This window comes from Brachyhypopomus gauderio, unplaced genomic scaffold (genome assembly GCF_052324685.1).
Source record: "Brachyhypopomus gauderio isolate BG-103 unplaced genomic scaffold, BGAUD_0.2 sc110, whole genome shotgun sequence".
NCBI lineage: Eukaryota > Metazoa > Chordata > Actinopteri > Gymnotiformes > Hypopomidae > Brachyhypopomus > Brachyhypopomus gauderio.
In genome coordinates, this window is record NW_027506931.1 from 326,286 (window position 1) to 398,374 (window position 72,089).

The window sequence follows — 72,089 nt, forward strand, 5'->3', positions numbered from 1 at the left end:
TCAAATCAAATATATTTGTATAGCGCTTTTCACAAAACATGTTGTCACAAAGCGCTTTACAGTATTTACAAGGTTAACAATACTATGGGTCCAAATCCCTAATGAGCAAGCCAAAGGCGACAGTGGCGAGGAAAAACTGCCTATGATGGTGGGGAATAGGAAGAAACCTTGCGAGGACCAAGACTCAAAAGGGAACCCATCCTCCATTGGGCGGCCTGTTAACACACAAATTACACAAAAACAAATTATACAGACGAATACACAAGTCATAAACAAATCACATAATCAGGCTAAGTATAAGGTAACTAGAGTAAAAGTTCTGGGTGTTGATATTGTCAATGTAAATGTCTTGTGATGAACGCCAGGTTTTCATTCCGTGTCGGAGTGATGATACTGGTATTGTAGGCTCCAACTGCAGTGTTACTCCCCAGGTGAACCTCGGAGAAGAAAGATATGTGATGAGGTAAATATGTAACAGATTAATCAAAAAGCCTTTAGTTGAGTTTTAAACATTGAGACTGTGTCTGAGTCCCAAATAAAGGCAGGAAGATTATTCCAGTTGTGGAGCTTTAAAAGAAAAGGCTCTTCCACCTGCTGTGATCTTTGTGATCCTAGGAACAGTTAATAAGCGTCCTGCGTCCTGTGAATGAAGTGAACGTGCTGGGTTGTAATTTTCAATAAGTTCACTAAGATACTGTGGAGCTAAGCCATGCAGTGTTTTATATGTTAATAAAAGTATTTTATAGTTAATACGGAATCTAACTGGCAGCCAATGTAATGATGATAGTACAGGACTAATGTCCTTACCTCTTCTTAGCTCCAATATCAAAACCACAGCTTACAGCCAAGGGGAAACCAGTAAACCCTCCAAACACTTGTAGGTACCTGATCATACCTGCATTGAAATACAAAAAAGAATGACTTAAATGTATTTATATTTATAGGTATATGCCATTTATGTATTCACAGTCCCAAGTCTACCCAGAGTAAGGCAGCATTGGATGGAGGTCAACTTCAGGGCACTGCCTTCATGTCAGAGTAAGATTTCACTAAACAACGCTAAAAGAAAAATATCAGCAATGTTAACATTCAATAAATCTCCTAGCAGAACTACTCGCACACAGAATAGGGGCCAGGAATCCAGTCGACACTTCTGAAAATGAGGGGGAAAAGTGTAAAACAAAGAAAACCTGCATACTTCCACATTATACCTATTAACACTAGAAGCGCCGCGCCTCATTTACATACTTATACCTAGAAGCGCGGAGGGCCGGTCATCTGACCGATTTCACCACCTCCTACTAGCGCCGTGTTGTTTTCACCTACTTAAAGCGCGCCTCGGGCGGTCAAAAGACCGCTGAGTCTTTACACAGGGGAGCTGGTACTGACACATAATTAACGCTAGATGGCGTTTTGCACAAAAGGAAGAATGAGCCGCCCAAACAAAATATTCGTAATGGTGACATTTGCACGTAACGTCAATATGTTAACAAATTAATGTGACTAAACCTTTTAGAATCAGTGCCTTGTGACCTCGTTCTCAGTAGCTTTCCCATTGTCAGTTTTGTTTAGTTTCATATTGCATTTCCTGGTTTGTGCGAAAACGTAAATGCAAAATATAGTTTCAGTTTTGTTTCTTGGTTAGTGTAATAGTTTGCTTGGTTAGTGTAATAGTTTGCTTATTTGTCTGTGTGTTATTCTGTTGGCATATATGTCACTATATTATCATGTACGTTCGCCACACCACTAACCCACTGGCCCGCACCCCCACTGTGAAGCGTTCACGTCTTTTGTCTTGCTAATGAAACAGACTGCGCTGCAGCCTTCCACCCCCACATCCACAAAAAGCTTGTTCGATACTCAGAGTAGCAAAGTGAAGCCCGTAGACCGAGCTAAAGCAAGTTTGTTTGTATACTTTGTTCAATGTTACGCCATTTCAAGTTTTAATGTCTAAAAGTTGTGTATGTTAGTGAATTGTAGGCTATGGTGAACATAACAAATCTACAAATAAATGTCTATAATGTTTTGTGTTAGACAAAGAACAAAAAGCATAAATAGGCAAAATAATTACAAAAATATCATTATAAAAGGTAGGCTATGTACCTTTGCGTAACAAAACGCAAAATTATTAAAATGATACGGATGGCTTCACGAATATAGTTGCCTCTGTCCTCTCTAATGTTCACTTTTTTATCTTGCCGTATTGTGTTGCCGTTTCAAATGAGGTGTTTGATCGGTGAATAGCCGATGTGTGATCCCACGTCCTAACGACCGTGTTATCACCGAGCGTTATCACCATTCGGTGATTTACATGTATCGTATATTGCATAAGTTTCGTTCCCCACCTCAAATTAAGTTCCATTTATGTAGTGAATTGTGAACTTGAGAATAAACCTCCGCCGCTGTGGTTAATGTTCATGCACTGTTTGAACAATATTTATTAATTACAGCCAGGTTTTGGAGGTTGTAGAACACAGCTACAGGCCAACAACGGGTGCATCCCGTCTCTCTTTAGCGTATATTGAATAAGTTTCGTTCCCCACCTCAAATTAGGTTACATTTATGTAGTGAATTGTGAACTTGAGAATAAACCTCCACCGCTGTGGTTAATGTTCATGCACTGTTTGAACAATATTTATTAATTACAGCCAGGTTTTGGAGGTTGTAGAACACAGCTACAGGCCAACAACGGATGCATCCCGTCTCTCTTTAGCGTATATTGCATAAGTTTCGTTCACCACCTCAAATTAAGTTCCCTTTGTTTTGATTTGTGTGTCAGCTTCACACAACTCAACATTCAAAACACAGCTTAGGTGCAGTCTTTGCACATTTGCCACAGACCAGTCGCTTACATGTCTGGCAGATGTCATACGTTTTGTTCCCTGAACATCTGCCGACTTGGCATTGTTTTCTTTTTGAGGGCGGGCAAGGAGCTTCAGGTAAAATTCGATCACCCAAACCGAGCTTTCAAGCAAACTGTGTTGCTGTTCGATCACCCAAACCGAGCTTTCAAGCAAACTGTGTTGCTGTTCAAACGCCCAAACCGAGGAGTCACGCAAACTATGTTGCTGTTCAAACGCCAAAACCGAGCTTTCAAGCAAACTGTGTTGCTGTTCGATCGCCCAAACCGAGCTTTCAAGCAAACTGTGTTGCTGTTCAAACGCCCAAACCGAGGAGTCACGCAAACTATGTTGCTGTTCAAACGCCAAAACCGAGCTTTCAAGCAAACTGTGTTGCTGTTCGATCGCCCAAGCAGAGTTTTCACTCAAACTGTGTAGCCGCGTCCCGACGAATTTATAGCTCACGTTGCCTCATGAATGCTATTGTGAATAAAGTGTTCATAACAGCACCGCCCATGCCATCATCTCAGTTTCGCTCGCAAAGGTATGCATTTACATACGTAACTTGCATTCTGCTTAATTCTTTTGTAATGCCAGTGTGTCAAAAGCAGCCATACATAATGTATGTATCTAACAGCTAGCCCTGGCGAAGAGGGATTATACCCGAGAGATCATTTCTTTGAGATATTGACTTGATAAGTAGGCTAATTACCATTCGCAGAATTCCTGCAAACTACTAAAGCATTTATTAGGCAAAGCAAGACGCTCTCACGGTTTGAAAACCATTGATGTAAACTTATATATAGTATATATTAAATAATATTAATAAATAAAGTATATATTTTAAGACTTTGGAAAGTGAAACACTTTCACTTTCGTTCAACGGACGAATTCCGTTTTGTCTTTACACAATAATCAGTTTGAACTTTGAATAATTTAGTTTTGAAAACTATTGATCTTTATTTAGTTATACTAAATATTAAATGATATACGAATCTTTGCGACACCCGCTGGCAGAAAAGAGAATCACAGTCTTGAAGTGTAGGCGACGACGACAATATTACAGAGATACGAGCGAAATCGATTGAAACTAGCATGTGCAGGGTTTCTTTTAACAATGTAAAAATACTAGTTTATTAAAAGGACAATTCTGGGAAAAGTCATGAAAGGAGGGTTCTGAAATTGGATCCAGTGCAAAGATATTATTATTTTTTGTGCTGCTGCGGTCAAGTGACCGGTGCTCGGCGCTTCTAGGTATAATTAGGTCGACCAGAGGCGGCGCTTCTAGTAGACGTCACAGCGGTCAAATGACCGGAGCTTTGGCGCTTCTAGTGTTAAATTACTACAACACCACATTTCAACCCAGTCAGAATGTGGATTTTAGAACAATGTCCTCCTATCAAAGTAAGGTTATAGGGTACAGTAAAACAGATACTCCATGTAAACTTAGCTTGTTCGCTAAAATGCAGACAGTATCTGCAGTGTACCTTTATAAAGAAATTACAAACACATATGAACACACATGTACTTACCAAAGAAATATTCTTTCCATAGCGCCACAGCCACATTATGAGTCCTCCGATTGGTCTCACATCTCCACCTCATGGTAGGACACATACTGAAAGTTTAAAATGTTTACTCTAAGCAGTGCAATATTACACATACACTGGGTCTTCATATTAAATATTTGTTGTTGGGCACAGCAGTTTAAGACAATGTCCTTATTTTATCCTAATTTTTTTCCATTGCATTGACTCTAATTACTGCATGTTTTTACTCATTTTTTAGCATCAAGAGCTTGCGCCTCGGGACGTTGTAACGATCTGCGCTGGGCAGAACATGGAGGTGGACACAAACGCTGAGAAGAGCGAGATTTATTACAGGGCATTCCATAATCGTAGTCGAAGTCACAGGCAGGGGTCACAACGGGAGAGCCATCCAGATTAGACAGGTACACGGGCATACTGAACACGACGGGGGAAACACAGAGCAAACTTACAAGCAAGATAAACAGAGAACAGCCAAACATCCAAAACAACCGACAAAGGACATGGGAGACTCAGGGGCTAATATACACTGAACTAAACTAGGACCAGGTGCTAACAATGACGACAGGGGCATGGCAGACAATAGGGAATTAACGAAACAAACGAGCAGGGCAGGATGAACAGGCACGGAACACAGACACAAGGGAACCCGGAGTGACAGCTAGGAGAGGGGGCGTAGCCATACGTGACAGTACCCCCCCCTCAAAGCGTGCCACTCCGGGGCATGCAAGGGCAGACAGGACAGGGAACCAGACTAGGACAAGACAGGGAACCACGGAACACGGCGAGGGACAGGGACAGCAGACACGGGACAGACCGGAGGAACAGAACAGGGGAAAGCAGGGCACGGAGACCGGGGCATGGCAGGGACAGAGAAAGCAGAGACTGACCAGGAGCTGGGCTGGGGCAAGGCGGTACACGGGGCACAGGGAGACTGGACAGGGCAAGGAGCAGGAGCAGGGCTGGACAGTACAGGACCGGGGACAGACACGGGAGTGGGGCCAGGGGACAAGGCAGAGGCAAACACTGAGGTGAAGACAGCATGGACCACAGAGAAAGGCACGGGCACAAAGCGGGTCGTGACTTGGGGAACAGACACGGAGACAGGGACCTGGAGGAACTGACCAGACACAAACACAGGGATGGGCACAAGGACACGAACAGGCACACACACAAGAACTAGGACCAACACAAATCCAGGGACAGAACACGGGAGCAAGGGGAACACGGTCTCTGGAGGAACAGGCGCGGTCCGCTGGCGGGCAGCGGGAACAGGCGCGGTCCGCTGGCGGGCAGCGGGAACAGGCGGCGACCCCTCCTGGGTCGCGGAGACAGGAACCGGCGAGGACGACCCCTCCTGGGTCGCGGAGACATGAACCGGCGTGGACGACCCCTCCTGGGTCGCGGGAACAGGAACCGGTGTGGACGACCCCTCCTGGGTCGCGGGAACAGGAACCGGCGTGGACGACCCCTCCTGGGTCGCGGGAACAGAAAACGGCGTGGTCTGCCTACGGGCAGCGGGAACAGGAACCGGCGTGGTCTGCCTACGGGCAGCGGGAACAGGAACCGGCGTGGTCTGCCTACGGGCAGCGGGAACAGGTACAGGCACGGACTGCCTACGGGCAGCGGGAACAGGTTGCTGTGGCAAGGAGAAGTCCTCGGGGGGCGTGTACGCCAAGCCGACGTCCTCGGGGGGCGTGTACGCCAAGCCGACGTCTTTGGGGGGCGTGTACGCCAAGCCGACGTCCTCGGGGGGCGTGTACGCCAAGCCAACGTCCTCGGGGGGCGTGTACGCCAAGCCGACGTCCTCAGGGGGCGGAGTCGCCGCACTGACGTCATCGGGGGGCGTGTCCGCCATACTGACGTCATCGCGGGTCTCAGCCGGCCACTCCCTGTGCGAGTGTCCACCACCCACCCCCAAAAAATACTTAGGGGGCCTTTGGGGAGAGGCTTCCGGGATCAGCGGAGGGAGGTCTCTTTCAGGGAAGGAGGCTTTCTCAGGCTCGGTGGCGGCGGGGCTCTGAACCGGGGGCGTGGTCTTCCTCCTTCCCCGGTCTGGTCTGCGCCTGGAAGAACACACAGACACAACTGCTTCTTGGTGGCTTTCACGGTGACTCCGCCTTGTCGGAGGTATCGGGAGCTCACAATGACTCTTGAAAGCCAACCGAGAGCCAAGCCAACGCTCGTCTGCACATTCCTCCCGCCCGGCTACAGGTTGTTCCTTCCCATAGCGAGTATCGAGTCGGGCAGACACATAGCGCTTACCGGGGAGCTCGCCGCTAAAGCCAGAAACCGAACGTGGTTTTGCTTCGTTCTTACAGCGACGAGACTCCCATGTACCCACAGCGCCAGGGGATTTCCTGTCTCTGGTTCGTTCGCGCTGCAATATCGGAGAGTCGAACTGGATCAAACCAGTCAACATCTCATCGCAGCGGTTGAACTTGCCAGAGTCTCGCTGTGTCCTTGGTTGATCGGTTATTATGTAACGCAGCTCGCGCTGCGGGGCGAGAAGACGGACACAAGTGCTGAGAAGAGCGAGATTTATTACAGGATATTCCATAGCCATCATCAGAGAAACAGTCCGGGGTCATAATGGGAGGGCAGTCCGAATAACAAAGGTAAACAGGCATATTTAAACACGACGGGGAAACAGAGCAACTCACGAATCAAGACGAACAGCAAAGCACCAAACAACCGCACGCACAATAGAACAAATGAACAAAATAACCGATGACAAGACTGGGGAAATGCAGGGATTATAAACATGACACTAAACCACGAACAGGTGAAGACAATGACACAGGGGCGTGGCAATAAACAAGGGATTCATCAAAACCAACGAGCAGGGCGGGAAAAACGGGCAAGAACACAAACACGAGGGAACCCAGAGTGACAGCTAGGAGAGGGGGCGTAGCCCCACGTGACATAGAGGGACAGGGTATGTATTCGGACACTGTTGGTTTGTGGTAGCTGCATGTCGTTAAATTGAAACAATATTTACGTATCCATGTGCAATTTTCTGCACCTGTCCACTTATTTAGGTCAGCTTCACACCTACCAACACAATACATGCCTTCCTGACATTTTGTCCAAACAAAAGGTTTGGGTGTAATAGAATAATCCTGTGGAGAAGAGAGATTAAAAAGATGGGATGTTTATATGTTGTGTGTAGAATTGAGTGGTTCTATATGTGTGCACTCATACATGGCAGGTTCAAGTTCTTTTGTGTTATAGCACTTCCGAGGATCTACTCCATTATTTCCTCACTTGTATAATGTGCTTAAAACACCTGCTTCTTGACCATCAATTGATTTTAGTTTTATCCATGTTGTAGAATTGGTTTGGCTTGAAACATGGATAATAGGGATAGAAAAACTAATTGTAGGAGGATGGGTGGAACCTGAATTACAGCAAATTTGAGTTATACAATTTGGTTCTGGTGCTACACCAGGAGGCCATGTAACTATTTGCTTAGGTAAAATTGTCAGTGAATTTGGTGTGAATGGCCCCTTGAAATACTTCCATACCCATCTCCCACATCCGAGCATGTGGCTCAATTTGACTCGCTGTCCTAGCTCTATGCAGATCACCGTCCTAGCATCAGGAATCCATGAAACTGCAGTAGTGAGTCTGTGAATGTGAGAATGAAAACAGAACAACATGCTCTACATTTACTCACTATGTTTGAATAGCTTACATTGGGTCATATGGTACCACTTTAGTTTCTGCCTTGCTTTGACAGCTATACAGCTGTTGCAAACTCTAACTTCATAAGGTCCATGCCAGCGTGGAGCAAATGCATTGTCTTTATCCAACAAAAACTCTGAAGAAGAAGTCTCCTTCTGAGAACTTGGTTTCTGTTGTCGGATTAAACAGAGCATCATTTGCTCTGTCTGACTGCTGCTGCTTCAGAGCTGCATGAGCATTCAGAACCTTGAGTCTATCTTGCAATTGCAGCAAGACAGTTTGCTGAGTGGTATACATTAATGGACCCAAATCAACAGGTGACACCTCTGGATCAATGGGGAGCCTCATGACTCTTCCAGTCATAAGCTCATAAGGGCTGATACCTGTGGCCCTTGAAGGAACGTTCCCTCAAGACAGTTAACACTGTGGGCTCATCAGTCAGTGAAAGTGTAGGATCTGTACATGAACAGGCAGCTCCCGTATCAACAAGCGAAAAATCATAACCGGCCTCCAAGGTTAGCTCTAATTTTGATACGATTACCATGATGGATATTACTGCCGACAGAAATGGAGGCCACACACCCTTATTGAGGACCACTGTTTCTATCTGACCGGTTTTTTTTTTTACCCTCCTATCATCTTAATTCGACGTTACCGCTAAACAGTATTCTGAACGAGTAATATAGAGCTGTCTAGCTGGATGTCGACTAGTATTTCACTCAACATAATTTTCAAACAAAAGTTATGAACCATCTTCATTTCAACAAATGGCGATTCGGAGCTCGTCGGGATGATTTAAGCGAGTGGCCGATACGCAGAGTCACCCAAGACTCTTTAGATGTCTGTCAGCGGAGGCAGGCGGTGTTTCTGGACAACGGAGACCACAGTCACGCAGCACTGGCCACAATAAGTGCCACGATTATGTGGCAGATGCAACAAGGTGCCATTTCTGGGTGGCACAGTGGTCACTTTCGTGCTGCTTACATGCTACTTACACGCCAAACAGGGACCGCACTCTTACAAGAACTTCAGCAGAAAGACGCGCCTCCCAATGACCTCTGATATGTTTTGTGATTGGCCAGATGCAGTTCGATTAGCTCCGAGTTTGTTTGCTCATCCTAAGTATCCCGGATGCATTCCCGAACCGCTTTTCAACCTGAACCTGAATTTCGACCCGAACCTGAATTACGACCCGAACCTGAATTTCGACCAGAACCTGAATTGCGACCCGAACCTGAATTTCGACCTGAACCTGAATTTTAACTCGACTTTTGGATACCTCAAAGGATTTTACAGACTGTTTTTTCAAGTAATAATGATTTCAGGTTCAGGTTCTGGTGACACTAAAAAAGCTCCATATATTTACCTCTGATCCTTATCTATGATTCAATGAGTTACTAGTTCGCTCTGGTGCCAACCACCGGCGATCGATAGATCGCAATATAACACTTAATTTGTGTCCAATACACCGCCCCGGTAACAATTTACGTTCGCCACCCCCCCAAACCCCCACCCCCCCTCAACAATTTACACTCGCCACCTCCTCCACGTTCAAATCTCACTCCAAGCGATCTTTCTTGGCAACCCAACTTCTACCTCTGAGACTGTGGACAGATTCTCTGACAGGAGATGGTGAGCTCCTGTGACTGACATTACTGCTGGCGGTTGAGTGCAGGTTCCGCATGTGAGTGATTCCATACATTAGATTATCCACAAGCATTTGAGTCCCAGCCTTGTTAGGGTGAAGCTGATCAGGTTTACAAAGCTCAGGATGCCTCCAAAAGATGTTGAAATTGTCAATGAAGTTTATCTTCCGATGTGCACAGGCTGTAGTGAGCCAGCTGTTTAGAGCCAGCAGTCTGGTAAAGTGACCACTGCCTCGACGTGCAGTTGGTACAGGGTTGCCAACTCTCACGCATTGAGCGTGAGACATACGCATTTGACCATTTTCACATGTTCTCACGCCACACTTCCGATTTCTCACGCCGAAAAAAAAATCCAGTTTATTTACCTCTGATCCACATATATGATTCAATGAGTTACTAGTTCGCTCTGGCGCCAACCCCCCCCAAGGTCAACAACTTACATTCGCCCCCCCAACAATTTATACTCGCCACCTCCTCCAGGTTAAAATCTCACTCCAAGTGAACATCAAAAGTTGGCAACCCTGGCAACCCAGAAATGAACACTTCAGACTGGGAAAACTCCAGAATGTCGAACAAATGGTTAAAATCCTGTTTCAGAATCTCAGACTGTTGTTTGTAAACATTGCTAGAGCCGACATGTACAATCAGTCTTTCCGTAGCTGGATGGTCATGCAATATGTGTGGAATCATGGGTATCACTTCACAGACAGTAACATGAGGAAAGCAAAAGGCCTTAATACTTTTGCTCCATACATCTTTGATGACTGAGTCCCCAATCAGCAGTTTTGGGCTGTGGCGGTGTTCCTCATCTCCTTTCATGGTTAGCATCCCGATGGCTAACATGATTAGCACCCGATGGCTAACCCAATTAGCATGCTTATTAGTTAGCCGTCGACTGGCATGGATTGCAAGCTGGTGGTTGGGACGACTCTTAGCATGCTTGTTAGCATGCTGCTGGCTAACACGGTTGGCAGCTTGGTGGTGGGTCCGCGAATGGCCAAAGTTATTTGCATGCTGTTGCTTAGCAGCCAGACTGGAGTTGGATCTCTGATGCTGATTGGGGTGTGCTTGATGTCCTTGATGTCCTGGAGAGGGAGGCAGTATGTTGTGATGAGACTGCTCAATTTCTGCTACTTCAGTTGAGGCGAGAGCTTCATATCTGTTATCTAAAAGAATGTTCTGTTCTGGAGATGGCTGCTTGCCATGGCTGCTGTGCTGGTTTCTGCTGTGTTCCTTCCACCGAACAAGAGTCCAGCCCTTAATAATAATAATAATAATAATAATAATAATAATAATAATACATTTTATTTTATGGCGCCTTTCAAGTCACTCAAGGTCACCTTACAACTCACATTAAAATAACAATAAACAGTAAACCCATACAGAGAATATATAAACAATCCACTTTGTGAAAAATACAATAAAATAAACACAGTCAATTACATGAATAAGCAATTTTAAAAATATGAGTTTTTAAAGCAGATTTAAACTCTGCGATTGAATCCAGCATCCGAATATGATAAGTTGTGAATTCCAAAGGTTAGGTGCAGCATGAGAGAAAGCCCTAGAACCCACTGTGCTCAGCTTAATGGCAGGAAGTGCCAATAAGCGTGCTGATGAAGACCGCAGAGAACGGGGTGGGGTGTATATCTGAAGGAGATCTGCTAAATAGCCAGGAGAGAGGTTATGTAGTGCCTTAAAATTTTAAACTGAATCCGCTCCAACACAGGAAGCCAGTGCAGCTGAATCAACAGAGGTGTAACATGATCAAAAGATTTTGAGCGTGTAATAATTCGTGCTGCAGAATTCTGAACTAGCTGGAGTCTGTGAATAATCTTTTTAGGAATGCCTACCAAAATTGAATTACAGTAGTTAATGCGCGATGTAACCAGAGCATTAACTAAAACCTCTGCTGAGTAAGGGTTGCCAACTCTCACGCATTGAGCGTGAGACACACGCATTTGACCGTTTTCACACGCTCTCACGCCACACTTCCGATATCTCACGCCGAAAAAAATATCCAGTTTATTTACCTCAGATCCACATATATGATTCAACACGTTACTAGTTCGCTAGCTCTGGCGCCATCCACCGGCGATATAACACTGAATCTGTGTCCATTTTACGTTCGCCACAACCCCCCCCCCCCCCCCCGCTCAACAAAATACACTCGCCACCGGCTCCAGGTTAAAATCTCACTCCAAGTATTGTGTTAAAATAGGACGTAGTCTGGAGATATTTCGCAAATGATAAAAGGCAGTCTGAGAGACCTTGCTGATATCCTCCAATAGTATACGGCGCGAGACTGGGAGACTCTCTCACCGTGGCTCTCTCATCCTGGCTGCACCGCGCTGGTGAAGTTCCGTTATAGTCTCGCGTGATAGGAATTTCTAAATAAAAGTAATAAATGCAAATTTACCGTTTCTACATAAATAACTACATATACTACTTATACCTTTACTCTTTGTATTTACGAAACATCCTACATGGCATTATAAGGATGTTTGCAAAGGATTTGAAAACTTCAATGCACATTAAACTTAATGTTTTGCAGATAAAATTCAGGTAGAAATACATGAAAACACACAAACAAAATATTTCCATTTAGAACTTTATTTTTGCAAAAGCCGCATGGCTTCCCCTCTTTAAACACTGTTCAATTTACAGTTGATTGGTATTCCCAATTTGTCAAGCATTGTTCATTGTTCCCATGCGAAGTTTACAATGCAGAGAACTTAACAGGCTATTCTTAAATGTTTTCCTCTCCATAAAGTAACTTTATGAACATATACACTGCCAATACAAGACTAGAATGTAAGATTCGTTTGTCTACAAAAACGAGGTATTTTAACTTACACTAAACGCTGGCGTCGGCCATCGTTTTGCACACGAACGAGCATGCGCGAGATCAGGAACGCGTTTGTGCCATGGCCAGGCAGCCACGCACACGCAGCCACGGGGAGGTGGTCTCTTTTCTCGAGCCGTACACACAGCCGCTACACTAACCATCGCGACAGATTCCAATCCCCCCCGCCTGAAAAAAAGCTCACGCCCACCAAACTTGAGATCTGGTCATATGAAATAAATTTTAATGATTTTTAAAGCGTATAATAACTTCAATTTTTAAAACTATAGTTTTTTTTATTTCACATCAGAATATTTTGACGGCACCCCCGATGAAGACAGACGGCACCCCAGTGTGCCGCGGCACCTTGGTTGAGAAACGCTGGTGTAGACAATGCATAGATGGTTAAATTTGACTTGTCTTCAACAAATAGGTCTATTCACAAAATCCACTCTTCAGCAAATGTATAAATCAAACAAGCAAGCATTTTAATCTGTTACACAATTATAATTTTTAAATAAATAAACGTTTTTTCTAACTTTACTTGAAGTCAATGCTTCATTTAAGAACATTTCTTCCTTTGTTACTACCGATGCTGGAGCATTTCCCCTGAGGGTTTGTACAGTATAATCTGGCAACCAACCATGTTGATGGACTTTCACCTCCAAACGGATCTAAAGAGGTTACGTTTCTTCCTGCTCGTCTGTATTTCTAGATCATTAAATGGCGATAGTTACTCGAGGTATGTATGCTCAATGGTTTTCTATATTTCTATATTTATTTAATATTTATATCATATAATTTGCTGTAAAAAGATATATTACAGATAATACCATCCTGACAGATGGCGATCCTAACGTTGTAGGCGAAGTTAATTAACTTTTCTGTGGTCCAGCATCGGTAGTGAATGTCTGACGCTTGTGTTGATGAGCTTTGATACTTTTGGTAGAGGAGCTACGTGTCATTTAGTCTTTTATCACATTGCAGCGATTTAGAAACATGGTAACGACTAAATGTTTACGGAGTGGGCAGTTTCTAAGGTCTTTACCAACATTTGCCAGTATTTTATTAGCAACATATATGTGTGCAGTTAAACTGCTCATTTGCAATTTTTTGAAAATACATGAAAATGGCACATGAATATAGCCTACAAGAAAACTTAAAAAACCCAGTTATTACAGAGTTTTTGTTAATAATCTGACATGGGCGAAATGGGTGTATGGTTTTTTGATATACCTCTGGACTAGTGACTGATTATTAAACCCATAATAAGGTGTGGGAGTGACTTGCTGATATAAAGCGCTGTGTAGACTGAACGTGGTGATACAGACTGAACACGTACAACATGCAGGGTTGATCCACACCCATCACTCAGGACTCAGTAGGAGAACACAGACGTATCCCTTTGTGAGCAGGTGATTTAACTGGGTGAACCACAGCTGTTTGTGGACAAACATCTAATTTGTGTCCAACAACTTGTGAGAATTCTTTAATCAATGTATGTCCTTACAATTTAAAAGCTAAGATTTAAATACAGATCTAAATATTGTGACTTATTTACCATTTGAATTTACTAACAATACAAATATTGTAATTCAGTTGTACATATTTTGTTATTTCAGAGGCAATGGACTATGATTCCAATTCCAGTGCTGAAGTCTTTGATCTGGACTCAGAGTGGGATTATGGAGATTCAGGTACTGACTTCACACCCAGTGTAATGTGATGGAGCTCATTTGTCACTGATGACTGGCTTGAGTTTATATGAGAAGCTGTCCAGACACTTTCAGGTTCAGTCCATCAGAAATTGTCTGTTTGAAGGTTGTGACTTTCTTGCTTATAAATGTGACACAGTCTGTAGTATTGAAGTTTAGTTTCTGGTCTGACAACAGAACAAATGTGGGTTTAGAAGGGCTTGGACTGTTTTATACATGTGGAGTTGTAGTGGCTTAAAAGCTTTTTTCCTGCACGCCAGCAAAATGAAAGCTGACAGACTGTCCTTGGAATCCACAAAGGTAACATAGTAACACACAGGTAAGGGTTAAGTTAGGGTTAGGATTAAGTTAGACTTAGGGTTAAATTAAGGTAGGGTTAGGTTTAATTAGGGTTAGAGTCAGTGCAAGTTCTCTTGTCCACTCCCCAATTAGAGTTTTGATGAGCTCCTTAAATTTGTTTAATGAATGTAATGATGCATGTAACAAACAGATCTCTAAACATAATGCACATAATACAAAGAGAATGTGTCACATTACAGCCCCAGTACGGATGTACCTGTGAGGAAGAAACTGCAGTCACTCACTCACACACACTCCTCTGTCCTACACTCCAGTCTCCTTGGCTGTAAGTCTGCTGTGATTGGCTGATCAGTGCTGTTGCAACATGTGCAGTGCAAAGATCTAACTTCAATTGTTTTATTGTTGCAATAAAAGAGACAGAAAGTAAAACAGAGAAGAAACACCAGAACATGAACACACACAATTCCCTTTAGTTCTGTGTAGAACAGGTACAACAGGTAGTGGAGACACAGTCCTGCTGTGAGTTCTGCGTGGTGGGAGATTCTCCACTCAGACACATGTAGAAACTCCAGCTACACTGTTGTTATTGGCACATTCACAGCAGCACATTATTCATGTGGTTACAAAACGACCAGACTGTGGCCTAACTAACGTGATCTGAGTGTTTAATTGTCATTTTAATTTGGCACCAGTATCCATGATCAGATCATATGGTTTTTACTTCATTTTCATTGTCAGTGTGCACTCATGTGAGAAACTGTTGCATCTAGCACAAAATATCTTATTTCATTGTCACGATCACCCCCTCCTTGCCGATGCGCTTCACACGGCATCTGTCTTCTGTTTTGATTTTACTTCCTGGTTTTCTTTTTATTTTGGTGTTCCTTGTTATGTCTGCCTTCACGCCCCATCCTTGTTACCAGCCTCCTCAATAGTGTTTTTACCTGTGTCAGGTTTCCCTATTTCCTCAGGTATTTATAGCCCATGTTTTCAGTGAACCTTTGCTGGTCATTGCATGTAGACTTTGTTTCTTAGTTCCTGCATTAAGTACTTAAGTATTCTATTGTCTTTCTGGTTGATTTACTCGTGTCTTGTATTATTAGTGGTCAGTATTTTAGTTACCCCAACATTCTGTTCAGTCCTGTCTTGTTCTTTGCTTCATGTTTGTCTAGTCATTGATGTTTTTTTAATTGTAGTTGTCTCTTTGGCTTGTGAGATGATTAAGTAATTAACTGATTGATTGTTTAATCTAGTTAATGTGTCTAGTTATTCTGGTTAATTAATCTAGTTAATAAATGTGTCTAGGTAATCTGGTTAATTAATGCATCCAGTCTCAACCACCCCTGAGTGAGCCAAGATGAAACAATCATACTGTTGAATATGTAGTGTAGATTTTCATTGTGAGTGTGAGATTTCAAGATGTAACTGTTTCCAATTACATTAGTAATAGACTATCAATCAGAATGTAGATTAGAATCTCAGCTCTGTTGGACCCTGGAGCAAACCCCCTAACCCCTAACAAACCCCCTAACCCCTAACAAACCCCCTAACCCCTAACAAACACCCTAACCCCTAACAAACCCCCTAACCCCTAACAAACCCCCTAACCCCTAACAAACCCCCTAACCCCTAACAAACACCCTAACCCCTAACAAACCCCCTAACCCCTAACAAACCCCCTAACCCCTAACAAACCCCCTAACCCCTAACAAACACCTTAATCCTCTCCGTTCCAGGGGTTCTGTATAATGACTGCTGCATTGATGTATATTACTGTATTGGACATCGCCTGTTGCCGCTATAGCTAGCGATGCGCCGCCCTCGGCGCCATTACTATGCATTGAGTCATGTCAGCAAAGCAGTGTAGTTCCTATGTGGGATGTGCATCCATCTGTCACAAAAACAGTCCTAGCGCCCTTATTTATTATCCGATTTTGATAAAATATGGCTTAAATTAAAGGTGAGAATATTGCCGATGTTGTGATATGTAAAACTTAGGTAAAATTCAATTTAGGTAAAATAAAAAAAAAGCCCTGCATAAAGCCCTTTTCTTTCACCTGGCTAAAACTAAACATGTATGTCATGTTTTTGATATTCAATCATAATTATGGTAAAAAGTTTTAAATAAATAACTTTGATAAGTTTTAATTATGATAACAGTCACATTTCTGATATTGAAAGTCAAATTTATGAGTTTATCTCTTTATTTGTCAAGTCTCCCCGTTACAGCTGTAGCTTTCATAAATTCAATATGCAATACCTTTTATATATGTTCAAGTATAATATGAGATGGCATCAGTGTGGAGGAGCATCTTTGAGCACTACATGGCTAAATGTGGGTGAAATTAATTATGAAATTATGATAGAGAAAATAATGAGTTTGAATCTGAAATTTATGACAATTTTTGTCAGATTTTTTTTCCTTCAAGTAGCAGAAAAGAGCTTACACAATTCACTTTCCCACAAATACATAGATAAATTGACATGACACAAAATATACATTTTTCAAAATCATTTATTGCAGCCACTTCTTATTGGCTACAGAATTTCATCAACTTTAATAAAATATTTATTATTATTAATATGGTCTGGAAGGTTGAAAATCTGTGGCACTGCTCCTTCTCTAACATGTGCCCTCTTCAGTGTACGGTTGATATCAGTGGGCAGTGAGCACTGCATATCCCTGCTGTAGATGACGGTCCTCTCAGACATCCACACTTTCTGACCCACAATTTGTACAGCTCATATTTTCTTTGTTTGTTGGAAAATCTGTGTAGAAAAATTGCATTTCTAAAAATAAAAAACCTGTATTAACCTGTTCATTTAAAAAATAATTATGACAAATTTAATTGACTTAAATTTTCATTTGGTTTCATTATTTATTCAGTTTGTGTGAGAGTGTATCTATAGGACATAATGCCAACTGGACTGAACATCGGTCCCAGTAACATTCTCCCCCCCCCCCCCCCCACCCCCCACACCACACACACACACACACACACACCCCACAGTAATAAAGATTTAGAGATAATTTTACTTAACATCGTATTTACAACATTATCCTAACATGATAACAATATTAATAACAATACATTGTAATTTGTTGGAACAGAAACACGGATACAATTGCGGAATGCAGTAGTTTTTATTTGTGAAGTGAATACGGAGTACTTGTACAAATGAATAACTCCGCAGAGTGTGTGAAGTGTATGAGTGCGGTGGTCGAGGTCAGGACGGTCCAAGGTCACGCCGGGTAGACATATGGCAGAAGGTACAAGAGGACTAGGCAGGGAACGAGGTCTGGAACGAGAGCAGAAGTCACGCTTGGTAAGTGACATGCCAACAATACTTCGCAACCCGGAAGTGAGAGGGGGAAGCTTAAGTAGTCGTGAATATGGGAGTTAACGAGCAGCAGGTGTATGGATTGAATTTGGGTGGTCACGTGCTGTTCCTGACACCTCACCACCGCTATTTTAAAAAAAAATAAAAATTGTTTTACTGACCTGTGAAATGTGATACCCTTTGATCTTGTGATCTTGTTGTCGTAGTTTTGACAATTTATGTCCCTCTTTGGTTTTCCTCACGTGACTGTCTGTAGATCTCATTTTTATGTCCATGCATGCTCCTCAATGCACGACTCAATGTATAGTAATGGCACCTGTGCGGCGCATGCTAAGTCACGTGATGTCCAATCCAGTAATATAGATCAATGGACTGCTGTGTGCTTTGACCGCAGCTCACAAAGATGCTGGGACATGTGAAGAGAAACACATTGTAGTGTGTATATGTATATATGACCCAAATGATTGCATTAACCTGGCCTAAATCTGGCATATTTTATCAATGTGCAAAAGTGTTTGGTTGGTAACATGGGATATGGTAATTTTATTCGTAGTTTAAAGAACAGAAGAGAAGTTTACAACCTAGCTCAACCTAGACTGGGACGTAACAAATGTTATTACAATCTTAAACATGCCTCGTGTCAAGATACACTGGTCCCAGCCAATGAGGAACATATCCACTGATACACACACCACCTTCATCACAGGCACTGCCCCATTATGAGTTTATGCCCAACACCTGTTCTCATTTATTACACAGCTCATAGTGTACAGTTCAAGACCCGCAGGTCCTGTCCAGTGCGCTGGTCATAAAAGACGGTGACTTGTATAATAGCTGAGGCGCAGTCCTTGTTCAATGTGCAGCACTGGACTGCACAACCTGTGGGCTCTTATAGGGTGCACGCTAATGAATGACAGGTGTCAATAGTTCGGTGATTAGGTCCTAGGAAGTGTTTTGGTGCTCGGGGGCGTGTGCAATGCAGGTGGGTGAATGGGTACACACAACCTCTGGTGGCCTCCCGGCCACCCCACCATGACAGCTGGTATGAAAGATTAAATGATTGGAAATGGATGTTGTGTGAAAATGCATTAAAAAAAAATTTTTTGTCAATATTGCAATATATTTTAAAGCAAAGACTTCATGCAGTTTAAGTCTCCTGCACATCTCTCTCTCTCACCACCATGACACCCCTCACCTCTCTCCTCACCACCATGACACCCCTCACCTCTCTCTCTCCTCACCACCATGACACCCCTCACCTCTCTCTCCTCACCACCACTACACCCCTCACCTCTCTCTCTCTCCTCACCACCGTTACACCCCTCACCTCTCTCTCTCTCACCACCATTACACCCCTCACCTCTCTCTCCTCACCACCATTACACCCCTCACCTCTCTCTCTCCTCACCACCATTACACCCCTCACCTCTCTGTCTCTCCTCACCACCGTTACACCCCTCACCTCTCTCTCTCTCCTCACCACCATTACACCCCTCACCTCTCTCTCTCTCCTCACCACCGTTACACCCCTCACCTCTCTCTCTCCTCACCACCATTACACCCCTCACCTCTCTCTCTCCTCACCACCATTACACCCCTCACCTCTCTCTCCTCACCACCATTACACCCCTCACCTCTCTCTCTCCTCACCACCATTACACCCCTCACCTCTCTCTCTCCTCACCACCATTACACCCCTCACCTCTCTCTCCTCACCACCATTACACCCCTTACCTCTCTCTCTCCTCACCACCGTTATACCCCTCACATCTCTCTCTCTCACCACCACTACACCCCTCACCTCTTTCTCTCTCCTCACCACCGTTACACCCCTCACCTCTCTCTCTCTCCTCACCACCATTACACCCCTCACCTCTCTCTCTCTCCTCACCACCGTTACACCCCTCACCTCTCTCTCTCCTCACCACCATTACACCCCTCACCTCTCTCTCTCCTCACCACCATTACACCCCTCACCTCTCTCTCCTCACCACCATTACACCCCTTACCTCTCTCTCTCCTCACCACCGTTATACCCCTCACATCTCTCTCTCTCACCACCATTACACCCCTCACCTCTCTCTCCTCACCACCATTACACCCCTCACCTCTCTCTCCTCACCACCATTACACCCCTCACCTCTCTCTCCTCACCACCATTACACCCCTCACCTCTCTCTCCTCACCACCACTACACCCCTCACCTCTCTCTCCTCACCACCACTACACCCCTCACCTCTTTCTCTCTCCTCACCACCGTTACACCCCTCACCTCTCTCTCTCCTCACCACTGTTACACCCCTCACCACCGTTATACCCCTCACATCTCTCTCACCACCATTACACCCCTCACTTCTCTCTCCTCACCATCATTACACCCCTCACCTCTCTCTCTCTCACCACCATTACACCCCTCACCTCTCTCTCTCATCACTACCATTACACCCCTTACCTCTCTCTCTCTCACCACCATTACACCCCTCACCTCTCTCTCTCATCACTACCATTACACCCCTTACCTCTCTCTCCTCAACACCATTATACCCCTCACCTTCAATGATCCGAGTATTGTTTGCAGTATCATATTGCTGATTAGTTTTTAAAAATGTTTATATTGCTATAAATGTTGTGTGATTATTTTTACTTGAGTTGCAGATGACACACTCTCAGATCTGAGGATTGTCCTGCTGGGGTGCAGAGATGCTGGGAAGAGTTCAGCAGGAAACACCATCCTGGGCAGAGAGGAGTTTGAGTTAAAGAGAACTGCTCAGTGTGTGAAGAGACAGGGAGAAGTAGCAGGGAGGAAGATCACTGTGGTTGAAGCTCCAGGATGGTGGAGTGATTACACTGTAGAGGAGAGCAGTGAGGTACTGAAACAGGAGATTGTGCTCAGTGTGTCTCTGTGTCCTCCAGGACCCCATGTTCTACTACTTGTTATAGATGTAGACACAACTTTTGAAGATGATGAGAGAAATGTACTAGAGGGACACATGAAACTTCTCACTGAGAGAGTCTGGAGTCACACTATAATTCTGTTCACATATGGGGACTGTCTGGGAGACACACCCATAGAGCAGCACATTGAGAGTGAAGACAGCGCCCTCCAGTGGCTTGTTGAGAAATGTGGGAACAGGTATCATGTTCTCAACAATGAGAACAGGGCTGATGACACTCAGGTCACAGAGCTGCTGGAGAAGATAGAGGAGATGGTGGCAGCAAACAGTGGCTTCAATTTTGAAATGAACATAAAGATTCTACAGGAGGTGGAAGAGAAGAAGAGAGTATCAGAAGAGAGAGGAAGAGAGAGGAAGATGAAGATACAGAAACAGAGAGATGACATCAGAGGGGTTATGGGTAAGTTTCTCTTTAATTTTTCTTATTCCATTTTTTTCTTTCCGAATCCTGAATCTTGAGCCTGGTAATAAACTTAAACTACCTGATGATCTTCGGAAGCATTTTTTTATCCTTTATTATCACAGTATTAAATCTAAACATGAATATCACTCCATTTGGGAGTTTTAATTCTGCTCAGTCATACCCCACTGCACTGAATCAGAGCTTTAGATTAGAACACCACTACCAGCTGTCTCCTGTACATGAACGCTCGCTGGTATGAAAGAATAAATGACTGGAAATGGATGTTGTGTCAAAATGATTTTTTTAGAAACTTTAGTCCTAAACAATATTTCAATATGTTTTCAAGCAAAGACTTCATACAGTTTTAGTCTCCTGCACATCTATAATCAATCAGAAGTTCCTCATAAATGAGCCCCATGCTATATTACCTCAATGATCCTGACGTAGATCATGTAACGGGACAGAAGCAGCAGGACACGGGATGATGGGACCTGCGGGTTATACAGGGGGAGAAAAAACAGGGAACAGGTGTGTGTGCAGATAAGAGGGTGTGTCAGTAGGTGGGGCACTGTGAGCAGGGGTGTGTCTTTGTGCTTTTATGTCTGGGTGTGGGAGTTTCCCCCGAGGAATTATGTAACGATCTGCTTGACGCAGAGCAGGGAGGCGGACACAAACGCTGAGGAGAGCGAGATTTATTAATCGGAATTCCATAAGCATAGTCGTAATACCGGGCAAGGGTCATATCAGGCAGGCAGTCCGAACATGAAATGTACACAGGCATGACGACACAATAAAACAAACGAGGCAGGGAACAAGAACAAGGAGTAAAACAGCGGAGAATGTAAATACCAGACGGCAGCGATGACAAGGAACAGGTTAGGACAAATGGCAGCGACGACAAGGGACATGCATGTACAAAATATCTGACAACGACATGGGAGACACAGGGACTATAAATACACAGGACTGGACTAGACACAGGTGAAGGCAATGACGACATGGGCGTGGCAGACAATGGGAAGCCAGGGTAACAGACAAGCAGGGCGGGACTAACGGGCAAGGAACAACACACGAGGGAACAGGGAAACCGGAGTGACAGCTAGGAGAGGGGGCGTAGCCCTACGTGACAAATTGGGGTCGGCCTACTGTGACAGATCAAAATTTAAATACTGAAATAGATGTTATTTACCAAATTATTTATAGATTTTGATTAGCGTATTTTCTGGACTATGGAGCGCACCTCAAAATAAGCCGCACCTACCAAGTAAAAAAAAAAATGGAAAATGTTGTATAAGCCACACCGGGCTATAAGCCGCATATATCTAGTGAACTGAATACAGTGAGTCCCCGCTTAACGACGGGTCTGGTTAACGACGGACCGGAGTTATGACCGACTTTTTTTTAGTTTCGCGCAGTGCGTGGAGGAGCAGTGGGAGCACAGTGGAGTGTTGTGTAGAGTGTTGTGTACGATAAGCTGAGGCAGCGTAGCCTCCACCGCAGCCCATCTCAGCAACGCGATCGCTCTTTCTCACGCTGTAGGCACGCACGAGAACATTGTTAGTTTTTTTTTTACTGTATTTACGATCAAAGTGTATCTAAATCTAGAGTCACGCTTAATGACGAAAACTGCTTTACGATGGACTTTTCAGTCTCTAACCCCATCATTAAGGGGGGACTCACTGTACATTTAACTGAATTGATCAGTTTCTGAACGGTGCTTGTAGCATATTATGTGCGACAGTTTTGGCTTTCAGCCAATGTTGTGTCGAATTCTGACTCCCCTTGTTTATCCGCGCATAAAGATGCTACAGATTATATTGTCGATTTATGTTTCTATGCATAAATAAGAGCTAGACTTTAATTACCCATCACAGCAAATGGCACAGCATTATCTATGTCCAAAGCCACACTCGCTCATTGGTGTTAATTATTTTAAATAAAATACACACTGGCTATACCGAAGTTCACCTCTGACCACAACTTTGCAGTATTACAGCAGTATTATGTCTAAATATCTAGTTAGGACAAAACTAGAGTGCTCAGTAAACTAAGTTATAATCACTGTAACTCCCGAATATCATCTGTAGCATCTTTATGCGTGTGCAAACGAGGGGACTCAGAATTTGGCACAACACATGTTGGTTTGAAAAAAATTCTGTCGTGCCCGCTGCTTGCATGTGCTAAATGAAATTGAGCACTTTCTTCTTTGATTTAAAACTTTGACCTACCACCTGATTCACTTTCTGCTCCGCCCCCTGACGGGTGAAAAAAAGTCTACAGAAAAGCCGTACTTCAGTATAAGCCGCATGGTTCAAATCGTGGGGAAAAAAGTAGCAGCTTATGGTCGGGAAAATACGGTATATGAGAGTAACATTTATTTGGATGTAATGAATGGCATTTTACAGACAATGCTCAGTGATATTTGAGTGAGTATTTGAATGTGAGCCATCAGACTCATTATTGTTGTAACAATGAAATATTTGTGTAACGGAGGTAAAGCAGCAGGAGGAGACGTAGGAGCTGGATCATCTTTAATATCCATAATCAAGTTGAAATGTACAGCTCACACATGAAGTTAAAAGCAAAAGGTGTTAAAGAGCGCTGCAGTTCCAGACGTGCTGTCTGCATTTTAAAAATGTGCCATATTTGTCAATTTTGATTTTCACTTCAAATGAAATTTGTCCTCTGCATTCCCTATCTGTGCAGTTAACACACACACACACAAACATCACATAGTGATCACTAGGGGGCTGTGGTGCACACACGTCAAGGGCAGTGGGCAGCCCTAACACAGCACCCAGGGAGCAGTTGTGGCACCTCAGTTATGGTCTCATGCCTGGGAATCAAACCCACAATACTCTGGTCACAAGGCAGGTTCCCTAACCACCAGACCATGACTGCCCCAAGAGACACAGACATAGACAGATAGTTGAATCTGACATGCGAAGGGAAACTCCGGACAGTCTGACTTGTGCAGGTGCTGACACCCTCTCTCTTTCTGAGCTGGAGAAATACACAGCACTGAATGATGGGACCTGCAGGGCTTTTAAGGGAGAGAACAAATGAAGAACATGTGAGCAGAGGCCGTGTCCGCAGACTGGAGATTGTGAAGGAGGGAGTGTGTGAGAGGAGGAGTGTCGGGTCTATGGCGTCTCCCCTGCACCCTAGGAGCAGCGTACCGTGACAATTTCTTTAAACCATATTGATTACTATAAAATTCTAATATTATTTTTGTAGTTTATAATATAAACCACAAGAACACTTATTCAAAAAGGGCTGGTGTGACTCAATGGTTTTCTTCTGTTTTCTGTTCTCGAGCACGTAACCTTTAGATATTTTAATGACTTTAGTAAAAGACAATACAAAACATTAGAATCTGTTCTGTAAATTGTGTGTGGTTAAGTGTTTTATTACACACAATTCTTATAAAAAATATTCCAGTTGTTTTAAATATTAACAAACAGCTAAATATTTGTGTCTTTGCTTCTATTTATTTTGCAGATGACACACACCATCTCCCAGACCTGAGGATTGTTCTGCTGGGGTGCAGAGATGCTGGGAAGAGTTCAGCAGGAAACACCATCCTGGGCAGAGAGGAGTTTGAGTTAAAGAGAACTGCTCAGTGTGTGAAGAGACAGGGAGAAGTAGCAGGGAGGATGATCACTGTGGTTGAAGCTCCAGGATGGTGGAGTGATTACACTGTAGAGCAGAGCAGTGAGATACTGAAACAGGAGATTGTGCTCAGTGTGTGTCTGTGTCCTCCAGGACCCCATGTTCTACTACTTGTTATAGATGTAGACACAACTTTTGAAGATGATGAGAGAAATGTACTAGAGGGACACATGAAACTTCTCACTGAGAGAGTCTGGAGTCACACTATAGTTTTGTTCACATATGGGGACTATCTGATAGACACACCCATAGAGCAGCACATTGAGAGTGAAGACAGCGCCCTCCAGTGGCTTGTTGAGAAATGTGGGAACAGGTATCATGTTCTCAACAATGAGAACAGGGCTGATGACACTCAGGTCACAGAGCTGCTGGAGAAGATAGAGGAGATGGTGGCAGCAAACAGTGGCTGCCATTTTGAAATGGACAAAAAGATTCTACAGGAGGTGGAAGACAGGAAGAGAGTATCAGAAGAGGGAGGAAGAGAGAGGATGATGAAGATACAGAAACAGAGAGATGACATCAGAGCAGTCATGGGCAAGTTTCTCTTTCATTGTTCTTATTCCATTTTTTTCTTTCCGAGTCCTGAATCTTGTGCCTGGTGATAAATTTAAACTACTTGATGATCTTTGGAAGCCTTTTTTTATCCTCCTAATCAGGGGTGGGTTTCCCGAAACGTTCGTAACTCTAAGTACTTCGTAACCTCGTACTTACGAGTATTCTTAAATTTACGAGTGTTTCCTGAAACTCTTCGTAACTTACATCGTTCTTATAGTTGTTAAGAATATCCGGACCCATTCGTAACTCACTAAGTACTTCTTAAATTTACGAGTGTTTCCCGAAACTCTTCGTAACTTATGTCGTTCTTATAGTCGTTCGTAAGTTAAGAATCTCCGGACCCATTCGTAACTCACTAAGTACTTCTTAACTCGAAGCTCACGTGCAGTTCTACCTCAAAAAGGATAGAGACGCAATTTCACTCGCGCAGGTTTTAATCACGGCATTACTACATTTGCGTTTATGTGTATAATTAGCCTAGTAGTCTATTTTCTTTTGAAGTAATTACATCGCATATACCACAATGTGTCAACAAAAATCAAATGTACTACTTAGAATTATTCAGCATTAGTTGATATGTTCCCAATATTTAATTAAATCTCTCCGTTCATCATCATGCAGTTAACAGCATTTCAGACTTTCACAATTAATGTATTCTTTGCAAAAAAAAGTGATACAAGTTGACCTATTAAGCTTGTTTTAACTTCACCAATAAAATGGATTGATTAATCAGAAGCACATATAAGTAACTTGGATTAAGGCTAGCAATTGTGCTTGTGTGATGAACATGGCAGCTCTTCAGAGTATTGGCTTTGAACAGAAGACATAAAAAGGGCAGTCATGGCCTAGCGGTTAGGGAACTGGTCTTGTGACCGGAGGGTCGCAGGTTCGATCCCCAGACCTGAGGCCATGACTGAGGTGCCCCTGAGCAAGGCCCTTAACCCTCAATTGCTCACTTGTATAAAAAATTAGATAAAAATGTAAGTCGCTCTGGATAAGGGCGTATGCCATAAATGTAAATGTTTAAGAAGACGACTGAAGCCATGTAGTTCGCCTGAATGCAGAATTTTGCCCTTAGCTCCACGATGCAGTTACTGACCGTCCTCTGATTTTATGCCACAGACTGTTCTGCAGACTGTTGGTGATGCCCACTGACTAAGCAAAGTTGTGTGTATATATATATCCCTAGGACTAGGGATGCATTACATGAAACCAAAATAGGTTTTCATGCAATTGTAAATATTCGTGGAGTTATTGGTGCAGTGGACGTCACTCTGGTCCCCATACACACTCCCAGCCTACATCTGCTGTAAAGGCTTCTCTTTTCTTTTCTAATTTGACCTCCACCAGTCTTAACCCTTTTCCTTTCTGAGTTCTGTCCCCTTATTTTTGACTTGACTACAGTTTTTTGTTGTTTTTTTCTGAATTTGAGGAACTTCCTCGAGCTATTGAAAACAGTAGGTTATACTTTTGTTTTTGGGTCAGTTCACTCAACAGAAAGTTTCATTTTCTCTGCTTGTTTGCCATGGTTTTGAATAACGTGTGAAAGGTTAATTGTGTGCCCTATTTATAGCCTTGATAAAAGCCTACGATCGGTCAGAATTGCAAAGGTAATAATTTATGTTCTACTCATTTTTTTCTTATACTTGAAATTTCAATACTTATTAGTTGTTAGCTTTTATGATTGTTATTTTGCCAATGATGCTTTTGCGGCGTAATTATGAAAAAATGTATGTAAATCGGTGGTTCGGTTTTCGACTAGCGGAGCATTTCCAATGCAGATGCAGAGGCGGAGTCTACTAAGAACTACTTAGACCTCGTTCGTAAATTTGGAGACTACGAAGGCTTTTGGGAAACACTCGTAAATTTGGCGTTCTTAAAGTTACGTCGTTCTTAAAGTTGTTTGTAACTTTCTAAGATCGTTCGTTATCGGGAAACCCACCCCAGAACTTTACTTAGGAAATTATCACAGTATTAAATATGAACATGATTATCACTCCATTTGGGAGTTTTAATTCTGCTCAGTCATACCCCACTGCACTGATGCAGAGCTTTAGGTTAGAATGGCACTAGCAGCTTGTAAGCTTCATATATTTGATATGCAATTTTAGTTTAGTTTCTAAGTTCAAGTCATGTGTTGTGTCTTTGTTTAAGCATGTTGGATTTGAAGTGTTTTGCCAACGTTTGGGCTTCTGTGCTTTAGACAGGAAGTGATGTCATGTAAAATAATTAATTATATTTCGGCTGAGCGATACGGTTGTTTTACCGTTGGTGACAAAAGAAAAGAAAGGAAAATAATAAGATGCCGCAATGCGTAACTCAGTGTCTGCTCTTTATTTCATAGTTTAACGTATATAGAACGCAATACGAGTCAAGAGGAAAATTAAAACTTCGATTCTACATTAAGTAAAACAACCTGGCTGCTCGGTGGAAGACGTTAGCCTGGCTAGTCAGATGAAGCTAAAGTTGTTGAGTCAATGCCAGCAAAACGTTTGCGCACCTGCGTTTGTGAGCTTTCCGACAACAAGGTTAGTCTGGTCTGAAGAAGATTACACTCTTGCGAAAGCAGCGACCGCTTTGTGTCATAGACCCAATTAAACACTTGTTGAGTTAATGGAGAAAAACAACATGGACAACGCGCATGTTTCGAGACCAAGAGCAAGAAGTTGCTCCGAGAAGGGTCTGGAAGAACAGCTTTACAGAAGCATAAACGTAAGGAGATCAAAGTTATCACATTTGACAGCTAAGACAAATAGAATTAAGGAATTTATGAAACGTGATAAAAATCAAGATGTTGTCGCAGAACTAGGGGTGTATTCAACTAAGGATTTTCATAGTCGAATCTGATTTGTCAGCTTTTCCTTTTAGTCGACTAATAGTCGAATCAGGTTTACTTTAAATTTTTTTATTTAGAGCACCTTTCAACGGGATCCCGTTCTCATTCAGGACTTTTTTCCTCTTCAAAGTAAAAACCTAAAACACTCAGATAAATGAATAAACACGGTAGGTTGGCTTTATTCAGCTTTTATTTATTTACTTATTTATTTTTTTATGAAACGTTAGAGAACATTAACCGTCAGTGCGCATATCGAACAAAAAAATTTTTTTTAATATAATATGCCTGCCTGAAAAGATAAAAAAATTGCCACACAACAGCAAAAAAATATAAGGAAAGGTTCAAGTAACGGGGTTTAAAAGCAAACAACAACAAAAAATGTTTATAGGCTTACTTGCCGAGACGACAAGACCGAAACAACAAACGGCTGAACTGTTGTTTTTTTTTCGCGCCTTACGCATTTTAAATGGTATGCCATGTTGGTTGTTGTCGTGTGAAATGAAAGACGTTGATGACATAACTTGCACTTTACTTTGTTTGATTCATCTTTATCTTTTTCAAAATACTTTTGAAGTTTTTAAGTACCCATTATAATCTCGACAGATGCTGCGTATTCTGTAGCGTGTTAAGCTCCGCTCGTTTGGATTGTGCAACTGCAGGGTGTGATTTATTAATGTGTAGTAAGGAAGACGCCTATTGTTAATGCGCAAACATCATTTAAAAATATTTATTAACAGAAATTAGGATGATTTTATTTGACAAAAGGCTATATATAACGAAAACAAAGACATTTCATGTAACAACTAATGCTTAGCTGCATCCTTGGGCACCCCCATGCAGTTAGAATGGTACATTCGAATATGACGTTCATAGTCGACTAGGGGGTATAGTCGACTATAGTCGAATCAGCGACTATTGCTGGTCACCCCTACGCAGAACACTTAATTGAGTGCAAAGGACTTTTGACTGAGTTCATAAATGCAAATGAAGAAGTTTTGTTGTTTTTGCCTGATGACGAAAAAGAATGTGACCAGTCATTCTGGTTCAAGTCTAAGAAGAACAGTATATGTAGCTTCATTACTGAGGTTGAGATATGGATTAGTAAGAGAAAGCAAGATGAAGTTGCTGTTGGTCCAGATGACAGTGTGTCTGTTACTGGAGCACAGCCAATAAAGAAGTCCGGGTCGTGTGTTAGCCGATCAATTGCCAGTAGTGGTTCATCAAGGTCATCCAGAGTCTCGTCTGCTTCATCTGTGAAGCAAAGGGAACAAGCAAAACGGGCAGCTCTGCTTGCCCGTGCTGCTCTTTTGAAACAAAGACAAGAATTAGACATTGAAATCTGCAAATTGAAAGCTAGGAGAGAGCAACTTGAGATTGATATGGCCATTGCTGCTTCCACAGCCAAGATTAAAGTGTTTGAGGACTGTGAATATGAAGGCTGCACTAACCCTACTGTTGCTCGTCCTGTGGGAAGTCTGTTAGGAAATCACTGAACAGACAACTGGGAACCAAATGTAAGTATTGAACACATCTCGAACACACGTAACCGTGTAGTTGAATATAGAAGTGACATGAGAGAAAATGAGCACAATGGTTATGTAGTCGACTTGGGCGAAGTCATGATGAAGCAAATACCATTACCGAGATGTTGGTTACGCAACATAAACTGGCACATCTGCCACCAAGAGACGTTCCAATTTTTAGTGGGGATCCTCTTGAGTACCAACCCTTTATGAGAGCTTTCGATCACACAATTCATGAGAAATCAGATAGTAATAGTGATCGACTATATTACCTTGAACAATTCACCAGAGGTGGTCCAAGAGATCTGATCAGAAGTTGCCAGCATATGAGTCCCCAGCAAGGATACGATGAAGCAAGAAAATTGTTAGACTACCACTATGGTAATGAACTAACGATTGCGACAGCATACATGAATAAAGCCTTTAACTGGCCACACATTAAACAAGACGATGTCAAATCTCTTCATAGCTATTCTCTCTTTCTAACTGGTTGCAACAATGCAATGCAAGACATCAGCCAGCTCCAGGACATAGAGCATCAAACGAATCTCAGAACTGTTGTCTCCAAGTTGCCCTACAAGTTAAGAGAAATGTGGAGAGTTGCTGCCTACGACATACAAGAGAAATATGGAAGAAGAGCAAAATTTGCTGACCTTACTAGTTTCATAAATAGGCAAGCTAGAATTGCAAGTGATCCCGTGTTTGGGAATATTAAGGATTCTGAAGACAAGTCTAACCCTAACGTGGGCACGAGGATGAGTAGGACATCCAGGCCAAAAGGAAGTAACTTTGCCACATCTGTAGTACCTACTTCAAATGAGCATTCTTTCAAAAAGGAAAAGGTTTCTACTCACGAAGCGTGTTGAGTGTTTCAGAAGTCATGCTTATTCTGTGAAAGTCTGCATATGCTAGCTGATTGCAGCGAGATCAGAAGTCAACCACATAAAGAGAAATTGGACTTTCAGAAAGGAAAAGGATTGTGCTTTGCCTGTTTGACACGAGGGCATTTAAGTAAAGACTGCAAAAAACAAGCTTCCTGTGAGCTTTGCTTCAAAAGACATCCCACCATGCTTCATGTGCAGCAGGAAAACGAGAATAAGCAAGAAAGTAGTAGTCAAAGCACCAGTGAGTCATCACATGTGTCAGTAACTTGTGGGTAACTTGTGGTGCTACTGGGGCCGGAAAGGACTGCCGTGTTCTGTCAATTGTGCCTGTTTGTGTTAAGTGCAAGAAAGGCAACAAACTGATGGAGACCTATGCGTTCATAGATAATGGAAGTCAAGCTGCATTCTGCTCTAATCTACATTCTGGGCAGCACGGTGGCTTGGTGGTTAGCACGTTTGCCTCTCAGCACTGGGGTCTTGGGTTCAAGTGCCTATCTGAGTGGAGTTTCCATGTTCTCCTTGTGTTTGCGTGGGTTTCCTCCGGGATCTCCGGTTTCCTTCCACAGTCCAAAAACATGGAGGTTAGGTAAATTGGCAGTCCCTGACAAATTCTCCCTGAGTGTGTGTCTGTGTCTCTATGTTCAATAAAAAGTAGTGTCTGAGTGTGTCTGTGTGTATGCCCAGTGGTAGATGGTGCTCTGCCACTAGGGTCTGTCCTCTCTCCCCTTCCTGCACCCCATTCAGTCCCCCAGGGGGCTGTGGATCCCGGTAGAGAGTACGCTGTGCGCAATTGGCTGCCGCTTCTCACCGGTGTTTGTGTGATTGGTTGTCTGTGACTTGTACCTGTGTTAAATTGTAAAGCGCCTTGGGAATTTGGAAAGGTGCTATACAAATCGAACATTCATTCATTCATTCACTCTGAGAAGTTAATGAGACAGCGTGGTGTAGAGGGTCAGAAAACTCAAATATTGCTACGTACAATGGGTCAATAAAAATTAGTACTAAGTTATCATGTGTCAGGACTAGAGGTGTGTGGTTTAAATCAGATTATTTACATTGACCTCCCTGATGTTTATACCCACTCTGACATCCCGGTGTCCAAAGTATGGTTACATCTGCATGTAATCAAGCTTCCTCACATAGATGCAGATATTGGACTTTTGATAGGCTGTGACGTCCATAAAGCTATGGAACCATGGGACATTGTTCACAGCAAAGATATTGGTCTGTATGCAGTGTGAGCCATATTGGGATGGGTTATCAATGGTCCCCTCCAGGAAAATCTCTGCATGGGTGAAGCAGGTAATATTGTGAGTGCTTCTGTAAATCACATTGCTGTTGCTACTGTTGAGGACTTGCTAATACAGCAGTTTAACCATGACTTCCCAGAGAAGGCCAGTGAAGAAAAGCATGAAATGTCAAGAGAAGACATTCAGTTCATGGAGTCTGTCAATAAAACAGTGAAGAAGGTTGATGGACATTATACTATTGGCCTCCCATTCATAAACACGACCATTCAGTTTCCAAACAATTGCAGCTTAGTTGCCCAAAGAGCAGAGAACTTAAAAAGGAAACTTCTCAAGAAGTTTTGACACGCTTCAGACATGATTATGTTGCCCTAATGTCAGATATAGAGGCTATGTACCACCAAGTGAAGTGGCACCAGCTGCAGTTCATGCAGTTATGAACAAATTTTATGTTGATGATTGTCTCCTGTCTGTGTCAGATGAAGGTCAGTCATGTGAGATGGTCAGAGACTTAACTGCCGTCTGTGAAAGTGGAGGATTCCATTTGACGAAATGGATGAGCAACAACAGATATGTTCTCAGTTCAGTTCCTGAAGCTGAAAGAGCAAAAGAAGTTAAAGAGTTGGATCTCAGCCATGATGTGTTACCTGATGAGAGGGTTCTAGGGGTCAACTGGTGCGCTGAACTAGATGTGTTCAAGGTCAGAATCAACGCAAGACACATTCCACAAACAAGAAGTGGTCTCCTCTTTCGTTAGTGCCATATATGACCCCTTGGGCTTTCTCTCTCCTGTCGTCCTTCAAGCCAAAATCATGTTGCAAGAGCTATGTGGCAGAAAATGCTCCTGGGATCAGGACATTCCTCCCGACATGACGCCAAAGATGCAAAGATGGCTTTCGGATCTTACAAAGTTCCATCACTTTACAGTAAGTAGATGCCTCAAACCAACGGGTTTTGGAAAAATCCTACTGGCACAACTGCACCACTTCGCAGATGCAAGCGAAAAAGGGATATGGAGTCGTGACCTATCTCCGGATAGTTAACAGCAGTGTAGTAACACACTGCTCCTTCATCATTGGCAAGTCCAGAGTCTCACCATTGAAACAAACAACTATTCCAAGACTGGAGTTGACTGCAGCTGCTGTTGCAGTGAAAATAGACAAGCTTATGAGACAAGAGCTGCAGATGCCGCTGGAAGAGTCTGTGTTTTGGTCGGACAGTACTACAGTGTTGAAGTACATTTCCAGTGAGAATATCAGATTTAAAACATTCGTGGCAAACAGAGTATCAGAGACAACACAGAACCAAGTCAGTGGATGTATGTTAACTCAGATTTGAATCCTGCTGACCATGCATCCAGAGGAATGAACACAGATGCTTTCCTACAGTGTCACGACTGGATTACTGGATCAAAGTTCCTAATAAAGAACAAAGAACACTGGCCAGTGTCACCGGATATGAAAGAGACTTTGACAGGTGATATTGAAGTTAAAACTACAATCTGTACAAATGTTACTGAGGTGATTGAAGATATTCTTATCAAATTCGTCGGTCACTATTCAGAGTGGTTTAGGTTAAAAAGAGCAGTTTCTTGGATGTTGAAATTTAAGCAGTTGCTCCATCACCTGAGCCAACATCGCAAGCGTCTGATGTCGCAAACAAAGGATCTCTCAAGTCAAAAGGGGAAAACTGACATGGTTGAAAAACAAATGCAGCTATTCAGATCAAATCTCGAGGGATCGTTGCTAACTGCTGCAGATGTTGAAGAAGGAGAAACTGTGATCATCAAACTTTGTCAAGGTCAAAGTATTAATGATGAGATTACAAGTCTTCAAAGGGGTGACAGGCTGAAAAGAAGCAATCACATTGTCAAACATGATCATCGTGTTTCCACGTTGATAGACACATACATCACGAGACTGGACACAGTGGAAGAAACCAGAGGTGGGACCAAGTCAGTGTTTTGCAAGTCTCAAGTAAGTCCAAGTCTTTATCCTCAAGTCCCGAGTCAAGTCTCAAGCAAAGACAGTCAAGTCAAGTCAAGTCTCGAGTCAAGACAGGCAACAGTCAAGTCAAGTCCCAAGTCTGAAACTTGGAATTTCAAGTCCTTTCGGGTCTTTTTTTTTTTAACCAATGTTGCAGGTATATTTTAAATGTAAATAATAAACATGTGTTCTTTTTTAAATCTGTATTCTCCTCAAATCTTGATAAAACATGTGCATCTGAAAACAAAGTATAAAAAAAAATTTAATTACACCTCTTTATTGCACAGTTCAATTTGTTAAAATTAGCTGCAAAAATATTCATACTTTAAACTACAATTTTCCAGAAATAAATATTCTGTGAAAAAGTCATAAGTAGAACTCCATGTTCAAATAAAAAGTACTGATATTTTCACAGTACAATACAAAGAACGATAACAGCATTTTTCCCTCTCTTCTCTTATCTGGTTTCTTGGAGAACATGTGTGTCCATGTGTGAGTGACACAAGACAAACAAATATAAGAACTGAACAATTAACAGGAATCAGGAATGCAACTTTAAACATTTCAGTAAACTATTCTGCATTGCATTTGCAAAAGACCAAACTGGCCAAAAGTCTGTATGTCATTTGTGCACGATGAGGCCGTAGAATGATGTCCCCATAGCTGAAAACTCACTTCACTTTTGTCAATATATTTGTTTCTCGACGTAGATGTCTTCAAATACACAATCCATGCTGAGATAGAACTGGATGATGGTGACAGAGAGAGGCTCTCTTCCCCGAGTTCAGATACAGAACCCAGGGTTGCCAACTCTCACGCATTGAGCGTGAGACACACGCATTTGACCGTCTTCACACACTCTCACGCCACACATCCGATTTCTCGTGCCGAAAAAAAAATCTAGTTTATTTACCTCTGATCCTTATCTATGATTCAATGAGTTACTAGTTTGCTCTGGCACAAACCACTGGCGATCGATCGATCGCGATATAATACTTAACTTGTGTCCATTTTACACCCCGCCTGGTAACAATTCACGTTCGCTGACCCCCCCATTTGATTGGTTGGGCTGCAGCTCATGCACACACACACACACACACACACACACACACAAAACGTACAGAGTGTGGAAAAGCAGAGGACCGGTCTGCGTCAGAAGGACGGAAATGAAATGAATGGGGCGCACTTTATAAATAATAATATGCGTTTTAAAATTTAGATTTGGGGTAAAAAAAATCAAGTCTTTGCAAGTAAACAGGTTCAAGTCCAATTCAAGTCCCAAGTTATTGGTGTAAAAGTCCAAGTCAAGTCTAAGTCTCTGAATATTTTTTCAAGTCAAGTCAAAAGTCTTAATATTAATGACTCGAGCCTGACTCGAGTCCAAGACATGTGACTCGAGTCCCCACCTCTGAAAGAAACTACACATTATCACGTCTGAGAGAAAGGTTTTGGATTCTGCAGGCTGACTCAGTCTCCAGAAAGGTACAATCTAAGTGTGTGGTGTGCAAAAGAAGCTCAGCAAAAGCTGGAGAGCAAAGAATGGCTAATTTACCACCAGATCGCTTGACACCCGACAAGCCTCCATTTACAAATGTGGGGGTGGATTATTTCGGGCCTTTTGAAGTGAAGCAGGGACGGAGTACAGTCAAGCGGTATGATGTGTTGTTCACATGTCTCTCTATTAGAGCCATACACATAGAAGTTGCTCATTCACTTGAAACAGACTCCTGTATAAATGCATTCAGAAGATTTGTTGCACGAAGAGGCCTGGGGCCTCATGTACAAAGACTTGCGTGGATTTCTTACTAAAGATTGGCTTACGTACAAGTCCAGAAAATGGCGTACGCATAAAAAAATCCGGATGTATCAAACCGTGCGTACGCCGGAATCCACGCACATTTCTTTTGTACATCCCAATCAACGTGGAATTGAGCGCACACGGTGACACGCCCCCCTATAAATATGCAAATTCATTTAAATTTGCCCTGTACCGGAGAAGTTTGCTCTCTGATCTATCACAAACCATGTCTAAACGGGGAAAAAAGATGAACTTCACCGAATGTGAAAGTGGAGATGCTCCTGAATGAGGTAGAGGTGCGGAAAAAATGTTTGTTTGGCACGTTGTGGCATTACTGCAAAGCGCAAAAGGTCTGAGTGGGACAGCGTGTGTGAAGCTTTAAATATTGTGGGGTCAGAACAATGGACACTGGCAGAATAATATAATGCAGCTAAAAAATATCAGTGATGCGCTCACAACCATCAGCAACTCAATAAAAGAATTGGTTAAAATTTGCGCTGCGCATTAATTTGTCCTGGCTCTGGGTTCGCTGGGTGCTCCACCACCTCTAACAATGGCACGGCATACCTGTGCGCAACATTGTGCAGGACCTCACATGTCCTCACAATACGACACACCTTCTCTGGCCGATACACGAGCATCCCCCGGTCCTGTCCAGCCAGCGCCACCGGCTTTTCAGCTGCCCAATCACCCTCTCCATGACTGACCGGGTGTGAGAATTGAGAGAATTGTATCTCCGCTCCCGGTCAATCTGTGGATTACATCAGCCATGTCTTGAGCTCGTAGCTGCTGTTTCCTAAGTAATTTAACAATTACCCATGTTTAAAATGAATTATTCTAAGCTGGAAATGTCAAATGCTTTTATTTAAATGCTTAAATTTTGTTGCTTACCAAGAAGCCACCCGTCACGCACTCTGCCAGCTTGTAATCTAATCCCAACCATGCTGTTTGTAAGGATGTATGAATCATTGGGTTGATCCAGGCCAACGTGCCACTACATTAGTAAGGCACATTTTTGCATCACAGATTATTTGTTCGTTTATGGAATTAAAGTGCTTTCTATTCACATAAGCAAATTCCTCCTCAGATGGTGCCTTTATAGAAATGTGTGTGCATTTCTGTGTCGATCGCTCTGATTATATTAGGGAAACCGGCTATCGCTGCAAATCGCTGCACTTTAATGTTTGCCTGGTCAACCGCTTCATTAGGGAACTTTATATATCTAGCTGACATGCAGATGATCCCATCCAAAACAGCTGGCATAGCCCGGCTCAAAGATGACTGGGATATCCCCGACCGGTCTGCCAGTTCTCTTTGAAACGAGCCAGTCGGCAGGAAGCCGAGCGTTGTCAGCACTTGTAAAGGAACTGGCAATGCGCGACTCCTCGCGTTTCTCTCTCCAAAACTGGACCCAACTCAACACAAGAGGACAGTTCTTGGAAAACGGCTTATAAGCCACTCATCATCATGGGCCAAAAAATCATAATGGTCACGGAAAACAAGCTCTCTGCGAATTCGGCCATTAGCAATATCGTCCAGTAATGCCAACGCTGCCATCTCCCAATAACTCCAGCGCAACATTTAATGCATGTTTATATAATCTAGGCCAGGGGTCTCCAACCTTTTTGGAACTGGGAGCTACTTCTTGGATACCAGTTATTGCGGAGGGCTACCAGTTGTTGAGGGGGGGGGGGGGGGGGGGGGATGAAAGTTGCGTGTGTGAGTGTCAATTGCTAAGCGGGAAGACCGCTATCAACCGCGGACAATCTATAATAGTAGCAAAAACATAAACGATGCAGCGCTTTGGTGTATTGCACTATAGTGAGCAGTGATGTCAGTACTTAGTAACGCGTTACTCTAATCTTACCACTTTTTTCGGTAACGAGTAATATAACGCGCTACTATTTCCAGTCCAGTGATCAGATTAAAGTTACTTATCCAAATAACTGTGCGTTACTATTTTTATTTACCCTAGTAAAAATATATATTTTTGCTTTCTTCTTGGCTCAGTTCTACTTTTGCGTCTGACCGTAGCGCTCGACTCTGCACGCTGCGCGCGACCCTGTGAGAGCGCAAGCGCGTTTTACACGTCATTCTGTGCAGTGTCCTCTCGTAAGGATGTGTGGTAGTGTAAAGAAACACCCCTCAAAAACAGGGGAAGGAACATTTACCTGAAGAATTTTAATGTTGCACTGTGTTCCACGTTTGAAAAGTGCTGGAATTTTGACTAACATCGCCTACTTTAAAATGCTTGAAATTGTAATGGTATTTCGTTTCACAAGCTGTCTGACTGAACTGGGGTGGGTTTCCCGAAACGTTCGTAGCGCTAAGTACTTCTTAACCTAGTACGTTTCATACGAGGTTACGAAGTACTTGGTGCTACGAACGTTTCGGGAAACCCACCCCAGTTCGCTTGTATTACTTTTACAAATAAATTTACAAATAATACAGCGCAGCTACACAAACGTAATGTCAGGAGATACTGTAGCGACTACTACTCCTCACGGCGAGTCTCGCCCTTTAAGTGACACTGGGGGGGGGGGGGGGGGGCACTGCGCGGGCCAGGGTTGCATTATCAATAAAGTTTCCCTCCTCGGGATTTTTGAATTAAGCAGTTTCTGCCTCGGTTACCGAACCTGCTTCAATACATTGTTACTGTTAAAAATGCACTTCCAATAAAGTATTGGAAAAATTTATTTTGTTGCTGAATGTAACTACTAAAGTAACTTGTAATCTAACGTAGTTACTTTTAAAAGGAGTAATCAGTAATCGGATTACTTTCTCAAGGTAACTTAGCCATCACTGATAGTGAGCTATTTTTAACGACTCATGACGTGGGTGACCGCTGGTTTATTCAATATTGACGGCAGCCTAACTTTTTGATTGACAGCTAATTGAGCAATAGAACACGAAAGGGAGTGTGTTATCGTGAATATATGTACATGCCGTTACTTGACAACGCGTCCGCGGAGTGATACAGAGAATGAGAATACCGTGCTGTTATCACACATATCTGCAGGGTTAGAACACTTCTCAACCAGTCGGATTGTGAACTAACTGTTGTATAATTGGCGAATAATCATTTAGTGTTAGAAGGGGAGGGACAACTGTGAATTTTGATTGGACATAAATTTAAGTAGATTTCTCAATGGGACCAATTAGGTTTACAAATTTATATGTAATTCATTGGACCTTTGGCGAGCTACTCGGAAAGGGGTGGCGAGCTACTGGTAGCTTGCGAGCGACGTGTTGGAGACCCCTGATCTAGGCTAAGTGGAAACACGTTGAATGATTATTTCAGTAAGGCAGTGAAATTGTCTGATTAATTTACTGTTTAATTTTCTGATAAATTTACTTTATTTTACCCAATAAGGGCTTACTACAATGTGTGCGTGAAGGATATCTTAATAGTTGTAATTTCAATGCATCACCTCTAAGTGTCGCTAATTGACGAAAACACATTAGAAACATGCGTACGCCTGAGGTGAAGGTGTCGTGGGTGTACGCACTTTCTCACGTTCAAATCACATTTCGTACATCTGACCGTTTGCGTGAAGCATAGCGTACGCAATGTTTTTTTGCGTACGCACCGTTCGTACATGAGGCCCCAGGTGTCTGTCATGAGGTCTGATAATGGATCAAACTTGGTGGGAGCTGAGGGAGAGATGCGGGAAGCAATGAAAGGCTGGAATCATTCAAAAATCTCAGATGTGCTCCTGCAGAAGAACATAACCTGGATCTTTAATCCTCCCGCGGGTTCACACTTCGGGGGTGTCTGGGAAAGATTGATCCGTTCTGTTCGAAGAGTTTTACATCAGGTTTTGAGACAGCAGCTTCTTGATGATGAACGCCTTGAGACATTGTTTTGTGAGGTGGAAGCTGTACTCAATGGTAGACCAAAAACAAGAGCGTCAGCTGACCAGAATGATGTGGAAGCAGTCACTCCAAACCACTTGCTGCTTCTGAAATGCCAGCCAGTTCTGCCTCCTGGATTGTTCCAGAAGGAGGACTTGTATGCGAAACGGAGATGGAAACAAGTTCAGTACCTTTCTGATATCTTTTGGAAGTGTTGGACGAAAGAGTACTTACCCCTTCTACAAGAGAGACAGAAATGGACAGTCATGAGACAAAATTTGAAACCAGGAGATGTTGTTCTCATAGTGAATGAAACATCACCAAGAAGCACTTGGTTAATGGGAAAGGTTGAAAGGACTGGTACAGATTCAAATGGACTTGTTCGGCGTGTGTTCGTTAAAACTAAAAGCAGTGTCTTGGAAAGACCAGTGGACAAGTTATGTTTGCTGTTAGAACTGGATGTTTAAAGGCAGAATGTTTGACCAACTTGTGACATTGTTTGAGTTAAATTTTGAATAGGATGTATGTATGTGGATTTGTTTGATAAACAAGAAATTTGAATGTGCAAAATTAAGAAATGCACCTAATGTTACATTGTTGCAACTAAGTTATAGATGATGCTTTCTTAGTTATTAATTGTTATTGAGCCAGTAACAATTAGGGGCCGGAATGTAAGCTTCATATTTTTGATCATGTCACATATGACCGCGCCCCCTCCCTTAGCTGTCCCTCCAGGTTCCCTTGTGTCTGTGCTTCTTGCCCATTTATCCCGCCCTGCTCGTCTCCGTGATTGCCTATTGTCTACCATGCCCCTGCGTCATTATTAGCACCTGTTCCTTGTTTCGGTTCAGTGTTATAAGTCTCGGTGATTCCCGAGTCTGGTTATCTGTGGTTTTGTGCCTTGTTCATGCTGTTAGTTTGTGCTTTGTGCTTTGTATCTCCTGCTTTCGTGTTGCTTTGTTCATGCCAGTTTAATCCTGTTTGTAAGTACGTCTTGTTGTCGCTGCCCAGTCGCCCGGTGTTATCTGTTTGTTTCAGTTGTTCTGCGTTCTACCCGTGTTTTGGTTCTAGTTATCATTCTGTCATGTCTCTCCGTGTTTCGTGTTCGGACTCCCTCTCAGATCTGACCTCCGCCTTCTTATTCGACCCTGATTTTGGTATTCCCTTTATTAAATCTCACTCTCCTCAGCGTTTGTGTCCGCCTCCTCACTCCGCAGCGAGTGCTGCGTTACAGATATGCAATTTTTGTTTAGTTTCTAAGTTCAAGTCATGTGTTGTGTCTTTGTTTAAGCATGTTGAATTTGAAGTGTTTTGCGTCGTTTGGGCTTCTGTGCTTTAGACAGAAATTGATGTCATGTAAAATAATTAATTATATTTCGGCTGAGCGATACGGTTGTTTTACCGTTGGTGACAAAAGAAAAGAAAGGAAAATAATAAGATGCCGCAACGCGTAACTCAGTGTCCGCTCTTTATTTCAGATTTTAACGTATATAGAACGCAATAAGAGTCAAGAGAAAAATTAAAACTTCGATTCTACACAGCTGTCTCTTGTACATGAACGCTCGCTGGTATGAAAGATTACCTGACTGGAAATGGAAGTTGTGTCAAAATGAATTTTTTAGAAACTCCAGTCCTAAACAATAATTCAATATGTTTTCAAGCAAAGACATCATACAGTTTTAGTCTCCTGCACAAATCAATCATAAGTTCCTCAGAAATGAGCCCCATGCTATATTACCTCAATGATCCTGACGTAGATCATGTAACGGGACAGAAGCAGCAGGACGCAGGATGATGGGACCTGCGGGATATACAGGGGGAGAGAAAACAGGGAACAGGTGTGTGTGCAGATGAGAGGGTGTGTCAGTAGGTGGGGCACTGTGAGCAGGGGCGTGTCTTGGTGCTGTTATGTCTGGGTGTGGGCGTTTCCCCTGAGGAATTGGGGCCAGCCTACCGTGACCGTGAAATAGATGTTATTTACCAAGTTATTTATAGATTTAGATTATATGGGAGTAACAGAGTGAGTATTTGAATGTGAGGCATCAGACTCATTAATGTTGTTACAATGAAATATTTCTGTAACTGAGGTAAAGCAGCAGGAGGAGACGTAGGAGCTGGATCATCTTTAATATCCATAATGAAATTGAACTGTACAGCTCACACGTGAAGTTAAAAACAAAAGGTGTTAAAGAGCACTGCAGTTCCAGATGTGCTGTCTGCATTTTAAAAATGTGCCATATTTGTCAATTTTGATTTTCACCTCAAATGGAATTTGTCCTCTGCATTTACACATCTGTGCAGTTAACACACACACACACACATCACACTAGTGATCAGTAGGGCAGTGGGCAGCCCTAACACAGCACCCAGGGAGCAGTTGTGGCACCTCAGTTATGGTCTCAAGCCTGGGAATCAAACCTACGATGCTCTGGTCACAAGGCAGGTTCCCTAACCACCAGACCATGACTGCCCCAAGAGACACAGACAGATAGTTGAATCTGGCATGCGAAGGGAAACTGGATAGTCTGACTCGTGCAGGCGCTGACACTCTCTCTCTTTCTGAGCTTGAGAAATACACAGCACTGAATGATGGGACCTGCAGAGCTTTTAAGGGAGAGAACAAATGAAGAACGTGAGCAGAGGCCGTGTCCGTAGACAGTAGATTGTGAAGGAGGGAGTGTGTGAGAGGAGGAGTGTCGGGTCTTTGGCGTCTCCCCTGCACCCTAGGAGCAGCGTACCGTGACAATTTCTTTAAACCATATTAATGACTATAAAATTCTAATATTATTTTTGTAGTTTATAATATAAACCACAAGAAGAATTATTCAAAAAGGGCTGGTGTGACTCAATGGTTTTCTTCTGTTTTCTGTTCTGGAGCACGTAACCTTTAGATATTTGAATGAATTTAGTAAAAGACAATACAAAACATTGGAATCTGTTCTGTAAATTATGTGTGGTTGTGTATTTATTACACACAATTATAAATTATAAATAAATATATATATATATATATATTCCAGTTGTTTTAAATATTGACAACAAACAGCTATATATTTGTGTCTTTGCTTCTATTTATTTTGCAGATGACACACACCATCTCTCAAATCTGAGGATTGTTCTGCTGGGGTGCAGAGATGCTGGGAAGAGTTCATCAGGAAACACCATCCTGGGCAGAGAGGAGTTTGAGTTAAAGAGAACTGCTCAGTGTGTGAAGAGACAGAGAGAAGTAGCAGGGAGGAAGATCACTGTGGTTGAAGCTCCAGGATGGTGGAGGAATTACACTGTAGAGGAGAGCAGTGAGATACTGAAACAGAAGATTGTGCTCAGTGTGTCTCTGTGTCCTCCAGGACCCCATGTTCTACTACTTGTTATAGATGTAGACACAACTTTTAAAGATGACGAAAGAAATGTACTAGAGGGACACATGAAACTTCTCACTGAGAGAGTCTGGAGTCACACTATAATTCTGTTCACATGTGGGGACTATCTGGGAGACACACCCATAGAGCAGCACATTGAGAGTGAAGGCAGTGCCCTCCAGTGGCTGGTTGAGAAATGTGGGAACAGGTATCAGGTTCTCAACAATGAGAACAGGGGTGATGACACTCAGGTCACAGAGCTGCTGGAGAAGATAGAGGAGATGGTGGCAGCAAACAGTGGCTGCCATTTTGAAATGGACAGAAAGATTCTACAGGACGTGGAAGAGAGGAAGAGAGTATTAGAAGAGAGAGGAAGAGAGAGGATGATGAAGGTACAGAAACAGAGAGTGGACTTCAGACTTATTATTCGTAAGTTTTTGGGTCATTGTTAAAACTGAAACTAAACTCGTTTTGAATCCTGAGCCCAGGATGATATTATGAAGCTTTTTTCATCTTCTTAATCAGAACTTCACTGAAAGCTTGAACTGCTCTCATAACAAAACGCTGCGTGTTGGAAATTATCACATTTATCACATCAATGTGCAGCATTGGAGGGTAGAATCTGTGGTGGACTTAAGTGGGCAGAGAGTGATGAGATGGAATAAGTGGAAAATGTGTGTCAGTAAGTTGAAGACTGTGTGTGTAGTGGGAGGAGTCTGGGGTGTGTGTGAGGAGGGGCATGGCTGTGAGTGAGTGGACATGGCTGTTCATTCACAAACAATACAAAGACTATACAGTACACTTGTATTGTATAGTCTTTGTATTGTTTGTGAATGTCATAAGTTATTGTGAAATTGTTTGTGTGTATCCTTTACTGTGATCTGTTATGGTGTAACTGCTACTGGCTGCTAAATTTCCTTCAGGATCAATAAAGTGTCTGTCTGTCTGTCTGTCTGTCTGTCTATGTATGAATGAATGAATGAATGAATGAATGAGCTGGGACTGGTTCACCATGACAATAGATGTAGATTTTATGGGAGTAACAGATGAATTTGGATGTCCTGAACAGCATTTTAAAGATTTTGAATGTTCATGAATATTTGAATGCTTTGGTGTTGGAATGAAAACCTGCATGAACATCAACTTTGTCCATAATATCTGTCCACCTGAACACAGGCTATCCAACATATCTAACATATGCAGCTCTGATATTACGCACCTGCACTGCACCTGTGACTACATACATAGGACTTATTTTCACCTGTGTACAATTACAGTCTGTAACCGATCAGGTGCTTTGGTCAACTTCTCTGCCCTCTGATTCATTCACCACTGGTCATTATTTGATCAGATTCTCATTCAGAAAATGGAACAAGTGTCATGTTTAAAATGTAATTCCATATAATTTGTTTAATTTAGACTGTGTGTGTTCATATTCAAAGATATCATGCTGATCTGTGCAGATGTCTGAACAGTCATATGTAGACACACTTATTTGCCCCATTAGGAAGGATAGAGACACGTCCAGCAAATTTCAGCACCCTGGATACAGAGACATCTGGCAAAAGGTTATTTGGTTTATTTCTTGTTTTAGATCATGTATTATGTTAAGGAATCACATGGTCCATGTTAAAGATGATTAAGCAGTTTCTGTTCAGGATCTTGTTAAACAGCAGTACTTACAGCACCCTGCCATGTGTCTGCGAAGCGAGATTGTGTAACATGTGGGTATGGGCGTGTACACACCGCATGTAAAAACAGAGAGAGAGGTGGACCCAAGTGCCGGCTCACACTGACAGTGAGAGTGGTCGAGCCAATAGTCAGTGAGAGAGAGAAATGCATGCACACAGCAAAAGCACAAACAAACAATGATGCGAAATACTCAACGCACACAGAAATACTCAACCAAATGATTTCGGGAAGAAAGCAAACACAAAACAATGCGGAAAAACTCAACGCGTGAAAACAACCCTAAGGATGCCAGGGGAAGTAGCTGGCAGCAGGCGAACGCCGCGTCAAATAAAAAAAAACTCTTCCCAAAGTAAAAGTATAACTGATAGGAAGTATTTCAGCTGGGGGAAAACTTGAGATGGGCCAGAGAGTGGCGCAGAAGATAGGGACTTGAATAAGTGATAGAGAAGCAAGAGAAAGAACAAGAGAGAGGAAGGTGGCGAGACACCTTGTAACTGGGCAAACCAGCAGAGAGAGTAGTGAAGGGCTGAAATCGCAACGGTATCTGGTATCTCATATCTTAGTGTTAACTTGTCATTTGACATAAAATTCTCTCTCTCTGATTAATTGTTTTGATGTTTAGAGACCGGAATATTCCTTCTCCTGTTTCTACCTACATGTCTATGAAGAGTTATGCATCAAAAGGTGAACCTCCAGGTTTCAGTAGAGGGTCTCCAGTATCAAGTCAAAGGTTTGTGTGCTTGAAATTTATACATCAAATCTACATCATCTTACTGGATAAATCACAAATGTATCTGTAATTTGGTGACTTGCCAGAAGAGGGGGTTGGACCCTGGCTGTCTTAGGTGGCACAACAGAGGCCAAATGGGTAAGAAACCACAGATGATTTTGTGACAGTAGGACCCAAGTGTTGAACTTAAAGAGCCAATTGGGAAGTGAGAAATAAATAAACTATTCAGTTGGTTGAGACCAGAGCGGTATTCCAGAAAGCGGGTTAAGTGACGAAACCGGGTAAGTAAACTCAGAGTTAACGAAAACTCCTTTTCTCGAGGATCCTGTGAATATTGAAGCTCAGTTTATTCGCCGAGCTCTTCATTGGGAACTTATATTCACATTATAATATATATATAGGGAGTTTTTCCTTGCCACTGTTGCCTTTGGTTTGCTCACTGGGGGCTAGGACTCGGCACTTGTAAAGCTGCTTTGTGACAACAACTGTTGTAAAAAGCGCTATATAAATAAAATTTGATTGATTGATATAAAACACCGAATAGACATAGCCTACTATCATTTTAGGATTATTTTTTAATGAAAGTTATTGTTTTTCAGGACAATCCATTACTTACATTAATAACATTAAGCGTCACATTTGAAATATTACACATTGCGGATGAGCCCTCAATTCTCTCCAGATTTTTATACATCACTCTTCGTTTTTTTGCTAGTGGAAGTTTTCTTTATAGTGTAGGAGATGTGGAACCTGTCAGCAAAGCTACTGTATGTCGGTCTGTCCGAAAACTATGTCCGGCATTAAAATGACTAGTGCCCGGTTTTGTGGTGTTTCCTGGGCTTAAGCCAGTTATGGACATCAAAGAGGAATTCCACAGCATCATTGGTTTGTCTTTAATTCACACGGACAATAAAGAAATTAAGCAAAGGAGAAGCAATATATAATTAACTTCATTCCATTTACATTTTGGCTGCATTGATGGAACCCACATATGCTACAAATTACAGCACCATTAGAACATGAAGGCGATTACATAAACAGAAAATTCATCCATAGCATTAATGTACAGGTACTAAACTTTATAACCCTTAATGAATAATGTACTTATCTTTAATGGTAACAAAAATAACGTACAGTTGTGATCAAATTTATTCAACCCCCACTGAAATAAAGTGTTTTGGCCAGTTTGACATTGATTTTGATCATTTCAGTCATCTTATTTACAATTATATCAAAGAGGCACTTATAAATTAGACAAACATAACATAATATTTATGATGGAATAACCACAAATGTCTTTACTGTGCTCACATCATTATCAGTTTTATTCAACCCCCTAGTGACATTATTTTTTAGTACTTAGTACAACATCCTTTTCCAGTTATGACAGCTTTCAAGCGTGAAGCATAGCTTGACACAAGTGTCTTGCAGCGACCTATGGGTATCTTAGCCCATTCTTCATGGGCAAAAGCCTCCAGTTCAGTCACATTCTTAGGCTTGCGCACTGCAACTGCCTTCTTTAGGTCCCACCAGAGGTTCTCAATTGGATTTAAGTCTGGTGATTGCGATGGCCACTCTAGAATGTTCCAGCCTTTCATGTTCAACCATGCTCTAGTGGACTTGGATGTGTGCTTCGGATCATTGTCCTGTTGGAAGGTCCAACGTCTCCCAAGCCGCAGGTTTGTGACTGACTCCATCACATTTTCCTCCAAGATCTCCTGGTACTGAAGGGAATTCATGGTACCCTGCACACGTTGAAGCTTTCCTGTACCATTAGAAGCAAAACAGCCCCAAAGCATAATTGACCCCCCGCCATGCTTCACAGTAGGCAAGGTGTTCTTTTGTTCATAAGCCTGGTTCTTCCTTCTCCAAACATAGCGCTGGTCCATTGTCCCAAACAGTTCTAATTTAGTTTCATCTGACCACAGTACACTGTTCCAAAACCTTTGTGGCTTGTCCACATGACTTTTGGCATACTGCAGTCGACTTTTCTTGTTCTTTGGAGTCAGCAAGGGGGTGAGTCTGGGCGTTCTGGCATGGAGGTCTTCGTTATGCAGTGCGCGCCTTATTGTCTGAGCTGAAACTTCAGTGCCCACATCTGACAGGTCTTTTTTCAGTTCCTTAGCAGTCACGCGGGGATTTTTCTCCACATTACGCTTCAGGTAGCGCACAGCAGTCGCGGTCAGGATCTTCTTTCTGCCACGACCAGGTAACGTTTCCACTGTGCCCTTTAATTGAACTTGCGAATGATACTTCCGATAGTGTCTCTTGGAATATTTAACAACTTCACAATCTTTTTATATCCATTGCCATTCTTGTGAAGAGCAATAACCTCTTCTCTTGTCTTCTGGGACCATTCTCTTGCCTTCACCATGCTTGGAAACACACCAGTAGATGTCTAGAAGGAGCTGAGTATCACAGTCCTTTTAAATCTGCCTAATTGGTGCTTATCATGCTTGATTGCTGCTTGTTGACATCCACAGATGTTTTCAATACCTGATGGAAAACACTGGAATGAACCTCTGTTCTTAGGAGTGGTAGTCGTAAAGGGGTTGAATAATTGTGTCAATGAAGAAATCACAAAAAGGCCATTTAATACTTTATGACAAAAAAAATTGATGCTATCTTAGTTGCATTTAGTTCTTTAACAAGTCCTTGTAAGATTTCATTATGAACACAATTACAAATGTGCACTGAATTCCATAAAACCCTTCGCAGCATTGGGGGTTGAATAAATTTGATCACAACTGTAGCTACTGTAACTGACCGTTCTCCTCTCTTTCAAGATCATATGTGATGCTTCCCAACTCATCACAAATGTTGAAGCCAGATGGCCAGGATCCGTGCATGATTACACACTGTACAACAAATTTGAACAGGGTAGGCTTGTGGTAGTTTTGCTAGTTGTTCACATGCAGTGTAATAGTTATCATTGCAAACCCTAGTGCAATTTTAGGGATGCATAAATACCATTTTTTTCCAACCGAGTACGAGTACGAGTACGTGTATTTTTGTACTTGCCGATACCGATACCGATACTTACATAGAATTAAGCAGTCAGGAGCATTATGTAATAGTTATTAATGTAAAATAGTGCAATGAAATCAATACAAAACCAACATAAAACTGCATGACCTATAATTTATTTGAACATTTTTTACCTACACAAACACCATGTCAACAAAAAACAACATTTTCAGTATTTTTACTTACAGTATTTTACTAAAAGCTAATCTTTTTTTACAACTGTAAGTGGCAGGTTCTTCTTCAGGAAAAGAAGCATTTCTGCATGTTTAGCTGTGAGCCTGTTTCTGCTTTCAGTGACAATGTGTGCCACGGAGCTAAATAATCGCTCACTTTCCACACTACTGCATGGCGCTGACAAGTATCTTCTCGACATTTGGGACAAAATTGGGAATCGCTCTTTGTTAACTGCCCAGTACTGGAGCGGTTTCTCTGAACGAGAAATCGTCTTCTCTCCAAGGTATGTCTCCAACTGTATGGCAGCAGCCCGTGGGACACTGCTCAAGGATACAGAAGCATGCTCATCAGCAATTTCATCAAACACACTGTCCAGACTGCTGCACTGGTCATTCTTTGGTCTTTTGGCAGATGGTTCCTCATTCCTCTGTTGGCTGATGTCTCTTCCAGATATTTTCTGCAGCTCCTGCATCACTTTCTCCTTGGAATTCTCAGCAGTGCTGGAGCTTGAGAAAAAACGGTCCTTATATCTGAAACAGAACATGCCCTATGTTGCTGAAAATGTACATCTTATACATCTCATTATGTCAAACCATCAGTGAAGAATATAGACATATACATATAGAGATATTTTATCTTTGATTTATAACAAGAGGTATGATTTTATATAACTTTTTTTAGATTGCATGTGCATTTATTTTAAATCTAAAATAAAATAAAGCCTAGATAACCAAGGTGAAAAATCTCAGTAATGTAAATATTTTAAAAATAATAATCTAACGAATAATAAAATGTCAGCTTCTGATGACTACTTGAAAAGAAGTATTTATGAGAGTTTGTTTAATAGTTTAGCAACGACATGGGCACACAGACCTTAGAACAGGGATGCCCGAACTCAGGCTCGCAGGCCAATGCAGAGAAGGCAGCGTGGCACCACTCATTGGCCCACGCCACAAACACTGAAAATGGCCCAGAAAAGTTTGGGCATCCCTGCCTTAGAAGGTTGAAGTGTAGTCCAGAAAATAAAATGGAAATTAATTATAGACTAACACTGTCTACAATAAAAGAGTATAAATTAATCATTTTGTTTGACATTTTAGAATAGAATAGAAAATCTTATTATTTATCTCTGGAAGTGTCCATCTTTTATTTGAGCATTTTCCCCACATTACACCCTCAGTACATTAGCAACATGAAATGCACGCACATTACCTTGGATCAAGAAGTGTTGCGGTGGAGAAGAGTTGGATTTGCTCCACGTCAGCAAATCGCTTCTGTACAGCTGTGAGCAAAGTGCGTTTCATTGTTTTGATCCCCTGCTCCTCATCGATCTCTTTGGACAACAGTCTCTGTAGTACGATGATCGCGGGAATCACGTCCGAGGCTAATGCTTCAGAGGAGCTCACTTGTCGAGTCAACTCTTCGAATGGCTCCAAAATTGTCACTGCTTTCTCTAGTAGGTTCCACTGATTAAGGCTGAGGCTGTCGGGGAGCTCATGTTCTGACGCAAATATTCCGAGAGCCCGTTTCTGCTCAATGAGGGACTGTAGCATATAGAATGTGCTGTTCCACCGTGTTTTTACATCTTGTTGGAGACGTTTCATTGGCTGGTTGAGCTGCAACTGAATGTCTTCTAAGCGGGAATACGCCAAAGTCGAATGCTTGAAATGCCCAACAACTCTGCGCCCGACTGCCACCGCATCAGCGACACTGCGCTGTGCGAGCAGACCCTCGTTTACCGCCAGCTGGAGTGTGTGTGCAATGCACGAAAGGCTAGGCAGTCCAGCATCATCCATTGCCTTTATCATGTTTCTGGCATTGTCACGCACCACGACATGGACAGAACTTTTAGGAATGGCCCAAGTCTTGAGCATTTCCTCAAATGTGCTTGCTCTTGCCTGGCCCGTATGTGACCCACGGAATTGCTTTGCGTGCAGTACAACTCTCTGAAGAATGAAACTATCGTCTATCCACTGTGCAGTTAAGCTAATGAGAGACATTGGACAGACGCTGCTGCTCCAAATGTCCGTAGTAAAGCTGAAGGCTGTAATATCATGCAACAAGCTCTTGATATGCGTTTGCACCTTTTCGTGCATCTTCGGTAAAATGGTCTCCGTTATATGATAACGGCTGGGAATTTCATACTTGGGCTCTAACACATCAAGAAGGTGCCGAAATCCCTGATTCTCAATGACCGAAAATGGTTGATCATCAAGAACAATAAACTGGCTAAGAGCTTCTGTTATCTTCACAGATCTAGGGTGGTGTGTAGACATTTTCTCTCGTCTACTTAGCGTTTGCTGCAGTGTTGGTTGATGCAGTGGTTTGATAGCAGTGAACTCGTCGTGCTGAGTTTTGTGTTTCATTTTAAGATGTTTTATCAGGTTACTCGTGTTGTAGGAAGACGCAGAAGTACCTCCTCTTGATATTTTAATAGAACACAGTTTGCAGTCTGCTTTGCTTGGGTTGTCATCACTAATTGTGAAGTACTTCCAGATCGCCGACATGTTGAATTGTCTGCTCATTAGCATAACGTGGTTTACGTCCACTAGAAAAAAGGTATCGGATGTTGGTATCGGAGCCTCGTTTGCGAGTACGAGTACGGGTAAATGGACATGGTATCGGGCAAATACCCGATACCAGTATCGGTACTCATGCATCTCTAGTTTCATTATTTCATTTTTCCTGTAAAAAAAAATATTTTAGAATATATTTATAAGATATATAATAAGATATAGTTATGTACATCCATACCACTTTGTACTATATTCTTAGACCTGAAATAAGAAAGTGTTCAATAATTAAAAAAAAATTTAAAACTCAATATAGTATTATAAATGTGGAGAAAACAATCGCGTCCTTCTGCTAAATATAAAAATATCATTTTCAGTCACGCATTAACTCTGTTGGCAATTTTTTGACATGCCTTTCTCTAGCAGCTACCGCAGTATTACATTTACGTTTAGTAATATCTAAAAATTCTGCATACGCAATCATTAATACGTCCATGATATAAGTCCATGATAGATCTTATTTATCTGCTTTCCTTTTTATAGTAACTTTTATAGTTACGCGAGAACGAGCTACTGTCTGGGTTAACCTCCTCAGAGTTGAGCGATCCTGATTCCTTTAACTCTGATCAGCCGTTTTGGAATCGAAAAATCTGAGTATGTCATATCGGGGTAAGACAACTCAGAGTTCAGGGTTAAGTTTAGAGTTTCTTAAACCCTCTTTCTGGAATACCCCCCAGGACTAAAACCCAGGTCATTATGATCATAACCTGACAATTTACCAATAGGCCATAGAGCGCAACTTAAAGTTGAAAATTGAGATAGTAAAACCTCCACTTCCTATCTTCACGAGAAAAAGAAACAAACCAAAGATGCCAGGAGAAAACTGGCTCTCAACCGCTGAGTAAGGATTAAGAACTAATTTCCAAACCAAAAGATCGATAACAGGAAAACAAAAGAGGACAGATTTGTCCTTTATATTTTGCAAACGCCTTGACTCCAGAGAAGCCACTCAAGGAAGAAGGGAAGAACTCAAGTAGAGAGAGAAAAAGAGCTCGAGGGAAAATCCCCCAGGGCCCCTACAGAGAATTGCCAGCCAGTCTGAATGTCAGAACACTGAACAAAGACTCAGCAACACAAGTCAATACATAGAGTTTTCCCAGTCCTTGTAAAGTATGGCCACCAGATGAGGCACAATTGGCATGGTGGTCAGTGGCGGTATGAAAATTTAGAATGTACCTTTAGCACACATTCAGTTATTTGCAGTGCACATTGACATGTATGTAACTAAATTACTGATATTGGCATAAAATAAAGAAAAACTAAAATCATAAAAAAACCACAAACATTAAAAAATAGACTGTTGGTTAGGGGTGTTTTTGGTCATTATTCACTAAGCTTGAACATTTTCAGCAAACAAACTAATATCAGAATGCGTGACTTCTTTAATGTCTGCACACGACATCAGTTATTGATGACAGGGCCTAACAAACTACAAGATGTTTCACAGTTCAATGAGGCTCTCAGGCATCTATCTATTTGTCTGTCTGTCTGTCTGTGCGTGCGTGCGTGCGTGCTCTGATTAGGAGCTTTTTTTGGTGAACTCCAAAATCTGTTGGCAAGCAAAAATTCTGGCCTAAAATCGTGTTGTGTGAATTTGCTATTATTGGTGCTCCTGCTGGTGTTACACCTGACTACACAAATTAACAGAGAGTTAGAAATAAATATGTGCTAAAGATGTTTATCACTTGAGAGCCGAACCTCTAACGCTGCTATGAGTTTGGGGCTAGCACAGTTTCTGCTCACCCCTGAGTGTCTCATTGTGCCTCTGTACTGTAGTGATGGACCCAGTGAGGGATCTTTAATGATTTTTAATGCTCTGATGTGGAGACCCAGAACTGTGGCACTCTGATCTAACACTAACTGGTTGGGTGCAGACACGACTCCTCATATCTACCTAAAGGAAACAGGGCAGACCCCTTTTTACATGATTATTGTGACTTAACCTTGTAAAATTACCTATTTGTAATCCTCACAGCAGTCTGGTAAATTTTGAAATAAGCGAGGTGGATCAGAAACTCCAGCACACAAGTCTGAGCCACCAGCCCTCTGCTCATGACTACGCTGGACCTGCAGACATGGTGTGTGATTTCTGCACTGGGAGGAAGCTGAATGCGGTGAAGTCGTGTCTGACCTGCACTGCGTCTTACTGTGAGACCCACGTAAAGCAGCACTACACAGTAGCAGCGCTGCAGAGACACACGCTGGTGGAGGTGACTGGAGACCTGGAGCTGAGACTCTGTCAGCAGCACCACAGACCTCTGGAGGTCTTCTGTACTACTGACCAGACACACGTCTGCACTCTGTGTGCCCTGAGTGAACACAGAGGACATGATATAGAGTTGAAAGTCAATACAGGTAGCATTATGGATAGAAAATACAACTTCTCAGCACTTTGTTTTAAAATGACTAAAATGTACGAACTGAACAAAGCTACATTTCACAAATTAGATGCCTTTTTTCAACTAGCACTTTTGCAAAGAGAAATCAAGTTTTCATTCCAAGGATATATTTCCGGGGGGATTTTGTTATTTCAGCACTACTAACACATGTTCCCACCATGTGGTTGACATGTTTTTCCATGTTCAGTGGGGAGATTTCTCATGTTTCTCTTTTGTTTCTTTTTTTCTGTCTTCAGATGTCTGGAAGGAACCTGAGGACATTTGTGCTGAGAAGAACCTGTGAGAGTGCAGTAGTTACACCAGTGAGACCTTCTGAGCTCCAAATGGTCTTGACGTTTAAACTTCTACCTGAAGATAATTCTGTAGATCTCTTTGGAAAAGGAGACTGGATCAGATTGTTATGTAAGAATTGTAATACTGAGGCTGTCAAGGAGCGATAAGGCGAACACAAATGCTGAGAGAAGCAAGATTTAATAAAGGGCATTCCATAATCAGGATTGTACACAGGCAGTGGTCAAATCCCAAATGGAGTTTGTAACATGAACATAACTGACACGTAGAGACATACTTAGAGAGATGAGCATAAATTGTATTAATTACCAAAATTACCAAAGTTGTACAACAATGATCAGCAACACAATAGACCAAACATAGGGTTTAAATACAAGAGACTAAACACGGAACACAATCACGAGGGGGCTGGGATTACAAAACACGAGGTGGGACTATGAATGACCACATGGCAAAATCCTGGTGAGGACTTTTAATCTATGAACCTGGAATTGGCACCTCTAACAAAAGTAGCAGGGGCTGTGAAGCAGCAAAACAGAGCAGTAGAAGACAGAGATGCTCACAAGTCATTTTTGCAAGTCAAGTCTCAAGTCCAAGTCAAGTTTGCAGTCGCAAATCACTTTATAGTTGAAATGGTCTATTATTTACATTTACGACATTTGGCAGACGCTCTTATCCAGAGCGACTTACATTTTTATCTCATTTTTATACAAGTGAGCAAATGAGGGTTAAGGGCCTTGCTCAGGGGCACTTCAGTCATGGCTTCAGGTTTGGGAATCGAACCCACGACCCTCCGGTCACAAGACCAGTTCCCTAACCACCAGGCCACAACTGCCCTGTTATGACACTTCTGATGTATAATAGCTTAAACTGGAAAATGAAAAAATAAAATTAAAAAAAGCGTGCACACACACACTTTCCAGATACATTTTGTGCCAGTATTTTTCCTAACAAAACTGACATTTTTCTGGGTACAAAATTCTTTCAGTAGAAGATTTGCTTTGTTTTGCTCTGAAAGATAAAGGAGGGCTTTGAAATAAAAAAATCTAAATCTCAAAAATAGTTTGTAATGTATACCAAATTATATTGATAAACAAATTAGTCAGACATGAATTGCTTAAAATACTGCACCTACAGCTTATTTTTATCTGAATGTAGAGGCCAAAACATTATATTAAATGCCTCCCCTTTTAAAAATATCCAGTCAATAACAGGCTAACTGGGTAAACATTAGGTTGTTATAAGTAACACACTAACGGTGATGCTAAGTGTCGAGTTATCAAGGGGTTTGACTGCCTGAACTCGAACAGCCTCGGCACAGAGGACGCAGGAAACAACTCAGCTCAACTTCATCTCATTTATTTGATTCTCTCGTTGAAAACCAAAGCAGGTTGTTAACCTCAAAGAGAAGACAAACAATCATACATTTGTTTACCCATGCACATGCAATATTGATTTTCTGTCTAAGATTAATTGTAATAAGTTAAACGAACTCGTATCAGTATAATAAGTAATATAAACACATTCTTATACAAACACAAGGTGAGGAAGGAGGTAAACTACATACCAATAGTGTCTCTGTGCTCTGCTGACTCAAACTACACCCAGCAAACAGACAAAGGCTGTGTTCAAAATAGTCTACTACATACTACTGGCGTACTGATCGAGCCCCAAATCAGTATGCCGTATGCAGTATGTGACCAAAATGAAATTTTCCAGTACGCGAAACATACCCGGATGACCTACTACTTCCGCAAAATATTCCAGTACGCGAACAGAACTATCTTCGTGGTGTACTGCATCCCGTCATGCAACCCTACGTTCACGTGACCCCGTAGTATGCTTTGCTTTTGTTGCATACTGGAAACTGTACTGCATACTACTACGAGGACCCGTATGCAGTATCCAGTATATACTGAGTCCAGTATGCAGTATCCAGTATCCAGTATCATGTAGTAGTCTATTTCGAACAGAGCCAAAGTGTCACGTCCAGCCCCTCCCTCCTCCCTGGTCCCGCCTAGCTTCCCCGTTCCCATTGTTTCTTACCCTGTCTGTCACGCCCCTGTCGTTAGTGCCCACACCTGAGTCTCGTTTCACTCCCCTGTTTCAGAGTATATCATCCCCTCTGTTTCAGTCCTCCGTGTTGGTCATTGTTTGTAAGTGGATCCCTCTGTGCTTTCCTTGTTCACTCCTGCTCTCTATAGTTAGTTTTCATGTTCATGTGCTTTGCCTGGTCTTCTCCATTTTTGATATATGTATATGTGTGTTTTGTGAGTACTCCCTGCCTTGCTCTCGTTGTTAGTTCGCTGTTTACCCTGATATGCTACTCAGGCCCGTCGCGATGGGGCAGGCAAACCAGGCAATTGCTTGGGGCCCCAAGCTGGCCTGGGGCCCCCAGACAACAACAGGTTAAGAATTAAATGCAGCGACAAACTGTGTGAGCCCCCCTTTACATTCTCAAAGTCATGAGCAATGACACTGTTCTCAGAATCCCCCTTAAGGGGGCCCCTCCCACCCGCTGCTGAAGGCAGGCAGACACTGTCCTGGCAGACAGCCAAGTTTTAGACGCCGGCAAATATGAAACTTAACCATGAAGCGAATTTATACATCAGGAAGCCAAAAGAGAAAACAAAAGAAGAAAGAGGAACACAAAAAAACACAAGACAGTGGTAAGTGATGATTTACACTGGATAAATTAGGCCTACCTGTACAAATGGTGTAATTTAGCAGCAGGTAGGCTAAAAACAATATATACGTCCCGGCTAGTGTTGCCACCTGTCCCGGTTTTCACGTGCCTGTCCCGGTTTTCCCGGGCTGTCCCGGTTTGTCCCGGTTTTTCTTCTTTTTAATATTCAGTCCCGGAAAAAATTAGGTTAATTAAAGCCACGATTCAGACTGTTTCTGCACACTTTAAATCTGTTTTCTCGCTGTGTCCATTTTAAACCCCTCCGGTAACATTTTACGTTCGCCAACCCCCCCCGCCCCCCGCCCCCCGCTCAACAGATTACACTCGCCACCCTGTGTCAGTATGACAGTGTCCTTGTTTTTTGTCAGACCTAGGTGGCAACCCTAGTCCCGGGTAATCCCATACTTAGGTTGGGGGGGGGCCCGGTTGGTGTCTTTGCTTGGGGCCCCCAAATACCTTGAAACGGCACTGACGCTACTACTATAAAAGGCCGCGAAGTTAATTAAAAGCCCCATTTGACAGTTTTCTACTTTATGGTCTGTTCGCGATTTACATTCGATTTGCTTCATTTACACTTGGTCTGTAATTATCATATTTTTAAAATGTTTTATTTTGTGTTTGTATCTACTTACACTTGTAAATTGCTGGCTCACCGCTTTCCACCATTTTGCTTTTCTAACTTCGAACTGGTCTGCTGCTCTAGTTGAATCATGGGATAGGACAGTGTGCTGCAATCACATACTTAAAAATGGCTGCCGATGCAGTACGTCATCCGGGTACGTTTCGCGTACTGGTTTAATGCATACTGTGTATACTAGGTTGCTCGCGTACTGCTTCTCGCGCACTATATAGGGGCTATATAGGACGGGGCTAAAGGCCTCCCAGGTGCCCTCCCAGGTTACTCTTCCTCTTTGTTTTCTGAACACCAGGTGAACATTTGGGCCCTCTACTGCCCCCTAGCACCCTTCATGCACCAAACAAGCATTCACCACCTCCCAGTGTGACAAAATGTTGTTACGACCTATCTAGGCTCTAGGCCGTAACAGGGGTGTGAAGGGGTGGAATATGGATGACAGTGATTCAAGAAAATGTAAAGTATTGGTGTATTTACAAGTATTCACAAACAGAATATATATACAGGACAAAGTGCACACAGGTACAAACGTCAGAAGTGACCCAGGCCAAAACAACTAACAAAAACCATACTAGAAAGAAACAGACATAACTACACTAACAGGGTGAAACAAAAGACAACACTACTCTGACTCCCTATGTCCAAAACAGATACGAACCCACAACCCAAACAAAATGGCAGCCACTTCCTACTCACCGTGTGCACACACAAACCACCAATATACATATATCTATACACAACTCTATATAGTTATAGTAAAGGAGCACGCAAATCCAAATCCAAATCAAAAGGTCATACACAGTATAGCAATATCTCAAAGTTCTCAATCTCTACGAGGTCGGCAAGGCTGAATCGCAACGGGAATCCTCTCATTTCCTCCTTATATATCAGGAAGCCGAGGGCGGAGACTTCATGTTCCCAGGGACATCAGGGATTCCTGGAGTGGAACACGGACTGGACAAACCTGTAACAAAATGCTTCACGCGAACACATAAAAAGACAGGGTCATAACACCCCCCCCCATAAGTGTGAACTTCAAATAATGTTCACAAATAACACACTCAGCAGCACCTGGACAGGGCATCAGCCACCACATTATCGAGGCCTCTTTTGTGCACAATGTGGATGTTAAAACCTTGGACAATAAGAGACCAACGCATTAGCCTTTGGTTTGCATTGGCCATGCGCTGCAGAAAAACCAACGGATTATGGTCGGTAAACACAGTGATGGGGTGAGCACTGCCACCGAGATAAACTTCAAAATGTTGAAGGGCTAAGAGAAGGGCTAGGGCTTCTTTCTCGATGGTACTATAGGCTAGTTGGTGTTTGTTGAACTTACGAGAAAAGTAACATGTAGGATGATCCACTCCAAACATGTCCTCTTGCACCAACACAGCACCAATGCCAGTACCACTAGCATCAACCTCCAGTTTAAATGGTCGGTCATAATCTGGTGCAGCAAGCACAGGTGCACTTATCAGTAAGGACTTCACAGCCTCAAAGGATCTCTGACAGGCAGGGGACCAGACAAAAGGAACATTTTTGCACAACAAGTTTGACATGGGTGCCACAACATCGGAAAAGTTTGGACAGAAACAGCGGTAATAGCCAGCCATTCCTAGGAACCGCCGTAGGTGGCGCCTCGTTTCTGGTGCAGGGAATGCACATATAGCATCCACCTTGGCATTCAGAGGACGCACGGTACCATTACCAACTACCTTACCCAAGTATATGATTTCCCCTTTACCAAAGTCACATTTCTCCATATTCAACACTAGGGAAGCATCCTGCAATTTCCTAAAGACATTATCCAAAACTTGGATGTGGTGGGCCCAAGAAGAAGTGTAAATCACAACATCATCCAAGTATACTTCACAGTTTTGCACGTCACCCAAAACCATATTCATTAAGCGTTGAAACGTGGATGGGGCGTTTCTAAGACCAAAAGGCATGACTGTATACTGTAAAAATTGGTCAGGCGTAGCAAAGGCAGAGATGTCAGAAGCACGAGTTGTCAACGGGACTTGCCAATACCCCTTCAATAAATCAAGCTTAGAGACAAAACGAGCAGAACCTATGCGGTCAATACAGTCCTCCATCCTGGGCATTGGATAAGAGTCCGGGACGGTGACAGCATTAACCTTACGGTAGTCTGTGCACAATCGAAAAGTACCATCGGGCTTGGGCACCAACAGACATGGGGAACACCACGGACTAATACTAGGGACAGCCAAACCATGTTCTAAAAGATAGTCAGTCTCTTTTCTCAACAGGGAGCGTTTGTGTGGATTTACTCTGTATGGGTGCTGCCTAATAGGGGCAGGAGAATCTATGAGTATGTCATGTTGTAGCACAGACGTGCGAGTAGGAACATCAGAGAACAAACTAGGGTATGTGTGGATCAGCGAGATCACATCAGTCTGAGCTTCTGTAGGAAGGTGCGCTACTTTCTGTGGCAGGGTTTGTAAGGCTAAGGAGTTTGGGAGGCGAGCACAGGGCACACAATTACGACCTATCCGCAAGTCATCTTGCTCAGGTACATACTCACTAGGAGGTACCTTGGCAGTCACAGCGACAGGTACCGTAGAAATCACAGAGGCCTCAGATTGGGTCAAACTATCTGGCTGGTGGCGATCAATGTAGGGTTTCAACAGGTTTATATGACAAAGACGTGACTTTCGTCGACGATCAGGCGTAGCCAAAATGTAATTAGTGGGAGAGGTTTTCGCCTTAACCATATATGGACCTGAAAATCTGGTACAAAGGGGAGATCCTGGAATGGGCAAAAGTACAAGCACACGATCACCAACCTTAAATGAACGTTCAACTGCTTTCTGGTCATAACGAATTTTCATGTCGGCTTGTACAGATTTCAAGTTCCTGCTGGCAATCTCACGAACAGTGCTTAACCGTTTACGGAGGGTTTCAACAAAATCACAAACAGGCTGAGTTGATGTAGACTGAGGAGCACCCAGCCATCGTTCGTACAGAAGTCTAAGGGGACCACGGACTGTTCTACCAAAAAGCAAGGTGTTAGGACTATAACCTGTTGAGTCCTGCACAGTGTCACGGATAGCAAATAGCAATAACGGAACACCCTCATCCCAGTCTTTGTCACAGTCATGACAAAAGGTCCTCAGCATTGTCTTAAAGGTCTGATGAAACCTTTCCAATGCTCCTTGAGATTCTGGATGATAAGCGCTTGATACTTTATGTTCTATGTCCAATTCCTTAACCACTTGTTCAAAGAGCTTAGACATGAAGTTAGAGCCTTGGTCTGACTGTATGCATTTCGGAATGCCAAAAGTAGTGCAAAATTTTATCAAGGCCTTGACAATCACTTTGGATTTCAAGGAACGCAAGGGTATTGCCTCAGGAAATCTAGTCGTGGCACACATTAAGGTAAGAAGGTACGAATTACCTGAACGAGTTTTAGGTAGGGGTCCTACACAGTCTACTAACAGTCTCTCGAATGGTTCTCCAACAACCGGTATTGGGCACAGCGGGGCAGGAGGGATCACTTGGTTGGGTTTTCCTACCAATTGACAAGTGTGACAAGAGTGACAGAAACGAGCCACATCGCTACTCAGAGAAGGCCAAAAGAAATGCGATAGGATACGCTTAACAGTTTTACGAATACCCAAGTGACCAGACAGTGGATGTTCATGGGCCAACTGCAACACATGTGACCGAAAAGATGTGGGAACAACAATTTGATGTATAGCATCCCACCCATCAGTAGCATTAGACGGAGACCAAGTTCTTATCAATACCCCATCTCGTATGGAGTAACGTTGCTGCTGTTTTGGGGTACCGGACTTTTTCTCTGCAAGGTTGAAGTATTGCAAGAGGGTTTTGTCCAACTTCTGTGCAGCCACTAAAGCATCCCTATTCACATCTGTTATAGGGGACGGAGGAGACAAAACAAGAGTGTCTGAGTCAACAGGTTGGGAGACCGGGGGATCACACATAAAGGTATCAACCAATGACACTGTGGACCCGGCCTTACGTGCCTGGGCACGAGTCAAAACACAAGCAGGATAAACTGCAGGAGAATCACTTGCCATGGAACTAGATATGCTCTCTGAAGGGCGATCAACCACTATGGGTAAAGGAAATATACTGCTACCTGCGATATCATTCCCGAGAATGAACGAAACACCACTCACCGGTAAGGCAGGACTAACAGCTACACGTATCATGCCAGCGATACCTTCCATGTGGAGGTAAATGTTGTGTAAAGGAAGCCTACGAACTCCTAATTCAATGCCTTGAACTAAGACATCTTGGCCAGTGTATGTGTCCTCTGACAAGGGCAATACTGTATCCAACAGAAGGGACACTGCAGCGCCGGTATCACGCAGACCTGTGATGGTTTTGCGTGCTGGATCAGACTCACATAGGGAAACTGTACCATCAAATAAAAAGGGCTCAAATACAGAGTCAGCACTGGAAGAAGGGACCTTAATATTTGTGCAATGTACCTTTTTAGCTGAACGTGCATTTTTCTTCTTAAGAGCTGGACAGTTCGCTATTATGTGTCCTTGCACATGGCAATAGAAACATTCACGCGAGTCCGGAGGGGCAGGTGCTTCGGTAGCTACAGGACTCACCGAAGTCCTTGAGCGAAGGGAGTGAGAAGTAGACTCACTGCGGAGAACAGGTGTCGTAAAGACAGTTCTATGAGTTAACACAAACTCATCAGCACAGATGGCAGCATTCGACAACGTACTAACTTTATGCTCATTCAAATACATCACAACACTATCTGGCAAACAATTTTTAAATTCTTCAATCAGAACTAGCTCCTTGAGCTGTTGCAGGGAAGTCACATCACTAGCAGAACACCATTTGTCAAATAATACAGTCTTTTCTCTGGCAAATTCTACATGTGTCTGTGTGGGTTTTTTCTTCAATTGTCTAAAGTTCTGACGGTAGGCTTCTGGCACAAGTTCATATGCTCTTAGTACAGCAGCTTTCACAGTGTCATAGTCTACACTCTGCTCAAGTGAAAGAGATGAACACACATCTTGGGCTTTTCCCACTAGCTTACATTGCAGGAGTAGAGGCCATACTGCTCTTGGCCAACTTAGTGTGGTAGCAATGCGCTCAAATATTGCAAAATATGCATCAACCTCATTTTCTCTGAAGGTAGGGACCATGCTAATCTGTCTACTGATGTCAAAACGTTCAGCAACAGACACAGGAACAGTTGGGTTACCGGAAAGATGAATGGAACGGGGCTTAGGTACAGGTGTAGCCAGAGGAGCAGGGCTAGTCGGCGTTGGGGAGGCGGCCTTTCGAGGTTGTGGTAGGGGTCTCTCCAGACCCATACTCAGCCTTTTAAGTGTCACCTCCTTTTCCGCATCTATTTGCAAAGCCCGCAGTCGTAACGACTCTGCCTCGCGTTCCTGTATCTTGATCTCCAACTCCAACTCTTTCAATTTTATCTCCATACGTGGATCAAACATGGGAGAACTCCTAGGTCCCATCCTAGGACTAACCACAGCTTCTGATTCAGCTCCAGCTGGGTCTGTGCTCTGGGCCAAACCAAGTGCAATACCTGGAACTTCCTCAGCCACAGGCAGCACACCACGTTCTACTAGAGATGACTCTAGCAGCTTCCTAATGTCCCTCTTGGTAGCAGAGCGAGGTATAACCACATCAAAAAAATCAGCTATAGACAACAGATCAACCTTACGGCAACGATCTAACAGCTCATATGATGGGCTAAGAACAAACACAGACAGGTCAAATGAAGCCATTATGGAACCCTCAACAATGCAACAATGTGCACACAGCACAACACGCCCACCCACAAAAATGCCTAAGCCAGAACCAAAGGCAATGCCAGCAGAAAAAAAAAATACACAAAGCAAAAAAAGAGGGGAAGAGACAGAAAGAAACAGGGAAGGACGAGCCCCCAATTCTGTTACGACCTATCTAGGCTCTAGGCCGTAACAGGGGTGTGAAGGGGTGGAATATGGATGACAGTGATTCAAGAAAATGTAAAGTATTGGTGTATTTACAAGTATTCACAAACAGAATATATATACAGGACAAAGTGCACACAGGTACAAACGTCAGAAGTGACCCAGGCCAAAACAACTAACAAAAACCATACTAGAAAGAAACAGACATAACTACACTAACAGGGTGAAACAAAAGACAACACTACTCTGACTCCCTATGTCCAAAACAGATACGAACCCACAACCCAAACAAAATGGCAGCCACTTCCTACTCACCGTGTGCACACACAAACCACCAATATACATATATCTATACACAACTCTATATAGTTATAGTAAAGGAGCACGCAAATCCAAATCCAAATCCAAATCAAAAGGTCATACACAGTATAGCAATATCTCAAAGTTCTCAATCTCTACGAGGTCGGCAAGGCTGAATCGCAACGGGAATCCTCTCATTTCCTCCTTATATATCAGGAAGCCGAGGGCGGAGACTTCATGTTCCCAGGGACATCAGGGATTCCTGGAGTGGAACACGGACTGGACAAACCTGTAACAAAATGCTTCACGCGAACACATAAAAAGACAGGGTCATAACAATGTGAATAATAAAATGATACCAGCATATAGTGCAAAACCCAATAAGCTTGTTTGTAGCAGATGCTAATAACCTTTCAGGCAGTAACTAACCTTTCCAGGTGGGTTTTCCTGTGGCGAATAAAATTAGATGTGGTGGATCAAGCATCCTGTATTTTTATGCCACACATGCTGCAGTTTGCGCTACCATGATTGTGATGGTTTGCGGCGCGCGCATTTTTGTCACGTAACGTTACATCAGCGGGAAGTGAAAAGCATACAGACAGGAGGAGAAGAGATTGTCAAATGAAACACAAAAGAACATTACAAATAAAAGATTGTTCACGAGTCTCAAATTACGAGTCCAAGTCGAGTTGCAAGTCTTTTGAATGCAAGTCTAAGTCGAGTCTGAAGTCACTGTATATGTGACTTAAGTGCGACTCAAGTACAAGTCCCAAACTCGAGTTCCCATCTCTGGTAGACGAAAACAGATCCAGTAATGCGAGGCGATATCTTCATACAATGTGCAGCACTGGACTGCATGACCGGTGGGCTTAAAAAGGGTGCAAACATAATAGGCCACAGGTGCTAGTGCTGCGGTGATTGGGACCTGGGGAGTGGTTTGGTGCTCGGGGGCATGTGCTGTGTGTGTGTATGTGTATGTGTGTGTGTGTGTGTGCACACACAAACCTGTGACTGTTGTTGTGGAAATTTGAACCTTAATGGTGAGCAGTCAAAAGCAGTTGTGTATGGTATCAAAGTAAAATACAAAGTTTATTAAAGACATAAGATAGAAAGATGGATCGATCCAGACTTCTCACCCCGCATACGGACTATTTGATCCACTGCCCTCGGGCAGGAGGCTTCGGTCCATTCGGACCAGAACCTCCCGCCATAAGAACAGTTTCTTTCCCTCTGCCATTGGACTCAAGAACAGCATATAATCATGTTATTTATCACTCACAACCCTGCCTTCGCCACTTTACTTGGAATGCACTACTCCACTACTCCACATGCACTGATGTATATAGTACTGTTGTTGCACATTGCCCTCTGTATTTTTATTCATTTTTATTCATTCTATTTATACTTCCCTATTATTACTTGTTTTTATGTTGCACCTTCAATTCCTAGTCTGCGCACCCTGTTCATTGACAATGGCAATAAAACTTTTTCTGATTCTATCTCTGCCAGAATAGAGTACAAGATCTCCTTCCTCACCCACCAGTGCATCTACGGCAACACACCCACCTACCTAAAAGAACTACTCAGACCACTAACCTCTTCACGATCACTCCGCTCTGAAAACACACATCGTCTCATGCAACCAAGCACAAAGCTAAGCACTATGGGTGATCGGGCCTTCTGTTCTGCTGCCCCTCGGCTGTGGAATGCCCTCCCTGACCATCTAAGGTCACCACAGTCAAAGGAGTATTTTAAAAAGGGACTTAAAACTTTTCTCTTTAGGACATTTTACGACTTATAATTAACTTTCTTTTATACACCTAATGAACTATTAAAATAATGAATTCTTTTTGACCATATATTTTACCACATATTTGATCATATATTTTACCATGTTTTTTACTGTGTACTTTACCATGTTGCACTTTGAGGTTTGTTTCAAATAAAGTGCATTACAAGTAAAGTGCATTACAAATAAAGTTTATTATTATTATTATTATTATTATTATTATTACCAATAATAAAGCACCTGGACCTGGTGGTGTCAGTGTTGAATTCTTTAAGGCTTTCAGCCCCAATTTATCACCTCTATTCTGTGTATGCTGAACCACTCTAAGCAAGTATCCAGATTGCCTCCCACCTTATACAAAGCCAATATTTCACTCATCCTTAAACCTGGGAGAGATCCGGAGGTTATCTCCTCCTATCGCCCGATTTCACTGTTACCTCTAGAAACCAAAATTCTTGGGAAAATTTTAGCTAATAGACTCAAAAAGCACATAGGTTTAATCATTCATCAGGATCATACTGGTTTTATGCCAGGTAGATATATGATCTTTAATTTGCGCCGTCTGTTTAATATACTATATTCAAATCACTCGGAGGAGACGATAATTATCTCGTTAGATGCACAACGTGCATTTGATCAAGTAGAGTGGCCTTATATGAGGAATGCTCTCAAAACAATTTGGTTTTGGACCACTGTTTACAAAATGGATTGAAATAATTTACTTGCACCCAACTGCTTCTGTCATTACTAACCAGAATATCTCCTGTCCCTTCGCCATTTATTGCGAAACACGTCAGGGCTGCCCACTCTCCCCGTTTCTCTTCTTGATCATTGTTGAACCTCTGGCTGCCAGCATTAGGCAGAAGTCCCTAATATCTCCAATTGTGATGTTTAAAAGTAAGCATCATATTTCGCTCTATGCCGATGACATACTTTTGTATGTCTCTAACCCACAGGCATCATTGCCTCCTCTTTTGACAACGATCAAAAATTTTGGTAGCTTCTCAGGTTTTTCTATAAATTGGGACAAGAGTGAATTAATGCCCCTTACTACGGGAGCTGTTCCGGCTTATTTGAAATTCACACCATTTAAGATAGCTTATGATTCCTTTACATATTTAGGCATAACGATGACAAAAACCCAGAACATCATCTCCGACTAAATTGGAAAAACAAAATTTTACAACTTAAACAGAATATTGATTACTGGAGGACTCTCCCCCTATACATGTCTGGAAGGATCTATGCCATTAATATGGTGGTATTACCACGATTTCTGCAACTATTTCAATCTTTTCCTTGTTTTATAAGTATATCCTACTTCAAACGTTTAGACTCCATTATTACTCCTTTTATTTGGGGCTATAAAAATGTGAGAATCTCTAAAAAACACTTATGAAAACCGGAGACGAAAAATGGGTTCTCCCTACCAGATTTTAAACACTATTACTGGGCTTCCCATTTATTTATTGTTTATGGTGTTAAAGAAAGGAATACGGAAGGACAAATGGTGGTAGATTTTGCTAAAAGGATAAAGGTGGCTGTAGTTAACACTTTAAGAAAAAGGAAGAGCACAGAGTAACATAAGAGTGGGGAAAGAGTTTCAGAGTTGTCATGCTTGAATGAGACTCTCATGTCTGTGTCTGTCTTTGTCCTATTTATATTTTTGTAATAAATTAATAATTTAACCACGTCTGAGTCCTCGTCCATTTTCAGAAAATTTCCACGACACGACGTTACGTAATTTAATTACAAAAAAGTGTAACTGTCACGTTGAGGACCCCGGCCCCTCCCTTTTGGGCGTGTGTCAACGTAGTCCACGTGCTTTGTCTGCGTCAGTGTATATACGTGGGTAGGGTTTTGTTGTGTGATTAATAAGTCTCACCTGTGAATCGTCTCGTGATCACGTGGGGCTACTGTGGTTTGTCTATTTAATGTGCGCTCGCGCAGTGTCCTGTGCTCGTCAATGTCTAAAGTCTACACGTTGCTGTGTGTGTGTATCTCTGTTCTTCGTGCGCTATTGCGCAATAAACCGTGAATAAGTAAAAGTGACGTATCTGTGAAGGATTGTGTGTCTCGTTCTTCGCGACCCCACCGTCACAGATTGACGAGCCGCAAGAGACACAGAAATGCCAGGATACGCAACCCGGCCAAAGAAGGCACAGCGCCCCAGCAAGCGGCGTCACCGTACCTCTTCCTCCCCTCCACGCAGTCCAGCCACGCCGACTATGGAGCAGCTCCAACAGGACCCGGAGTGCTCCTATATGCTGTGCGCAGCTCGGGAGACCGCCATTCCCTGGCTGGCGGAGGAATACCGCCAGACGGCGGTAAAGGTGTGGCAGGAGCGACACCCCTCGTCTTCCCGGGAGCCCTCGCCCATACGGGTGGGCTTCGCCGAACTCTGTGGAGAGGGGAGGACACCAGAGGAGGAGCCTGAGGAGAACCCCTCTCCGCGACACGAGGCTATGCCGACGGTCGAGGAGTTGGAGACCGACCCAGTGTGCGCCCTCCAGCTGTCCACAGCCCAGGGGCTAGTGGAGAGGGACCCCGAGCTGGCGGAGTTCTTCCGCCAGGGCGCGGTGAGGCTTTGGAGGGAGCGACACTCCCCTCCGTCCCGCGCTCCCTCGTCGCCGAAGGTGGACTCCAGGGTTTTCGGAGCGGTCGAGACCTCCCCGGAGAACGAGTTCGGGGCAGGGGACTCCACGGAGGAGGAGCAGGACGAAGAGGAAGATGAGGGCGAAGAACCCGCTCCCTCGGTGTGCGACGCCTCCACCGTAGACTACGGTGGAGAGGAGGAGGAAGCCTACCCTCCGTCTTTATGTGACGCATCCACCGTAGACTACGGTGGGGAGGGAGAGGACTACCCTCCTTCAGAGAGCGAGTCCGCTACCGAGGACTACGGTGGAGAGGAGGAGGAAGCCTACCCTCCGTCTTTATGTGACGCATCCACCGTAGACTACGGCGGGGAGGGAGAGGACTACCCTCCTTCAGAGAGCGAGTCCGCTACCGAGGACTACGGTGAAGAGGAGGAGGAGGAGTCGGAGGACGACGACTACCTCCCTCCGCCCGTGGGTTCCGCTCCTACCGAGGAGGAGGAGCAAGAGGACTACCCTCCATTGGGGTGCTCCACGCCTACCGCCGACTACGGTGAGACGGAGGGGGACTCCTATACGGAGGAAGAGGAGGACAGTCCGCCTGCCTCGGTGAGGTCGGTTAGGACCGTAAAAGGGAGTGCGGAGCGTCGTCCACACTCCGATCGCTCCGGCGAGAGCGCGATGGACTACTCCCGGGGTGGCAGCCCGGAGCAGTCCATGGAGTGGAGCCGGGGGACGGAGGACATGGACATCGACGGGGAAACACCAAACGGCCCGCACGGGGCGTCTGCCAGCCGCGCTGTACCAGGCGCGCAAGCCAGCCGCGCTGTACCAGGCGCGCAAGCCAGCCGCGCTGCATCAGGCGCGCAAGCCAGCCGCGCTGCATCAGGCGCGCAAGCCAGCCGCGCTGCATCAGGCGCACAAGCCCGCCGCGGAGCACCTGGCGCGAACGCCAATCGCGCTGTACCAGGCGCGCAAGCCAGCCGCGCTGTACCAGGCGGAGGCCATGCAGCAAAGGCTGGAGCAGGACAAGTACCCGCAGCGCCTGCAGCACCCGATCTCTCTCCCCTAGTCGCTCTCCTCCTGGCGCGCAGCCTGGCGCCTGTCTCATGTGTGAGTGTGCCAGTGTTCGTATGTCTGCCCGTTTGTGTACCAAACCCCCTTTTCCCGTTTATTCCGATGTATGTCAGTGTGCCTGTGTGTGTATTCGTGTCTGTTCCGTTTAATGTGTCTTCCGTCTTTTCCCCCGTCTTCCCAGGGAGGGTGTTCTAGGCGGTCCGTGGCGGACGCTTCCCCAAGGGCGGTCACCTCCCAGACGCAGGACTGAGCGCGTCGGATCCGCTCATCGTCGTGGGTTCGGGGCACTCGGTCCTGTTGGCACCCCGGGACGGGTAGTGCCCTTGGAGGGGGCGTCTGTCACGTTGAGGACCCCGGCCCCTCCCTTTTGGGCGTGTGTCAATGTAGTCCACGTGCTTTGTCTGCGTCAGTGTATATACGTGGGTAGGGTTTTGTTGTGTGATTAATAAGTCTCACCTGTGAATCGTCTCGTGATCACGTGGGGCTACTGTGGTTTGTCTATTTAATGTGCGCTCGTGCAGTGTCCTGTGCTCGTCAATGTCTAAAGTCTACACGTTGCTGTGTGTGTGTATCTCTGTTCTTCGTGCGCTATTGCGCAATAAACCGTGAATAAGTAAAAGTGACGTATCTGTGAAGGATTGTGTGTCTCGTTCTTCGCCGCGACCCCACCGTCACAGTAACTGTAATTTGTTACAGTTAGGGTACAATGAGAAAATATGTAATTCAAGTTACTTCTGGAAATATTAAGAATTACATTTGTTTATATTTTTTTTTACATTTTAAAAATATAAACAAAAAACTTTGTGAAATATTTAATTATATTTTTTATTGCTTTACCCTATATTGCCGTTTCCCGCTTGTTTCTGTGCTGGAGCAGCAAACGCGCGGTTCAGTTTCAGCTCAAGCAGCAATAATGATCCCAGCAAGCATGCAATGTCATATCATATTTAGCAATTTGTTATATAATAAATATACTAATTACTGCATATTTAATGTTCAATCCTTTACTATTCTACCCCCCCCCCCCCCCACACACACACACACACACACCTTTTTTTAATTCTCGTACTGGCCAGTTCCAGCTGTCACTCAATAATCATGCACTCACTGCCCAATCAAAAGCAGAGAAGTGACTGCACCCATAATTTTCCTCTTCTCCGACCCAGACGGGCCCCAACACCGCCCCGATGAACCGACTGGTTTTTGACTGAGTGGTCCAAGCAAAGTCTTGACAACAAAAGTTCTTTTAAAATGATTTATATAGAATATAATTAAATGCAATATAATAGAAGTATACGTGGTACAAACTCTTCAGTGCACTGGTGCTAGTTTGCCTAGGAATCTACCTAACCCAAGTGGATCTCAGCAGTGTCCAAGCGAAAAGCCTCTCGTGCTGGGCGATGTCCTTTCTTTCATACTCTCTGTCCATAAGTTTCGATTTGTTAAGTTTCGATAACTCCCCAATCCTGGCTGCTCTCCATGGAAATTCACCTGCTCCTCTTCTCCCAGCCTGTGTATCTGGTTATCTAAAAACTGCTTGCTACACATCCTGCACTGAATAGGCCCCTTCTGTTCTCCTCAAGGCCACTGAGGCCTCCTTACTCCTGCTTTCCCACAGTCTTCCTGAAAAACACTAAATTGACACAATAAGTTATTAGCCTTTAATTTTCTTTTTTCCAACACTATATATATGTATTTTGTGAGACACCAGCATATTGTCAGTGCAATGCAAAATATTAAATTAGCTAGCTAGCTTGCTACTTCTCAATTCAGGACTTTGTCTTGTAGCAAATGTGGATTTTAATTATGTCTCCAACCTCAGCTGTGATTTGCAGGCAGTCTTAGGGAGAATATGAAGTATTAAACACAAAAGAAAAAAAGTTACAGTGGGAGGAGGCAGCCAAGACTTTGACATAACACGTTTAATAGTAAGGCACAAAGAACAAAGTGCAAGCACTGCACATATACACTTACACAGCACAATCTTCAGACAAAGACGAGCACAAGACATTGTGCGAACGCACATTAAATAGGTGTAGAACACATACCCTCGTGATCACGACACAAGGCACAGGTGAGACTAACGAACACGCTTACAAACAACCCACACCCACGGAACTACAAACATGGACATAACTGCACGCAGACGACATAACGACACGCCCAATAAGGAGGGGTCCGGAGCCGTGACCGTGACAAATATTCTATGCAGGCCCGTTGACAGTCTTGCTGGAGTCTGGGACAAAAAAGTTTCATTAAAATTCGTCAGGTAAATGTTTTTCCTTTCTTTTCTGTGCTCCAGATTTCTGTTTACTTTAACTACCCACCACTGTATTTCCCGCTGTTGGGCAGGTACCAGCTGGCTACAGTCGGTGCCGGATCAAAACATAAATATTTTAGCCATTGAGCTTATTTTGAGTACAGAATTTTATATTAATGAAAGACTTCAAGATTATATTTAAAATTATATACTTTAAATAAAAAATAAATTGCTGGGCTCTTTGATGGGCCCCCCTAGCCCTGGGGCCCGGGACAACAGACCCGGTTGTCCCCCCCTGTCGACGGGGCTGATTCTATGTACCACACCATAAATCAATTTGAATACCACCAAGCAACAGGAAAGGTAAAATTTGTTCTGTGCAACCATCTTGTAGCAAATACGGATTTTAATTTCGTTTTATTAGCTCGCTAACAATGATCAATAATCATCGTATATTAGTGACACAATACCGAGACCTTAAAATAACTCTGAACATTTGCTAGCTAGCTAACTAACTAGCAGGGGGGACATTTTTGAAAATGAGCATGAACTTTTTTGCACGCTTGATATAATATGGAGAGGGTGCAAAATTGGTTTGCATATGCAGAATATGCTTTTTTTCAGATACAATAGGTGCTGTTCGTTTGTCAGTATTGTCTATTACAATAGTTAATGTAAAAATAAAAATGCAGGCAATCAACTGCCATCGCGGTATCACACCCCCACCCCGCCTGATGCTGCATGGTGCATTGTGTATATGGGAGTTTTCTTCACAGAGAGTAGCAGCTATTCGCGGTTAGGGCTAGCTAACTACCAAATTGAAAGCAAACATTTTTGCATGCTTGAGGAAGTGATCCCACTGAGCAAAGACACATCCAAAAGATGTCAATTGAACGTCTTCGTCACATTCAAAAGACGTCCACTGAAAAGCCAGAAT

General features: G+C 43.1%; 1 protein-coding gene across 1 annotated transcript; it reads left to right on the plus strand.

Moving 5' to 3' along the window:
* Positions 1-14,192: 14,192 nt before the first annotated feature.
* Positions 14,193-53,871, plus strand: LOC143497414 (GTPase IMAP family member 8-like). The gene is made up of 7 exons (XM_076993346.1): positions 14,193-14,262; positions 20,578-21,276; positions 24,781-25,485; positions 42,718-43,422; positions 48,737-48,899; positions 53,165-53,544; positions 53,825-53,871. The coding sequence occupies exons 1-7, from the start codon at positions 14,193-14,195 to the stop codon at positions 53,869-53,871; spliced, it is 2,769 nt and encodes a 922-aa protein (XP_076849461.1).
* Positions 53,872-72,089: the final 18,218 nt, after the last annotated feature.

Excerpts from the sequence above, each read along its gene's own strand:
- LOC143497414 (XM_076993346.1), top strand. The coding sequence starts at position 14,193 with ATGGACTATGATTCCAATTCCAGTGCTGAAGTCTTTGATCTGGACTCA. Across the intron at positions 21,277-24,780 it reads TGACATCAGAGGGGTTATGG|ATGACACACACCATCTCCCA; the intron begins GTAAGTTTCTCT and ends TTTATTTTGCAG. Across the intron at positions 43,423-48,736 it reads GGACTTCAGACTTATTATTC|TGACAATGTGTGCCACGGAG; the intron begins GTAAGTTTTTGG and ends TTCTGCTTTCAG.